Source organism: Oncorhynchus nerka, linkage group LG13 (assembly GCF_034236695.1).
Source record: "Oncorhynchus nerka isolate Pitt River linkage group LG13, Oner_Uvic_2.0, whole genome shotgun sequence".
Taxonomy (NCBI): Eukaryota; Metazoa; Chordata; class Actinopteri; order Salmoniformes; family Salmonidae; genus Oncorhynchus; species Oncorhynchus nerka.
Window position 1 is genome coordinate 60,593,987 of NC_088408.1, and position 71,570 is coordinate 60,665,556.

Here is a 71,570-nt window from a genome sequence, read left to right on the forward strand (position 1 = left end):
CCGCTATTTTGATTTGAGAAGTTTTTTTGCTTCACTGTTATCCGTCGCTACTTTCTGTGATCAATATCACTCTGAAGTTGTGGAAGTCGACTCAAAATAGTTCTTTGATCTTCGTCTTGTCCTTTTCCAGCGCTACGACGGGGATGTTGGTGATCTAGGACTGACGCTATCGTATGACGAGGATGTTATGGGACAGGTAGAAGCCATAGTTTTTCTCTGAATGTAGAAAAACAGAACTCTTCTCTTGTCTCTTAATACTGTCTTCGTGTCATATCGCAGCTGGTCTGTCATGAGCTGATTCCTGGAGGAAAGACGATGCCAGTCACCAATGAAAACAAGTGAGAAAGATGCAGATACAGTATCTAGAACAAACGTGTATATTTTTACAGTTGTTGATGTCATTTGATGTTAACACTCTCGTTCTCTAAACACAAGATTTGTTTATTGTCCCTGTAGTTATAACAAGTTGGATGACGACGTGGGGTTCCGTCCAGGACCAACCCCTAGCCCCTACACCCGGCCCTTTGACACTTGTGGAGATCTGATAGGTGTAAGCAATATGGTGTATGTCCTACCAAGCCAGGGCAAGGAAGATAGGTATAATAAGCAATACGCTAGTACATCTATCAAAACCTTTCAGTTCTCCACAAGTACCTAGGCGGAAGGGCTAGAGGGTTGTTTCTAGACAGGCCCAGGGTTCTCCCCAAAGAATATAAGCGGTTCGCTGTGCCATCTTGCGGACTGTCTGCACCACTATGTTAAAAAAAAAGTAAAGGAAATGTTTGGCTCTAGATTATAGGAAATGGCCCCCCTGGGCCTCCCCCCACAGTACTCGGCAGCACCACCTTGTTAAAAAATGCTGGGGAGAACCTTGAGGCCCATGGTGTTCTGAATCTGACTTAACCTCACCTTTGACCTTGTCCGTGTTGCAGGATCAGCTATATCCACCTGATGGCGCACTTCCGCATGCACACGCAGATAAAAGAGCAAACGGCAGCTTTCATCCGAGGGTTCCGCAGCATCATCAACCCAGAGTGGCTGCACATGTTCTCCACCCCCGAGGTCCAGCGCCTCGTCTCCGGGGACAACGCCGAGATAGATCTGGATGACCTCAAGTGCGTGACCTTCCACCCCCTTTCCCCCTCGATGAGCTTCTCCACATCTTTTCGACCTGCCAATTCCCAAACATTTTAGGGAAATCCTGAAATCCTATCATCCTAGGTTTGAATGTCCCATTTGATTGGGTAACGGACAGTGAGTTGACTGTAAGGTTGTAAAGCCAAGGTGAAGGTGCTTGCTGACATGGTCTCTCTCGCTCTCTTTCCTGCCCGCTCTCTCTCCTGTTGTCAGGAAACACACAGTGTACTATGGAGGTTTCCACAGCAGCCATCGGGTCATCATCTGGCTGTGGGACATCCTGTCCAGTGACTTCTCCTCTGAGGAAAGGGCCATGTTCCTCAAGGTAGTAACAACCCCCAAATGTTACTATACTGAACAAAAATATGAACACAACATGTAAAGTGTCGGTCCCATGTTTCATGAGCTGAAATAAAAGATCCCAGAAAGGTTCCATATGTACAAAAAGCTTATTATTCAAAAATGTTTCTTTACATCCCTGTTAGTGAGCATTTCACCTTTGCCAAGATAATCCGCCCACCTGGCAGGTGTGGCATATCAAGAAGCTGATTAAATAGCATGATCATTACACAGGTGCACCTTGTGCTGGGGACAATAAAAGGCCACTCTAAAATGTGCAGTTTTGTCACACAACACAATGACACAGATGTCTCAAGTTTTTAGGGAGTGTTCAATTGTCATGCTGATTGCAGGAATTTCCACCAGAGCTGTTGCCAGATAATTTAATGTTAATTTCTCTACCATAAGCCACCTCCAATGTCAATTTATAGAATTTGGCAGTATATCCAACCAGCCTCACAACCGCAGACCACGTGTAACCACGCCAGCCCAGGATCTCCACATCCGGCTTCTTCACCTGTGGGATCGTCTGAGGAGGGGAGGATGGTTCTGAGGAGTATTTGTCTGTAATAAAGCCCTTTTGTGGAGGAAAAAGTAATTATGATTGGCTGGGCCTGGCTTCCCAGTGGGTGGGCCTATGCCCTCCCAGGCCCACCCATGGCTGCGCCCCCGCCCAGTTATGTGAAATCCATAAATTAGGGCCTAATGAATTTTCAATTGACTGATTTCCTTCTATGTACTGTAATAAAGTTGAATATTTTAAATTGTTGCAATTTACATTTATATTTTTGTTCAGTATAAAATGCTATTTTACTGTTCATACGTTAACTGCATTACGTTGGCTTGCGGGGCTGTCAGTTTGAGACCCCTGCTCTAGAACGCCCTTGCACTTGTTATGTGATCCTCTGTTGTTGTTCTGCTTTTACAGTTTGTCACCAGCTGTTCGAGACCACCCCTCCTGGGTTTTGCCTACCTCAAGCCCCCTTTCTCCATTCGCTGTGTGGAGGTGTCCGATGATCAGGTGAGAACACTTGGATCATTGGAAAGTTCTAAGCCACATGTTTGTTAAATAAAATATATATATTTAACCTTTTATTTATCTAGGCCAGTCAGTTAAGAACATATTCTTATTTACAATGACGGCCTAGGAACAGTGGATTAACTGCCTTGTTCAGGGGCAGAACGACAGATTTTTACCGGCTCACGGATTCGATCTAGCAACCTTTCGGTTACTGGCCCAACGCTCTAACCACTAGGCTACCTGGCACCCCAGCACACACAACTAGTACGCCTATTTTAGTTGAAGAACTTAGGTTTGGGAAGTTTGTGTTCACCCTCCTGTCACCCATCTCTCTCTAGGACACGGGGGACACCCTGGGCAGTGTCCTGCGGGGTTTCTTCACCATCCGGAAGAAGGAGCCTGGCGGCCGCCTCCCCACCTCATCCACCTGCTTCAACCTGCTCAAGCTGCCTAACTACAGCAAGAAAAGCATCCTGCGTGACAAGCTCCGCTATGCCATCAGTATGAACACAGGTTTTGAGCTCTCCTAAAATAAACTCCCCCCTGCTCGTGGTCTGCTGCCAGCAAGACTAAAGGATAAACAACTAAAGAGCATCCTCCTTACCCAGGCTAAGGGTGGCAGCCGGTCAAGTCAGTGGAGCTTCACCAAAGCTGAAGGCGAAACAAATAGGATACCCCCTTACCTTTATCCCAGTCTAGGAAACCAGAAGAGCGCCACCCTCTTTTACCCCAATCAGTCTGGATTCTGGAAACTCCACCCACCCCAAGGGCTTTCAACCCTATTTGCTGCCTGTGCAACCATGGTAACTTATGTTCTGACCAGTGGCAGTCATTGCCCATGTGAGTTTATTTCACTTTTTTTCTAGACAAGTAGCTGAAGAAATTGTGGGAACAGCACAATTGAAACAGTCTCTCTTTACTCTCACACACCCGAAAACCAAATCCATGCTAATAATCGTAACAAGGAGGAATGTTTAACCTAACACATTGCTGAACTAAAATGGCTCAGTGTCTTACTATTTCTTCTCAGGCTTAACAGAACGATACTTGGATCTAGCACTCCCACGTCAAACAAACTGGAAAGCAATATAGATGCAATGCAAGCGATTACACGCGATAGACTCCACACTGGAGCAAAATCATATGAAGCTTTGTTCTACCTGCTGGAACAGGATGTTATCCGAGCAACTGTCCGCTGTCATTCGGCGAGTCTTAATAACCTTGTTTTTAACATGACGGAAGCACCTTTTCATAAAGAGACGACAAATCACCGCCTCGTGTTCAACGACAAGTTCTGACCACGGAGATGTGGTCACGTGTTGGCGCAAGTGTCATATCTGTTTATTGTCCCTCGTGGGTTAATTAGGGAATTAAATCCTGACGATCTGTCTCTCTCCCCATACACACACACACACACACTACAGTCCGTCACCTGACAACAGCTTTGGAGCCTGTATGTCTCTGTTCTCTAATGTATTCAAATTAGAATTCATGTTACACAGCAATGCATTTGTGACCCAAAGTGATGCCATCAATACTTAAACCAAACTCCATGCCGTTATTTGATACCAGATGTCCCCGTTATCTTCTGTCATGGTTCCGGAGTCTCTTGTCTTGTCGCGTTTGAAAATGGATAATACAGTGGCTCTGTTTTAAAAAAAATATGTTTTGCTGTGAAATATCTGGGTCCTATAACTACAGCGGACACAACATTGACAACCATTGTTTTTTCTACTTTGCATGTCCCTAATTGTGACATTCCCAAACGAATCTGTTACAGTGAAGTCAATCATGAACATTTCTCTATATCCACTAGGATTGGCCATGCCTCTTGGAATGGAATCAAGCCATGAACACAGGACAAGGACTTGAGCCTGCTTACAGACAAAAGTCCCATGCTCCCTTTACCGCCACTGAACCGTCCAACCCAGGAAGGTTTGGTGTCAAGCATGTACTGATTCTCCCTTGTGTCTGGTAACCTTACAGCCACGTGGAAAAGGGGATACACAGGGAGCAAACCATACTATTTGTCATGGGCTGGTTGATCATGTGAATCTGAAAGCATTGCTTGTGTGTCTCTCTCTAACCTCTCCTTTCTTACCTACTCTCTCTTGCACATATAACCCTGCTCTTTTTGTGAGGGGGAGGGCACACATTTTTTTTCTTCTAAAGATCGGAAATAATTATACCATGCAAAACGTCAAAGGAGCAAATAAAAAGAGACAATTTGGGGCAGTTGTTAGTGACGTGTAGTTCCAACGTCAAGGTGTTTGCAGACGAGGCAGCAAAGGGTCCTGAGTTTTAATAATGTGAAAGATGAACAGGCTGATTTAAAAGCAATAGCCTATTTGTTGATTCAGTATTTTATGCAAAACTGTTTCATGAGGGGTGTACATGTGTGCGCTGAGCGGTTGTCAGAACCATAGACATGGCTCTGGTTGTGGTCATAAAAAAAGGGAATTAAAGCCTTTTTAAGCACCATTAATAACTATCTCTTATATATCCTGGCCACTGGTTAACATAACTCAGTTCTGATGATTATACAGGCATGTTATGGGCATTACACAAGGTTCTATATGGTTTTGTACTGCTTTACTAACTGAAATCTGCTTGATTTGTCTGTGTATAGGAATATTAAGGGGGTACAACATACCTGTACAGGCATTTCCCCCCATTTATAAATGCTATTAATCTCATTGACAAATAGAAATGACCATTTGTCTTAGTGACTCTATGGGAAGACTTTACCTCAATGTTCAGTCTGTTGTGATCACTGCGATATATTTCCTTTACTTCCCAAGGACCTCTGACGAATCATTCGCTTACAAAAAAAGATTGCAGTTTTGAAACTGCACTAAAAATGCAGTAACTGCAGTCGACTGGTACCTTTGAACTGCAGTTACACTGCAAAATTACTGCAGTAAAACAAAAGTATTATTTTGGACGCAGTATTTGCAGCATACTGTAGTTATACTACAATCTGACTGCATCTTTTTCACTTCAGTGGTGCCAGTCTGACTACAGTTACCCATTTTATTTCAATCAATTGTTTCAGCATCCTGAAATGGGTTAGAAATGAGTCATGGAATGGAAATGGTCAGTGTCCCAGAGAACACTGGAAGATACCTCACAAGCTCTGTCTGGTGTTTTAATGGGGGCACTCCATTTTAAACGATGTCATGAAATCTCGCTATATCTTTTTATGAATTAGAAGAAAAATAAATCCAGGAAATGTGCTACATACTTCTATGAAAGTACTGTCCCCTCACAATCTGTGAAGTGTCTTTGGGAACTGGTTGCACTATGTGAAATGCAGGTAATTGAAAACTCAATTTCAATGTAAAACATGTTTGTGTAAGATACTATTTATTCTGTAAAAACAGTAACATAATTGTTAACCATAATTATTCTAAAAACTTTACTTATCAACTGAAGTGAGTGTGTCTCGGTTTTATTTCTAGAGGAATCAATCCATTTATTTTCTCACTTCGGGACAAGTTCTGTATAGCTCAGAGCGGTATTTATTAATTAAATAATGATATAACAGTTGTGAAGAACAGATTCTGTCAGTTCCATAGAGATTCATCTTTATCTGCCATTATAGCGTCTGACACAGCATGGGCAGCGCCATTGAGGTTATCTCTATTTTAACGTAGTACATTTTCTTCTTCACGATTGGCTGATCCTTCCTGATGAGCCGGTTGGACCTTGACTCCAGGTATTCAGGAAGGATCAGCCAATGAAGATGCAAGTCACACCCAGTTGATTGCGTTAAAATGGTGGAAGCCCTCAATGGCGCTGCCCATGCTAAAATGGCCTTTTGGCCACTAGAGGCCTCTATCATTCTCTATGGTCAGTTCTCTATTAATGTCGTTACTATCTGCAAAGTTTGATTGTGTCACATGCTGGTTTATATTGTGCACACCCGAAGCACCCCAATCTGTCAGTTGACTCTGACGTTTGGGTTGTGAGCATGAATATCAATGCGTCCTTTTCAGAAACAGTTTGTTTTCCGACCATTTTATCTAAATAAAAAATAAAAACCACAAAAAAAAACATGAGTCCTTCTCCAACGCGCTGGTTCACAGCTTTGCGGCGGTAAGTGCATTAAAACTAGTCAGACGCATCAATTCGCTGTCAAAATTCACATGAATTACTTTGTTATTACTACCAATCTGTAATGATTTATTGATTTACTTTTGTTTCTCAAACTTAAGGACATTGTTCCTCTGAGATCAATATTACTTTCATAAAGTTAAGGAGACAGGATCGAACAACTTGAATTTCTTTATCACATCTGACTGGTTTACTTGCATTGCCTGATTTGGAGTCATTTCCCTCTGATACTGGGGGTTTAATGGTATGCTTTACTGCCCAGGGTCTGTCCTCTGTTTAGTATACACTTTTTTCAGCAGGCTTATTTATATATATATATATATATATATATATATATAAAAAGCCTGTTTGAGAGGTAAACATTCTACAGCATTAGTGGGAAAGCAAGAGCCTGCTATGCATGCAAGAGTAATGGTCGCCTGACATGCAGAAGGTATACTGAATTATGATTTGTTATGGACTACTACAGTAACAACATAACTTGTTTGGTTTACACATAAGAATACACTGGCTTTTGTCTATGTGTTGCAGGACCAGGCTGGGGCAGCCCTGCATGAAGACTTATCTTTTAGAATGTGTGGAGGATGAATGGGCAACTGGGTATGGTTGTAGGTGCCAGGGGCACCGGTTTGTGTCAAGAACTGCAATGCTGAACAGTTTCCTGTGTGTATCAAAAAATGGTCAACAACCCAAAGGACATCCAGCCAACTTGACACAATTGTGGGAGGCATTGGAGTCAACATGGGACAGCATCCCTGTGGAACGATTTCAACACCTCCATGCCCCAACGAATTGAGGCTGTTCTGAGGGCAAAAGGGGTGCAACTCAATATTAGGAAGGTGTTCTTAATGTTTTGTACCCTCGGTGTGTATGTATATGTATGTACATTTCATTACACATGTATGTGAACACCCCTTCAAATTAGTGGATTTGGCTATTTCATTCACACCCGTTGCTGACAGATGTATAAAGTCGAGCACACAGCCATGCAATCTCCATAGACAAACATTGGCAGTAGAATGGCCCGTACTCAAGCTCTGACTTTCAATATGGCACCGTCATAGGATGCCACTTTTACAAGCAGTTTGTCATATTTTTTTCCCTGCTAGAGTGCTGTTATTGTAAATTGGCAACATCTAGGAGAAACAACGGCTCAGCCGCTAAGTGGTAGGCCACACAAGCTCACAGAACAGGACGGACAAGTGCTGAAGCGTGTAAAAATGGTCTGTCCTGCATTGCAACATTCACTACCGAGCAACGGCAGCCCAATAACTTAATCGGGAGCTTCATGAAATGGGTTTCTATGGCCGAGCAGCGGCACACAAGCCTAAGATCACCATGCCGCTTGCTGCCTTTGGACTCTGGGGCAGTGGAAACATGTTCACTGGGGTGATGACTAACGTTTCACCATCTGGCAGTCCGACGGACGAATCTGGGTTTGGCGGATGCCAGGAGAACACTACCTGCCCGAATGCATAGTGCCAACTGTAAAGTTTGGTGGAGGAGTAATAATGGACTGTGACTGTTTTTCATGGTTCGGCCTAGTCCCCTTAGTTCCAGTGAATGGAAATCTTAACACTACAGCATACAATTACATTCTATACGATTCTGTGCTTTCAAATTTTTGGCAACCGTTTGGGGAAGGCCCTTTACTGTTTCAGCATGACAATGTCCCTGTGCACGAAGCGAGGTCCATACAGAAATGGTTTGTCGAGATCGGTGTGGAAAAATTGACTGGCCTGCACAGAGCCCTGACCTCAATCCCATCGAACACCTTTGGGATGAATTGGAACGCCGACTGCGAGCCAGGCCTCAGTGCCCGACCTCACTAATGCTCTTGTGGCGGAATGGAAGCATGTCCCTGCAGCAGTGTTCCAACATCTAGTGGAAAGCCTCCCCAGAAGAGTGGAGGCAGTATTATCATATATTGTATGTGTTTTATTATTTTATTGTGTAGTAGATCATATGGGTTGAAAGTTGTTTTTGTTCTCAGACAGACATAAAGGTCATAGCTTTCTAGGGGGGAAACAGGACATTTATGAAATATTGCCGTCTTGCTAGATTGATGACTAAACCCACAGCTAAACAGTGTAAAACGTCTGTCAGCTCAACTGGTTAATCTTAACTAACAGTAAATTGAGACCACGACTGACTTCCTAAGGGGGGGGCTTGTTCCTAGAAATGGCACTGATTATACACATACTATACGCTGCTCCAATGACAGGGTCCTGCAGAGCCTGATGGTGGTCCTGCCTTTTCGGGGAGTAGGAAGGTTCTAGAATAGTCTGGGTCAGATCGCTGCCTCTGGTCTTCATCTCTTCTCAGTGCGGAGACATGGGTCTTGTTCATTAAAGCAGATTGTTTTTGTAGCAGAACAAATTTGTTATTGGACAACAACAAAAAAGTATCTCCCTTTTTTCAAAACATTTGCTCCCTACTGAACACAACCCAGGACTTTTGATCTACTCTTCTATAATAAGGTCTGGTAAGCAGTACCATAGTAAGTTAATAAATACATATTGTTACATACACATGAAAGGTGAAGTGAAATGTGCTTTACAGGGTCAGCCATAGTAGTACGGTGACCCTGGATCAAATTAGGGTTAAGTGCAATAATCCTCCATATTTGTTTAAAACTCCACTGGAACCCATTCCACTGGCACCTACCATGGGTGCTACAGCTTTAATAGCTTCTCACACAGGAAATCATGCCTGCTCAATCACCCACCTGCATTACAAGCCATACGAGGATCACAATCTGTCTCTTATGACCTGGGCCAGTAGCATTTCCCAGAAAAGCCAGGCCTGGTGCCAGATAGTGACCGTGTGTGAGTTGGAAGACAGAGCCCTTTTCACAGTACTGAGCCGGACCGGGCTGTACTATGCTTGCTTGGTTAAACATCCACCATAGTTGTTGAAACGATGTTGGAAAGCCCAGTGTGAACTGAGGATATCTGAACCGACAGTACAGTTCTGAGGACCAGTTGTAATAGGTTTTCAATATGACCTTCAGCACTTTACGTTTGAGGTGTAGAAGATAATGGTAATGTGATGATGAAAGAAGTTTATTTACTGCAGCATCGGATGACAGCATAAGAGTTTGTAGAAATGCTATACAAATATAGGTCCATTCAAAATGGATTCTCATCTGTTTTCATTAGAAAAGTGTACTTTCTGATGCCGAGTGATAAAAGCTAGTCATCCAGTTCTCTGAAATACTTGATAAAGAAATTGTATTGAAAGCTTCTTGTGATACAACCTGTGCTTCATATACACAATACAGGATTATAACTTGTGCGCGTCATTACAAAATCAAACCTCATTTTATTATTATCCTGTTCAAAAATGGTTGTTGCAACATTTTAAAAAGTACCGCATGGCAAAAGAAGTGTCCGTACGTTTAGATTTTGCCTCTAGCAAAGTCGAATTTGGATTCAAGTGTTTATTTGAAATGTAGGAAAAGTTCCATCACGAGATACAGTATTTAAACTTAGACCCATCGAACTGTGTTTCACATAAAACAATGCCGATGAATTGATTAATTCAACCTAGAAGCAGAACAAAGGTTGTTCCACAAAGGTCCCCGGTTTGATCTTTCACGTGTAGACGTGTGTCACTCGGGTCTTTTGTAGATCGTCTCCTCGTTGCCTTCTTTCATGGCTGTGTACCTGGCCACTGTGAACAGGTAGTCGCTCAATCTATGGGAAGACGTGAGGTAAATGATTATCAACAAGAGTACACCACTTCCTTAAACGCATGATAATACATCTGCACATTTATACAAGGATAATACCTGTTCAAATATTTGGCAACATCAGGATCGGCCTCACCTGACCGCACAATAGGTGAAACACTGGAAAGATAAGACAAGTGTTATCACTGTTTCTGGGGCTACGTTCAGGATCACAACGTTATACAGTGTTGGGTCTAAACAACTGTATGATTCGTTGGAACTCACCTGCGTTCTGCTCGGCGACACACTGTCCGTGCTATGTGGAGGGCCGCACTGCTCTTTCCTCCAGACTAACCGGACAGAGAAGTTAAGATAAAAACACATCAAACCAATATGCACAGACAATGTATTCACCCAAAAAGGGTCCTTATGAATAAAACCAATATATACACAGTGCATTCAGAAAGTTCAGACCCCTCGACTTTTCCCACATTACAGCTATATTCTAAAATGAACATTTTTCCTCAATCTACACACAATACCCCATAATGATGAAGCAATTTTTTTGCAAATGTGTAAGAAAAGAAAAGAGAAAAAAAAGCATACCTTATTTACATAAGTATCCGAATACTCAGAATACCCTTCGCTATGAGACTCAAAATTGAGCTCCGGTGCATCCTGTTTCCATTGATTATCCTTGATGTTTCTTGATTGGAGTCCACTTGTGGTAAACCCAATTGATTGAACATGATTTGGAAAGGGACACACGTCCATATAAGGTCCCACAGTTGACAGTGCACGTCAGAGCAGAAACCAAGCCATGAGGTTGATGGAATTGTCCGTAGAGGGCCGAGACAGGATTATGTCGAGGCACAGATCTGGGGAAGGGTACCAAAAAAAATGTCTGCAGTATTGAAGGTCCCCAAGAACACAGTGGCCTCCATCATTCTTAAATAGAAGAAGTTTGGAACCACAAAGACTCTTCCTAGAGCTGGTTGCCCGGCCAATCTGAACAATCAGGGGAGAAGGGCCTTGGTCAGGGAGGTGACCAAAAACCCTGACCGAGTTCCAGATTTCCTCTGTGGAGATGGGAGAACCTTCCAGAAGGACAACCATCTGCAGCACTCCACCAATCAGGCCTTTATGGTAGAGTGGCCAGACGGAAGCCACTCCTCAGCAAAAGGCACATGACCGCAAGCTTGGAGTTTGCCCAAAGGCACCTAAAGGACTAAGACCATGAGAAACAAGATTCTCTGGTCTGATGAAACCAAGTTTGAACTCTTTGGCCTGAATGCCAAACGTCACGTCTGGAAGAAACATGGCATCATCCCTACAGTGATGCATGGTGGTGGCAGCATCAAACTGTGGGGATGTTTTTCAGAGGCAGGGACTGGAAGACTAGTCAGGATAAAGGGAAATATGAACGGAGCAAAGTACAGAGAGATCCTTGATGAAAACCTTCTCCAGGGCGCTCAGGACCTCAGACTGGGGCGAAGGTTCACCTTGCAACAGGACAACGACACTAAGCACACAGCCAAGACAACTCAGGAGTTGCTTCGGGACAAGTCTTAAATGTTCTTGAGTGGCCGAGCCAGAGCCCGGACTTAAACCCGATCGAAGTATCTCTGGGGAGACCTGAAATAGGTGTGCAGCAACGCTCCCCATCACACCGATCTGCAGCTTAAGAGGATCTGCAGAGAAGAATGGGATAAACTCCCCAAATACCCGGTGTGTGAAGCTTGTAGCGTCACACCGAAGAAGACTCGAGGCTGTGATAGCTGCCAAAGGTGCTTCAACAAAGTACTGACTAAAGGATCTGAATACTTATGTAAATGTGATTTATTTTTATTTATTTGCAAAAATGTCTAAACCTGTTTTTGCTTTGTCATTATGGGGTATTGTGTGTAGATTAGAGAAAACATTTAATCAATTTTAGAATAAGGCTGTAAACTAACAAAATGCGGAAAAATTCAAGGGGTGCGAATACTTTCCGAATGCACTGTAGTACAAGTCCATACACATGCATTGAGTTGCTTTACACATGGATTCACAAATACAATTACAGTACCTTTATCAGCCTCATGCTGTTTTACCTTGAACATATTGTCAGCTCATGTATTTGGAATATGAACCCCTCTAAGCCTCTCACAATTCCACATCACGTTTTAACTAACATTTCAGTTTTCTAAAAGATTCATCCAGTGTTTGAGTGCTTACAGGTAATATGAAGTTTGTCAGTGGTGGAAGCTTCTCTGTGAACTCATCAATCCAGCCTTCAAGGTCTGCCACGGGTTGGGAACTGAACTTAGTTTTTTCTGTTGGCAGGAGTGCGAGAGAGTATAAGGACAACGAGAAGACCATTGACTCGGGTAAGCTGTGTGGAATGATTCTTCAAAATGATTTACAACAAAGTCATTTACTTATATGAATTTCTCGTGCAGATGACTGAGGTGTGGCAATGTTGGATCCCACATCTTGTAAGACACACTGAATCTGTGGGGTTAGAAGGGTAAACGTTGAGTACAAGACAACGTTCGTCGTTACTCTCCATAAATGAACGGGAAAAAAGTTACAACTCAGACCTTGTCCAGTTGATCTGTGAATGTATGGCCTTTGTCGATACAAAACTCCCTGGCCAAGCTGCAGAAGACAACACAAGACGGTGAATCAATTCAGTAAGGGGGAACAAAGCATAAGACCCAATAGAAGGGATGGACATCACATTACCCTATCGCTGATGACAACTCATCCGTTGTTCCCAATGCTTCAAACACATGATCTTCCTTGGGTCTTCTCTCTCCAGTGTAAGTGCTAGAGAAACCTTTGGCAATGACAGGAAGAGGATAAACAAAGCGTTCCTTGTTGAAATCACCATATGATGTGCAATAACTTGCTTGCATACTCACCTTTATCACCAGTTTTAGTGTATATTTTGGGGATCCTGCTTTCTCCGTCAGTTTTGGAGGCATAACTTTTACAGGAGAAAAATATAATCAAGAGCTTTATGCTAGCTTGGCTGTCAGTGCAGGCAAGATCATTTCAGCTGTCTGTCTGTGGGCAATATTATTGGCTAGCATAGTCAGCCGTCATCTACAACAATTTCAGGTGTGTTTCTTATCCCATTCTCTTGCACTACCTGTGTGACTAGTACTAACGTTACATGTGTAGCATAGGAGGCTGATGGGAGGAGCTATAGGAGGACAGGCTCATTGTAATGGCTGTTATAGAATAAATGAAGGGTATCAAAACCTATGCAAACCACATGTTTGACTCCGTTCCATTTATCCAATTCCATCCATTAATGGAACCCGTCCTCCTATAGCTCTTCCCATCAGCCTCCACTGATGTGTAAGCTAACTGTGTGTCAAATAACTATGGCACATAGCTAGCTAGCTACCAAACAAGATAAAATATTTGTATAAGAAGCGATGGTCCATACAGCTACCTTCTTTCTGATCCAAATGATGTCTTTGTCCAAGTCACAGCTAAACATTTGCTAGTCCTTGTCAGGATACAACGTAGGTGAGATGGTTTGGTAATCATTGAAGCCATGTTTACATAATATAAAAACGCGCGTTGTGCCTCTTGTTTATCCCTGGTATCCGTATGTGCGTAGGATGGACAGCTTGTCGCACGACCAATGGCACGAGGGACAGAGTAGGATGTTGATTGGCTAGCAAAAGATCTGTACATCTCACCTCTAGCGCTGATTGGACATGAAGCAGAGCTATGGCCCGCTGGCTGCGTTGTGTTGACAGTTCACTGTCGCATGATGTTTCCACTATTATTACGGTAGCAAGCTATTTAAGTGGCAACAGCTTCATACTGAAGTTTTATCCCTTTTAAAAATACATCGGGATTGTGTATAGACGACCCCTCATCATTCGGAGTGGTTGACTTATCACTAATAATTGCCAGATAACGTTTTCCTGGCGAATTGTCTGGAGGCTAGCCAGCTAGTTACCTTGCTAACAACTAATAATTTTACTTAGCAAATTCGCTGTACCAAAACGTAGCCCGCTATCAGAATGCATATCAAGGAATGTATCATGTCTGCACCTGGGAAAGCTATCCTCCACGGAGAACACGCTGTCGTGCATGGCAATGTAAGTACAGTACCGTTAGAGCGCAGTATAATCAGTGGACCACCTAGCTAGCGCCTGCCTTATTCCACACTTTGTGTTACAGCCTGAATTCAAAATTGATTCAATATAATTTCTCCCCCATCTACACACAATACTCCATAACGACGAAGTGAAAACATGTTTAGACGTTTTAGCAAATGTATTGAATGAAATAGAGATCTCATTTAAATAAGTATTCACACCCCTGAGTCAATACTTCGTAGAAGCACCTTTACAGCATTGAGTCGTCTTGAGTGTGTCTGTATAAGCTTTGCATATCTGGATATGGGGATTTTCTTCCCTCATTATTTCTGGCACATTTTCTCAACCTACTTAGAGTGATGGGGAGTGCTGGTGAACAGCAATCTTCAAGTCTTTCCACATATTTTCAGTGAGATTCAAGTCTGGGCTTTGGCTGTGCCTCAAGGATTTTCACATTCTTGTTCTGAAGCCATTCCAGTCTTGCTTGGGGGAATTGTCCTGTTAGACTGGGGCAAATATGTACATTCCAAGGTAGTTTCCACTCAGAAGTTTCTCATTAAGGATTTGTCTGTATTTGGCTCCAGACATTGTTCCCTCTAGCCTTACCAGTCTTCCAGTCCCTACCACTGAAAAACATCCTCATAGCATGATGCTGCCACCACCGTGCTTCACGGTAGGGATGGTGTTAGATGGGCTTTGCATTCAGGTCAGAGTTACATTTTTATCTCATCAGACCAGAATCTTTTACCTTATGCCCGGTCTTTCACATGCATTTTTGTAAAGTCTAGATGTGCTGTTGTGACAGGTTAAAGGACATATTCATAGCCTGTTATACATTGAAAAGTATTAGTAAGTTCATAGTATGTGAGGATCTTAAAACATCTAAGGTTAAAATATGCATTCAGTATTAGTTGATAGAGTTTGATAACATTCATATAATTGTGTTAGTTCAAATCTGTCAAAGGGTACGAATTGTGAGAGTAATGTGTAAACGTTATATTGATTACTTTATTTTGTGGTGCCTAAAAGTGTTAATCTGTGATCTACGAAATGCTTTTAATCTATGAGCCGGAGATCGATTGCTCTGGTCTCCACCCATATTCCTGGGGAAATTCGCGGTCTTTTTCTCATTGAACTAAATGTTGACTTGAGAATACAACACCGTATCACTCTCGTGATTATTTCTCCCCTGTTTTCAGGGGCGTAACACTGTCATGCCTTTTTCTCAGGAGTGACTTCTGTCTGGCCATTCTCCCATAAAGCCCAGATTGGTGAACTGCTGTAGAGACTGTTGTCCTTTTATCATGTTCTCCCTTCTCGGCCAAGGAACTCTGTAGTTCTCTCAGAGTGGTCGGGTTCTTGGTCACCTCCCTGATCAAGGTCCTTTTTGCCAGGTTGTTTGGTTGGATGGCCAGCTCTAGGCAGAGTCTGGGTAGTGTCATTTTTTAAATTTCCCAATGATGCAGAAATGATTGTATACCCTTTCCCAGATATGCCTCATCACAATTCTAAGTTGGACCCGTTCCGAAATGGACCTGAGGACAACTAGACCTAGTCGGATCCAGACCCGCTCCGATCCGAGTGAGGGAAGCAGCAGAATTGTTTTATTTTTTATTAAAGGGAGAGGATGGAGGGAGAGATGTGCCGCTCTAACAGGCAGGGAGGGGCTGTACTGTGAGCGAGTGACACGGGGAGGAGGAAGCGAGAGATGAGACAGCAACCAACCAAGCCGACTCGCGCTATAGTAGGCTAATAGCTGACATAGCTAGATTATTTATCATCGTATGATTATGTAGTATTGGTCTTGACTGGATCAAACCGTGAGAAATTAGGTAGGTAGGCTAACTGAGGCTGCAGTGCATGCACTTTCTTATCCTAGTTACAAATCACTCCATTCAGAATATTAACTAGCAGCCTACCTGTTGGCTCTTGGTCATTGTAGCCTATCCTTCTCCTTTAACTTATAATTTTGTCATTTTAATTCCATCTTCCATTGATTAGATATCTCCTTACTTTTGCAACACACAGAGCGAGGCTCTATGACTGTAGCCTATTGCCGCTTTGATGACTCATGGATCGGCCAACAACAAGCTACACGCTCCACTCTTGTAAAAAGCAAGAGGCAGCATAAATTATATCATTTCTCTCTTGCTCTCTACTGAAGCAGTCACGTTCAGATCCTTCCGGACAAGTCAGTCAAAATTACACATACCGTAGACCCGTGACGATCATATCAAATCCAACTCAGACCTGTGACATTATTTAGAATTCCGGATCCTCTCGGGTCCAGGATTGGGTCTTGGGTATTCGCATACAGGTGGATTCGTGAAGAGCTCTACTCTACTCTACTGTGGGCAGGAGTGTACCTCCCGACTACATCGAGTCGCTGTCAGTCGATATGGGGAAACAGTCGGTGGTTGTATTTGATTAACGGTTTATTAAAAAATATAGATTTCAGCAAACAAAGCCGCACAGCTACAGAGGACAAACATAGGTAGAATGAATATTTTTAGAAGTATCGACTGACAATGACTCAACGTAGTCAGAGATACAGTCCACACACTTGTCTATCACTCAACTCCATTGATGTGTTGTAACTGGCTGAGAAACCCTCAGCTAGCCAGTGAAGTAGAATTATTTGCTAGAATCAACAAACACAATTTGAGCCTAAGGGTGTTTTCACACTTGGTCCCTTTGACAGTTGTTGTGAACTCAGTGCTGTTTGCTTACATTTTTGTGCAGTGTGAACACTCCAAAGGGACTCAGACCCCTCCAAAAGAGCCCCCGAAGCGAACCGAATGGAGACCATCAAGAGATGGTCTGAGTTCGGTTCGCTTTAATTCCTTAGTCCGGTTCCCTTTAAGGCAGCGTGAACGCAAAGCTCCCCAGGGTCTCTTGTCATTATTTCCACACCACACACTAGACTACTGCAACACTGTTTCCCCTGCTATAAACCCTTACATTGGTGCCACAAAAGACAGAAGATGGTGATGTGCAGTTTCGCAGGAAAAAATGTGTAGCCTTTTCTTCCTATAAATTGAATATCGGTCATCGGTGGAATTATCAGCCAATACCGATATAGCGCTAAAAGGCCAATACCAGCCGATAATATTGATGAACCTATACATTGGTCGGGCTCTATGTAAAAAGACCCATGATCACCAACGTGAGGTTTCTAGGAGCATGTCAAAGTGGGTGTCAAATAAAAGCAAAAGAGTTATTTAAAAAATGCATTCTTGTCAAAGAGTTGGAAAAGGATTCTTAGAAAACATCTACCAGAAAAAGTCTTAAATGTATTTGAAATACATAAACATAAGAACTAATATCAACACTTCTATTTAGTTTAGGATACTTTTTTCTGACACCGCCTAGTATATTGGTCCTGGATGGCAGTTAGCATAACAGGTGGTGGCGCAACCGGTCAGAATGCTCTTGATACTGCAGCTGTAGAACTTTTTGAGGATCTGGGGACCCAGGCCAAATCTATTCCGTCTCCAAGGAACTTGAAACTTTCAACCCGCTCCACTACAGCCCCGTCGATGTTAATGGGGGCCTGTTCGGCCCTCCTTTTCCTGTAGTCCACGAACAGCTCCTTTGTCTTGCTCACATTGAGGGAGAGGTTGTTGTCCTGGCTCCACAATGCCAGGTCTCTGACCTCCTACCTATAGGCTGTCTCATGGTTGTCGTTGATCAGGCCTACCACTGTTGTCATCAGCAAACTTAAGGATGGTGTTGGAGTTGTGTTTGGCCCTGAAGTTGTGGGTGAACAGGGAGTACAGGAGGGGACTAAGCATGCACCCCTGAGGGGCCCCGGTGTTGAGGATCAGCGTGGCAGACGTGTTGTTGCCTACCCTTACCACCTGGGGGCAGCCCGTCCGGGATTCAGTTGCAGAGGGAGGTGTTTAGTCCCAGGGTCCTTAGCTTAGTGAGGAGCTTTGTGGGCACTATGGTGTTGAACACTGAGCTGTAGTCAATGAACAGCATTCTCACATAGGTGTTCCTTTTGTCCAGGTGGGAAAGGTCAGTGTTGATTGAGATTGCGTCATCTGTGGATCTGTTGGAAATTGGAGTGGGTCTCAGGTTTCCGGGATGATGGTGTTGATGTGAGCCATGGCTAGCCCAGTGCTACGGGGTGGTAGTAATTTAGGCAGGCATTCTTTGGCACAGGGACTATGGTGGTCTGCTTGCAACATGTAGTTATTAGACTCGGTCAGGGAGAGGTTGAAAATGTCAGTGAAGACACTTGCCAGTTGGTCCGCGCATGCACTGAGTACACGCCCTGGTAATCCGTCTGGCCCCACGGCATTGTGAATGTTGACTTGTCTAAAGGTCTTGCTCACATCGGCTACGGAGAGCGTGATCACACAGTCGTTCGGAACAGCTGGTGCTCTTGTGTGCTTTAGTGTTGCTTGCCTTGAAGCAAGCATAAAAGGTAAGCGTGCATCATTTGGCAGCTCGCGGCTGGGTTTCCCTTCGTAGTCCGTAAACCCTGCCACATCCAACGAGTGCCAGAGCCGTTGTAGTAGGATTCAACCTTTGTTCTGTATTGACGCTTTGCCTGTTTCATGGTTCGTCTGAGGGCATAGCGGGATTTCTTATAAGCATCCAGACTAGTGTCCCGCTCCTTGAAAGCTGCCGCTCTAGCTTTTAGCTCGGTGCAGATTATGCCTGTAATCCATGGCTTCTGGTTTGGATATGTACAGTACCAGTCAAAATTTAGGACACACCTACTCATTCCAGGGTTTAATTTATTTGTACTATTTTCTACATTGTAGAATATTAGTGAAGACATCAAAACTATGAAATAACACATGGAATTATGTAGTAACCAATAGTGTTAAATATATTTTAGGAGATTTTTCAAAGTAGCCACACTTTGCCTTGATGACCGTTTTACACACTATTGGCATTCTCTCAGCCAGCTTCACGAGGTAGTCACCTGGAATGCATTTCAATTAACTGGTGTACCTTGTTAAGTTCATTGTCTCAAACACATTAAGAAATTCCAATCAGTTGTGTTGTGACAAGGTAGGGGTGGTATACAGAAGATAGTCTTTTACCAAATAGGGTAAATGTCAAGAACAGCTCAAATAAGCAGAGAAATGACAGTCCATCATTACTTTGACTGACCTTCATGTCTTAATCTGGAAAATGTCAAGAACTTTAAGAGTTTCTTCAAGTGCATTCGCAAAAACCATCAAGCGCTATGATGAAACTGGCTCTCATGAGGACCGCCACAGGAAAGGAAGACCCAGAGTTACCTCTGCTGCAGAGGATACATTCAATAGAGTTAACTGTATGCCAGATTGCAGTCCAAATAAATGCTTTACAGAATTCAAGTAACAAGCACATCAACTGTTCAGAGGAGACTGCCTGAATCAGGCCTTCATGGTCTAATTGATGCAAAGAAACCACTACTAAAGGACACCAATAAGAAGAAGAGACTTGCTTTGGCCAAGAAACACGAGCAATGGACATCAGACTGGTGGAAATTTGACATTTGTAACCGCCGTGTCTTTGTGAGATGCAGAGTAGGTGAACGGATGATCTCCGCATGTGTATTTCCCGCATGGAAGAGGTGGTGTGGGGGTGCTTTGGTGGTGACACGGTCAGTGATTTATTTTGAATTCAAGGCACACTTAACCAGCATGGCTACCACAGCATTCTGCTGCAATACGCCATCCCATCTGGTTTGCGCTTAGTGAGACTGTCATTTGTTTTTCAACAGGACAATGATCCAAACACACCACCAGGCTGTGTAAGGGCTATTTGACCAAGAAGGAGAGTGATCGAGTGCTGCATCAGATGACCTGGCCTCCACAATCCCCCGCCCTCAACCCAATGGAGATGGTTTGGGATGAGTCAGAGTGAAGGAGTAGTACGATTCTGACAGGATTAGTTTTTTTTCCAAACTGCCCCCCTGTAATTATTATTTTTTCAATACATTTTTTCAGTTATGACGGAAGTGTAGCGATAATATTTGAATTGAGGAAGTGTGATCATAATCATATTTTGGCGTTCCGCATTAAAAGACGTCCTAAAAGACGTCCTAAATGCCCCCACCCCCCCTTCAGATGTGAGCTAAACAGCGCACTTGATATGCATTGTTAGGCTATGAATGAGAAACTGAACTTGTCATGTAGGCCCTTCATACAGTGCATTCGGAAAGTATATTGACTCCATTTTTGTTATGTTACAGCCTTATTCTAAAATTGATTTAAAAAAAAAATATATATATATACCCCATAATGACAGCGAAAACCGGTTTAGACATTTTTGCAAAAAAACATTTAAAAAAAATGAAATGCCTTATTTACATAAGTATTCAGACCCTTTGCTATGAGACTCGAAATTGAGTTCAGGTGCATCCGGTTTCCATTGATCATCCTTAATGTTTCTACAACTTGATTGGAGTCCACCTGTGGTAAATTAAATTGATTGGACATGATTTGGAAAGGCATACACCTGTCTATATAAGGTCTCACAGCTGACAGTGCATGTCAAAGCAGAAACCAAGCCATGAGGTCGAAGGAATTGTCCGTAGAGCTCCGAGACAGAATTGTGTCGAGGCACAGATCTGGGGAAGGGTACCAACAAAAATGATCCAGCATTGAAAAACACTGTATATATTTTGAATGAAGCTGCAATAGGCTATTCAATTGTATTATTTTCGTACAGTAGTGTATTATCCGCAGAAAACAAAAACTTTACCGCAGGCTACACTGTTTCTTAACATCTGTCAAAAACCCATCATGCATATGTAACAGTATAGCTTCTGTCACTTTCCTTGCCCCTACCTGGGCTCGAACCTCTGCACACATCAACAACTGACACCCACGAAGCATCGTTACCCATCGTGCCACAAAAGCCGCGGCCCTTGCAGAGCAAGGGGAACAACTACTTTAAGGTCTCAGAGTGAGTGACGTCACCAATTGAAACGCTATTAGCGCACACCACCGCTAACTAGCTAGCCATTTCACGTCGGTTACACTTAGTCACACTGTTACTACTGCCTACACCTTAGCTAGCTAGCTTAGATTTCTACTGCATCAATGGATTCGCAGGAAATAATAATGTTGTGCTGGGAGCTGTTTCAGACGATCAGGCTGCCAATTATTGGCGACTACATTTTGACACCTGAGCCAGAGAGTGTGTCCATCAGCGACTACAGACAGCACAGACACCGAGTCAGACGAGCTCACCGATGTTGAGGCCAAGCCCCTTGAGGCAACCGAAGAAGACCACCCGTTAATGTTGGCTCTTTCAATTACGGTGCTTCAGTCGGTTGAGGGGTAATATGTCAGTGATTCTGGACAAGAAATTGAAAAGGTTTGAGTTCAGGTGCACTTGCAAGTCCAATGAAGGGAGGCCCTGCTATTTGCTTTTTACCCCCAAGGAGATGGTCGAGACGTGACCAGTTTTAATGAACTCACCAATGGTAAGTGCTTGCCATTCAACTATTAGTCTAGTTTAGTTTGCTGTGTGTTTGTGTGATGAGACAAATAGACTGACTAGCTAGCTAGCGTATTAAAGCCGAGAGCGAGACCTTAAAATATTTGCAGTAACTTATTCGACCTGTGCGTGTGTGGTGGGTGCTTATATTTGTCCTAAAGACAGGTTACATAAATGCATGAAATGGCCATCAATAACATTATCAAATACCTTCATCAATACTGGTAAAACTGTGTACTGTTTGTGTGTGTTCACGTATGCATTTGAATGAGTGCAGGTTGTGTAATTATTGATATTTGAAAATGTATTGGCCAAAATAGATGACAATGACTGAATGTTAAAGAATTATATATTGTTATCTTACTTTTCCAGAGAAAAAACTAGTAGCTTTTTCCAAAAACCTCTACAAGAAAACGTTCAGCTCTAAAAGGAGCAAACAAACACAAAGGAAACATCAGAGGACATATTTCCTTGATGGCAAGCAAATCTGAAGAGAAACATTCAAGTTCCTACACTTAAGTTTTCTTTAGAGTAATACAACTTGGATGTTTTCTGTTATTATTGGAGCTGCAACAGTGGTAATGAGGTACTTCAGGAAGAATGAGTAGTAGGCTGTATCATGAATAGAAATAAGAGCTCAGAATACATTGTTCCTTTCAGCACATATTAAAGGCTTGTTTTAAGTCATTTATTTTCTGGTTTCAGAATTTCTACAAATAAGCTGACAGCAGTGATAAAGTTCTACAAGGAACATGGTGTGGTTCCAAGGAAGAAGTCGTGTGGTGGTCGTCTCGCCAGCAAACAGGTGCTGTACTACGAGGACATTCATCGAATCGTCCACTATGTCAACAACTTCGCCAATGTCCATGCAATGCCGCTCCCAGGATGGAACCCTGGATTTAAAAAGGGCAGACAACCGGGTGCTACCGACAATTTCAGACCAAGTCCTCTGTGTGGCACAAGTACAAAATATTGATGCATGAACTTGGTGTCTTCCTGAATCTTGATACTTAGAATTGTATCAAACGTTCGTCAGCTCAAGCCAGCGGACCAGCGACAAAGACTCCCACACAAATTGGATCCAAAAAAAGACGATCAGTCCTCACTATCTGGGGACGCGTGTGGACATATTTTCTTTAACATTTCTCATTTTAGTTGCTGCTTAGAGAGCCCAGAGCTTACTCTGACCCTTTTTAGCTCTCATCTCCTCCATCCTCTTCCCTGTTTTAGCTCTTTTCAGATGTAGTTTACTCTGTGCTCGGGGACGTGTCAGACTGAAACTATTTGTTTGAGTATAGCCTATACACATTCTGCGACACGTATTTTATAAAGAGATGTTATTTAACGCGCTAATTATTTATCCTACCAAGCCTTCTCCCCGAATGTAATCTGACATGGAAAAAGTAAGGGTCACAACCATGATATGTGCGAGGACTACATGGGATGTGCATGCATTTGTCTGCACATGCATGTGCACATGCGCCACGAACGCGTGCACACCACACGTAGTCCTCACACATGTTTCGCAGTATGAGTTTCTCTGTCACACATACTGCATGTGCGTGTACGTGTGTGAAAATAAGTGAATGTAGCCAATGTGTATCCCGTTGCTTGTATGTGTACAAACGTATACATGTGATCGTGTATGAATATTTGTGCACGACAACGATGCAGATGGACACTATGTCTGTATAGTGAGAGCAAGATGTAATTTTGTGTGTGTAAGAAGAACACGGACACGTCATGTGGATTTCATGGTTTGGTGATGTTCCGCATGTAAATGGCACTAATGGAGGCTGCATAGGGGAGGACGGATCAAAATAATGGATGGAACAGAGTGAATGGAATGGCTTTAAACGCACAGAAACCATGTGTTTGATATGATTTCGCTCTAGCCATTACCTCGAGCCCATCCTCCCAAATGAAGGTGCCACCAACCTTCTGTGAATGGCACATAACTCGCTTGATATTTGGAGTAGAGAGAGCTCATGTTGGTCTCATAAGGAAGCTAACATTCTCCTCTTTCCGGCACTGTATCCAACTCCATGTGTTTTGGGGTCAATGTGACTGATTATGATACTGAAAGTCGCTTTACCCAAAGTTGATTCCCACAAACTTTATTGGTCCCTCCCAAAGATCTATTGCCTCAGCGAACAGAATGTGTGAATGGGGCTCTGATGGGCAGCCTCCCTGTTCTCTCTTGAACTATGCCATTACTGGTTAAAGAGACAGCTCACACGTTTATAAATTAAGCTAATTTCTATTTAAATGTTGTTGATCAGTCCAATGAAACAGGTTGCAAGTTGATTCATCTGTAGCCCCATGAAATCAGCCAAAACACGCTCCGTTACTTAATGCATGCACACACTCCTGTTTGAATAGGCCTAGGCTACATCTCAATTTACCCAGTTTAAAAATAAAGATTTACCATTCAAATTCACTGAACAGAAATATGAACACAAAAAGCTTATTTCTCTAAAATTGTTTGCACAAATGTGTTTTACATCCCTGTTAGTGAGCATTTCTCATTTGCCAAGATAATCTATCCACCTGACAGGTGTGGCATATCAAGAAGCTGATTAAACAGCATGATCAATACAAAGGGGCACCTTGTGCTGGGGACAATAAAAGGCCACTTTTAAAATGTGCAGTTTTTTCACACAACATAATGCCACAGATGTCTCAAGTTTTGCGGAAGCGTGTAATTGGCATGCTGACTGCAGGAATGTCCACTAGAGCTGTTGCCAGAGAATTGAATGTTCTTTTCTCTACCATAAGCCGTCTCCGTCATTTTAGAGAATTTGGCAGTACGTCCAACCAGTCTCATAACCGTAGAGCGTCTCGTGGGCGAGCGGTTTGCTGATGTCAACGTTGTGAACAGAGTGTCCCATGGTGGCGGTGGGGTTATAAAGTATGGCCAAGCATAAGCATTTTATTGATGGCAATTTGAATGCAAAAATACTGTAATGAGATCCTGAGGCCCATTGTAAGCCCCATTTTTTTTTTAAAGGTATCTGTCTAAAAGATGCATATCTGTGTTCCCAGTCATGTGAAATCAATAGATTAGGACCTAATGAATTTATTTCAATTGACTGATTTCCTCATATGAACTAACTCCGTAAAATCAATTAAAATGTTGCGTTTATATTTTTGTTCATAATAAATGGATACTATTATGTTATGTAGTTAGATTGATTTTATGATTGATTCACTAATGCATTCATGGCTGCCTGTTGATGTAAAAAAAAGTGTAATTTAATGATATTGAACTCAAAAGAAGCTCAACAATTGAACAGAGCGTTATCTGAGTTTGTCTGGATCTTTCTGTGACTTTGGTTTCTTTTTTATTGTTTTTTAGTATCATGATACTAAACCTTAACCTGGTTTCTAAGTCAAAATTCTGGTATCGTGACAAAGAAAAGTAGAGTTCAGTACAGTACACAGTAGATTTATAACTAAACCAAGATAGACCAGTACCTGTCATTTCCAGTGGGAACAAATGATTCCTAGTGGGCAGAACAAGCAAGGTGGGCAGAGCCAAGCATGTGCTAGCGTGATCCTATTGGCGCGTTTTAGCATACATCTGCATATTTCCGTTAGGGAACGCCTACTCCGAAGTGCACGTGTGCAATATCTCAATTCACCTTTGCACTCGTTCTACACAGCACGATAAAAAATAAAAAAAACGAAAGTCTACAGAACTTAGTCCAAACTGTTCATAACATATTCTAGTTTTGTGAACAGAGAACTGTATTGAGCGCAAATGTTAGATCAATGAGAAAATGTAGGCCAAAATCCATCTCGTTCAATCTTCTCCCCCTGCCTGTCAGTGGAAATGTCAAGCTGATGCTTCATATTTATACACTACCTGTCAAAAGTTTTAGAACACCTAGTCATTCAAGGGTTTTTCTTTATTTTACTATTTTCTACATGTTCTACATTGTAGAATAATATACATCAGAACTATGAAATAACACATGGAATCATGTAGTAACAAGTGTTATACAAATTAAAATAGCCACCATTTGCCTTGATGACCGCTTTGCATTGCACACTTGGCATTCTCTCAACCAGCTCCATGGGGTTGTCAAATGGAATGCATTTCAATTAACAGGTGTGCCTTAAATTAATGTGTGGAATGTCTTTCCTTAATGCGTTTGAGCCAATCAGTTGTGTTGTGACAAGGTAGGGGTGGTATACAGAAGATAGATAGATATTTGGTAAAAGACCGAGTCCATATTATGGCAAGAACGGCTCAAATAAGCAAAGAGAAACGACAGTCCATTAATTTAAGACGTGTTATTTCATAGTGTTGTTGTCTGCACTATTATTTTCTATTATGTAGAAAATAGTAAAATATTGAAAAACTCTTGAATGACTAGGTGTTTTAAAACTTTTGACCGGTAGTGTACATCCAGTGAAATATCTGTCTCGTTGTTCAATCTGTGGTAGGGATGTGACAAGTGTACAATTTTGTTAAAGTTTAAACCATAAGAAAAATCCTAAAATGACGTGATTCAGATATGATCCTGCGTTTTGACCGCTAGTTGGCAATGCAGTTCAATCTACTGAAGTCCTGGATACCTACCAGACTGCACTCTTACTACTGTCCCCCACACACACGGCAACAATGGTAGTTAAATGTCGTTTTAGGTTTCCTGCTGGGTGCCTCTCCTCCATGTTCTCAGATGTCAGTACATGGGCTGTGTGATGGCTCGGTTCAGTGATGCATGACAGCTTGTTCATAGATGGCCAACAATCTGCTGTTAACGCCACGCATGGTGTTTAAGAGCGCGCGCTTTTTACTTGCAGAGCAATCATACAATTTCTCCATCCGGGCTGTCGCGGTTTTTTTCGGCATCTTCCGTCTGGTTATAGATATGCCATTCGGACATTGAAGCCGTCATCCTCTACCATTGACAATGTCTGCATATCAATTGCAATACTTTCTGTAGTCGGTGCTGTGATTTCTCTCACTTACGTCCCTTATCGCACTGCTGCCAGCAACGGGTTGGGTCTCATGTTCCCTCCCTTTCAGCGTTGCACCTGTATTGCCACTGTAGCTCAATTTCACCTCGCAAGGTTAGCAGATTTCACCACCTTCTCATTTAATTTCTCAAAGTATTCCCATACAGGATTTTGCTGCTGCCGCTTCACTGTCTCACTCTGACATTTTTCCAACTGTTAATGACGAGCGGAGCGCTTTATATCCGTGGCAAATAATTTGAAAGATACGGATTTCCTCCTAACGTTACAGCATTGCTGCATTAGGTATTTGTTTAATTCGTTTTCACCCCTTTATGATGGTGATCGGGACCTGTTAGTGCTAAGTTAACTGCACTGTGATTTTAATTTAGTGAAAAACTAAAACGATTGGTTAGGGAGCTTTTCTAAAAGTTAACGATCCCAATTGAATTTATACGTCACACCCCTAATACACAGTAGAGCCCACTAGAGTTGAGTACACTACATTATAATGAACTATACTGTACTCTACTGAGCTCTTCTGTGCTGTCCAAACTTGTGGAACATATAGACGTCTATGATTGGTTCAGATTTGGTCCAGACCAACCAAATTTGGTCTTGTTTGGTGGCAGAGCTCATTAAAATAATAGCCTGTGTGTAGGATAATACCCAAATATGCAAAATAAGGATATTGCATATTTCTGCCTTTGTGTACCTGTTGAGGATACGTCACCATGAAGAGAATGACATTCATAACCATAATTATGCATTTTTGTGCAGTACAGAACAGAAACCCATGATGTAATTATTTACCACAATGCTGTTCCCTGGTGTAAATCCAGTTCAGTTACTGTAGTTCAATAACCAAAAATAGTTTTTGTTCTAAGTCAAGGTGTCATCATAGCTGACACCTCATTATTTTCTGCAGACATATTTGAATCTTAATTCAGAGCAGATATTTAAGAGTTTTTGTCAAATGGTCACACAAAAAAAACAGTGGCAGATCTCCACAGTTTTAATAATACGTGTGCTTTGGAAACATTTTCTGTGTAAATTGTTGAAAGTATTCATTGTGCGTAGAGTTTGTATGGTTTGTTCAACTTTGAAACTTTTTTTTTTTTTGGCATAGGTAACATTTTAAGTGAACAACCTGAGTCTCAGTGCAACTCCTTTACCATGGAATTGCCCCCAGGCTAATACAACATTTTTTATACACTCATGTATTCATGAAAGTTGTTCACCCAGTACTGACAGTCTATTCTGTGTTTGCACTGAAAGAAGATTGGTTGTTGACATGAAATTGATTTGACTATAACCACAACAACAATTCAGAGGTCTGTTTTCTCCAACCCCTGCTAGGTGGCTCTGGCTGTGAGTTTGAACCTGCGCACATACCTACGGTTGCAAGCCACATCCACCAGTAAAGTCTGCATCAATCTCCCCAACATCAACACTTTCCTCAGCTGGGATGTGACCAAGTTGAAGCAGCTGCTTCCTGACTCTGGAGGTGGGAGGTGCTTTCTGGCTGGAGGATTGAAATGTACTGTAGTGAATTTGAAGGGGTGGCCCGAGTGGGATTGGAACCCTGGTCCCTGTGACTCAGTCCAACACCTTAGCCATTACACCAACATTTACATTTACATTTAAGTCATTTAGCAGACGCTCTTATCCAGAGCGACTTACAAATTGGTGCTTTCACCTTATGACATCCAGTGGAACAGCCACTTTACAATAGTGCATCTAGGTCTTTTAAGGGGAGGGGGTGAGAAGGATTACTTTATCCTATCCTAGGTATTCCTTAAAGAGGTGGGGTTTCAGGTGTCTCCGGAAGGTGGTGATTGACTCCGCTGTCCTGGCGTCGTGAGGGAGTTTGTTCCACCATTGGGGGGCCAGAGCAGCGAACAGTTTTGACTGGGCTGAGCGGGAACTGTACTTCCTCAGTGGTAGGGAGGCGAGCAGGCCAGAGGTGGATGAACGCAGTGCCCTTGTTTGGGTGTAGGGCCTGATCAGAGCCTGGAGGTACTGAGGTGCCGTTCCCCTCACAGCTCCGTAGGCAAGCACCATGGTCTTGTAGCGGATGCGAGCTTCAACTGGAAGCCAGTGGAGAGAGCGGAGGAGCGGGGTGACGTGAGAGAACTTGGGAAGGTTGAACACCAGACGGGCTGCGGCGTTCTGGATGAGTTGTAGGGGTTTAATGGCACAGGCAGGGAGCCCAGCCAACAGCGAGTTGCAGTAATCCAGACGGGAGATGACAAGTGCCTGGATTAGGACCTGCGCCGCTTCCTGTGTGAGGCAGGGTCATACTCTGCGGATGTTGTAGAGCATGAACCTACAGGAACGGGCCACCGCCTTGATGTTATTTGAGAACGACAGGGTGTTGTCCAGGATCACGCCAAGGTTCTTAGCGCTCTGGGACGAGGACACGATGGAGTTGTCAACCGTGATGGCGAGATCCTGGAACGGGCAGTCCTTCCCCGGGAGGAAGAGCAGCTCCGTCTTGCCGAGGTTCAGCTTGAGGTGATGATCCGTCATCCACACTGATATGTCTGCCAGACATGCAGAGATGCAATTCGCCACCTGGTCGTCAGAAGGGGGAAAGGAGAAGATTAATTGTGTGTCGTCTGCATAGCAATGATAGGAGAGACCATGTGAGGTTATGACAGAGCCAAGTGACTTGGTGTATAGCGAGAATAGGAGAGGGCCTAGAACAGAGCCCTGGGGGACACCAGTGGTGAGAGCACGTGGTGAGGAGACGGATTCTCGCCACGCCACCTGGTAGGAGCGACCTGTCAGGTAGGACGCAATCCAAGCGTGGGCCGCGCCGGAGATGCCCAACTCGGAGAGGGTGGAGAGGAGGATCTGATGGTTCACAGTATCGAAGGCAGCCGATAGGTCTAGAAGGATGAGAGCAGAGGAGAGAGAGTTAGCTTTAGCAGTGCGGAGCGCCTCCGTGATACAGAGAAGAGCAGTCTCAGTTGAATGACTAGTCTTGAAACCTGACTGATTTGGATCAAGAAGGTCATTCTGAGAGAGATAGCGGGAGAGCTGGCCAAGGACGGCACGTTCAAGAGTTTTGGAGAGAAAAGAAAGAAGGGATACTGGTCTGTAGTTGTTGACATCGGAGGGATCGAGTGTAGGTTTTTTCAGAAGGGGTGCAACTCTCGCTCTCTTGAAGACGGGAGGGACGTAGCCAGCGGTCAGGGATGAGTTGATGAGCGAGGTGAGGTAAGGGAGAAGGTCACCGGAGATGGTCTGGAGAAGAGAGGAGGGGATAGGGTCAAGCGGGCAGGTTGTTGGGCGGCCGGCCGTCACAAGACGCGAGATGTCATCTGGAGAGAGAGGGGAGAAAGAGCACAGGGTAGGGCAGTGTGAGCAGAACCAGCGGTGTCGTTTGACTTAGCAAACGAGGATCGGATGTCGTCGACCTTCTTTTCAAAATGGTTGACGAAGTCATCTGCAGAGAGGGAGGAGGGGGGAGGGGGAGGAGGATTCAAGAGGGAGGAGAAGGTGGCAAAGAGCTTCCTAGGGTTAGAGGCAGATGCTTGGAATTTAGAGTGGTAGAAAGTGGCTTTAGCAGCAGAGACAGAGGAGGAAAATGTAGAGAGGAGGGAGTGAAAGGATGCCAGGTCCGCAGGGAGGCGAGTTTTCCTCCATTTCCGCTCGGCTGCCCGGAGCCCTGTTCTGTGAGCTCGCAATGAGTCGTCGAGCCACGGAGCGGGAGGGGAGGACCGAGCCGGCCTGGAGGATAGGGGACATAGAGAGTCAAAGGATGCAGAAAGGGAGGAGAGGAGGGTTGAGGAGGCAGAATCAGGAGATAGGTTGGAGAAGGTTTGAGCAGAGGGAAGAGATGATCGGATGGAAGAGGAGAGAGTAGCGGGGGAGAGAGAGCGAAGGTTGGGACGGCGCGATACCATCCGAGTAGGGGCAGTGTGGGAAGTGTTGGTTGAGAGCGAGAGGGAAAAGGATACAAGGTAGTGGTCGGAGACTTGGAGGGGAGTTGCAATGAGGTTAGTGGAGGAACAGCATCTAGTAAAGATGAGGTCGAGCGTATTGCCTGCCTTGTGAGTAGGGGGGAAGGTGAGAGGGTGAGGTCAAAAGAGGAGAGGAGTGGAAAGAAGGAGGCAGAGAGGAATGAGTCAAAGGTAGACGTGGGGAGGTTAAAGTCGCCCAGAACTGTGAGAGGTGAGCCGTCCTCAGGAAAGGAGCTTATCAAGGCATCAAGCTCATTGATGAACTCTCCGAGGGAACCTGGAGGGCGATAAATGATAAGGATGTTAAGCTTGAAAGGGCTGGTAACTGTGACAGCATGGAATTCAAAGGAGGCGATAGACAGATGGGTAAGGGGAGAAAGAGAGAATGACCACTTGGGAGAGATGAGGATCCCGGTGCCACCACCCCGCTGACCAGAAGCTCTCGGGTGTGCGAGAGCACGTGGGCGGACGAAGAGAGAGCAGTAGGAGTAGCGGTGTTGTCTGTGGTGATCCATGTTTCCGTCAGAGCCAAGAAGTCGAGGGACTGGAGGGAGGCATAGGCTGAGATGAACTCTGCCTTGTTGGCCGCAGATCGGCAGTTCCAGAGGCTACCGGAGACCTGGAACTCCACGTGGGTCGTGCGCGCTGGGACCACCAGATTAGGGTGGCCGCGGCCATGCGGTGTGGAGCGTTTGTATGGTCTGTGCAGAGAGGAGAGAACAGGGATAGACAGACACATAGTTAACAGGCTAGAGAAGAGGCTACGCTAATGCAGAGGAGATTGAATGACAAGTGGACTACACGTCTCGAATGTTCAGAAAGTTAAGCTTACGTAGCAAGAATCTAATTGACTAAAATGATTCAAATGATACAGTACTGCTGAGGTAGGCTAGCTGCGTTGTTGACACTACCCTAATCAAGTCGTTCCGTTGAGTGTGAAGTTTCTACAATGCTGCTTTTTTTAGCTGGCTAGCTAGCAGTGTTGGTTACGTTACGTTAGGAGAACGACAATAGCTGGCTAGCTAACCTAGAAAATCGCTCTAGACTACACAATTATCTTTGAAACAAAGACGGCTATGTAGCTAGCTATGTAGCTAGCTACGATCAAACAAATCACACCGTTGGGACTGTAATGAAATGAAATGAAAATGTGATACTACCTGTAGAGCGAAGCGGAATGCGACCGGAATGCGAAAGTTCTATTCAGTAGACGTTGGCTGGCTATTGGCTAGCTAGGAGTGTCTCCTACGTTAAGGACGACAAAATAGCTGGCTAGCTAACCTCGGTAAATTAAGATAATCACTCTAAGACTACACACTCTAACTACACAATTATCTTGGATACGAAGACAGCAAAGACAACTATGTAGCTAGCTAATACTACACTAATCAAGTCGTTCAGTTGAGTGTGATAGTTACTACAGTGCTACGGTAGCCGGTGAACGTATGCTAGCTGGCTAGCTGCTAGGCAGATAGGAGGATGACGAAATACGAGGCTTAAACCTCCTGACAAGGTAGGTGTTGTACTAAGTTTGCTACAATACCCCCTTGGAAAGTCATATCCTTGTGTCCGTGCTATGGGACATAATGGCCTCCCAGCAGCTCCATTCCACTTCTGACACCAATGCAGCGAATTTGGGAGAGAGCCTGAACTAGACTTGAACCCCAAAACTATTGGTCAAGCTGTAAAACAACAGCTCAAAATATAATTGTTGGTTTTCTTTGTTTTATTCTTCTATGGTAATGTTGTCTATTTTTGTTATTCTGCTTACAGCCGAACTGGGGAATGTGAATGAGCTTGATGCAGAGCTTGTCAGGAGGCTGCGAGACTTGGTTGGTGTATCAAATGGAACCTTGGATACTCGCAGCATGGCCATCTTAGCCTTCCTCTACATCTACCTCTCTGTCTTTGCTGGGTCAGGGTAAGAATTGAAATTGCTAGAGCTAATTTATATAGGAGTGTTAACATAGGATAATTCTAATCTTGACACCCAAGAATCAAACCTCTAATGAACAATACAGCATGCTAGTGAGGAAGACTTAGGCAGCTGGGAGCTGGGCGGATGCTAAAGAGTAGGCCTAATCGGGGCTGACGCGGGCAGCGCTAGGCTAGCGTGTTTGAGAGAGGAGTGGACGGGCTCTGACAGGACGGACAGCCACTAATTAGAAGCTGGCACTGGGCCCCCGCTGCAGCCTTAACAAGTCTGGATGTGTTTGTCCCTGGGGAGAAGAGCTCCACAATTAGTTTAGAGCACCCGCGTTTCCTGTCTGCCCAAAAGGAGTCTGACTGTCATGGACATTGACAGTGGAGCAAGTATACTCAGCTCACACCCATGCACATATGCACACCACACTAGTCATTCCCGAGGAAAAGTACTGCTGTGCCTCGGTCCTTTGGCCTGTTTGATTAAGATCACAGGAAGTGTGCTTTCTGGATATTTTTGCTATATGAGCTGTTGCAAAGTGTGAGGTTTTTGTGTGAAATGGGTACCCAAAAGCCTTTTACAAACAGTAGTAGGTACAAACAATAGCCCAGTTTTAAAGTGATTTCATGGAATGTGTTTATTGTATCTTTTCCACCCAAATTATATACTTTTCTCCCTAGCCTATCTTAGTCTTAATAAATCATACTACTTTCCTATTCCTAGATATAAGCACATCTAAGCTGAGAATGAGAATTTGGTTCATGGTTCTTGCTCCATCGCAGGGAGTTACCCAGCCTGACTGTGTCTGTGTGGTCAGAGTTGCCAACTGGAGCGGGTCTGGGGTCAAGTGCTGCCTACTCTGTGTGCCTGGCTGCCGCTCTGCTCTCTGCAAGTGGGACCATCCCTTCTCTACTCAGTGACCAGGAAAGCACAGCCAGGTAATGACTGCACAACAAATTGTCTACTAGATCTAATAACATTGCAACATTTAAATTGTCTATTGGAACAATGTAAGCCATATTTGTCTTAGTCTGCATGTACTGTAGTTTTATGTAGAGTAGTTGCACCACTCAATGCACAGTCAGACAATGCACGGTTCTCTCACCGTAACGTATGTCCTAATATATACAGTGGGGCAAAAAAGTATTTAGTCAGCCACCAATTGTGCAAGTTCTCCCACTTAAAAAGATGAGCGAGGCCTGTAATTTTCATCATAGGTACACTTCAACTATGACAGACAAAATGAGGGGAAAAAATCCAGAAAATCACATTGTAGGATTTTTTTATGAATTTATTTGCAAATTATGGTGGAAAATAAGTATTTGGTCAATAACAAAAGTTTATCTTTTTTATTTTTTCTATACTTTTTTTATCCGTTATTTTATCAGGTAAATTGACTGAGAACACGTTCTCATTTGCAGCAACGACCTGGGGAATAGTTACAGGATGAATGAGCCAATTGTAAACTGTTTTATCTCACATGTATTGGGTACTGCCGCCACTGAAGGATGCTATTCCAAAATTCAGTTAGGACTTTGTTACTGATGTCCTCACATGTTAGTATGGGTAGGGCTCATCACAAGCACAGACTGAAGGACAGCAGGGAAATGCTGATGGGGCTTGAATGCCCAGTGTACATTGTCATTGTAATCATCTTTACTATATTTCATCATGTTTCGACAGGTGGGGTGAGGTGGAGATGGAGCTGATCAACAGGTGGGCGTTTCAGGGGGAGAGGATCATCCATGGGAACCCGTCGGGGGTGGACAACGCCGTGGGGACATGGGGTAAGACCCACGCAACACCACAGTACCACACAGCTTTGCATTGTGATGTATGATACCATGAACTGTGTATGTGGACACTACAACAGAATGATATGATACAATCTGGCAACATTTGTCGTCTGCAGAACTCACAGTGTTGTAGGGATTTATCTTGTTGTAGGATCTCTGTGAGAAGGCAGACGTTATTTGTGCGGATGTTACAGTAAACGGAGGGGAAATGTGCTGCACTATTCCTTTGTGTGTTGCGAGGGCTGTTTTGCGGTCAGAAAATGTATGCTCTATTGTGTTCTTTATTTTCATCCGATGCCCATTTCTTTCACTTTGTTTTGACTCTTTTTTTTTAGGTGGCATATTGAGATACCATTCTGGGAAAATAACACCCCTAAACAGGTACTGAACAGTTTTTTGCTTAACAAATCACCTTTCCATGAATATGCTCGCTGGGCCTAATTTACATTGACAGATTTACAGACTGTGATCGCAGACATCATTTTAAAGTAGTCTACTGGGTTGGGAAGGGATCCCAGAATGTTATCCAGGTCAGTGGGGGGGGGGGGGGGGGTCAGCCTGTGAATTATACACTTGAGCGAACATTCCAGCAGGGAAGGTGGAATTTAAATCCCCAAGTGAAGTTGAAATGGACTACTTTAGAATGAAGACGGCGTTGCCCATGCTGTCACAAGAGTGGTCAATGGAAAAGATAGGCGATGCTCCCTCTGTGGACTCTACTATTGCCACTCGTATGAGGGAACCCATAACAGTAGCAACACCTGGACAAATACAGGTGCATCATGTGGTATTATATTGCTAACCTGCCTTTTTTATTTTCCCATTTGCAGGGTCCCAATGTTAAGGATCCTACTCACAAACACCAAGGTCCCTCGCAGCACCAAGGTACTTGTTGCTGGAGTGAAGGACAAAATGAACAAGGTACTTAATGGCTGCCATCTCATCTCCCCTGTGTTCACCTCCCCAGCCCTGTAATTAGTGTAATCGCCTGTGCTTTCATTTGTATGGGAAAGGCACTCTGGGGCCTGGCATTGAGTGCCTTTGGGTCATTCCGTGTCATTTCAATTACTTTCTGACTGCACAACTTTTAGATTTCAACAAAACCTTCCGTACATGTTTGCCCGTGGTAGAAGTTGTCAGAAAGTGACATTTTGGACCTGAATGCCAAAACATTCAGGAGATAGGGGTGCTCAAACCACTCTACCATGGGCAAACATGTACCACCCTACCACCCTACATGTAAACCACCCTACCACGGGCAAACATGTACCACCCTACATGTAAACCACCCTACCATCAATGAAAAAGATAAATGTTTGAATTTGATATAATCTTACAAACAGGGTTGTCAGTCTTTTTTTTTTTTACCTTTAAAATTCATTATCTAAATATGATTTATTTTAATTTTAAATGTTCATACAGTATCTGTTGTAGCTTAGATACAATTGTACATAATCAGAGGTGTTTGTGTTGTGCCCACCATTGGTTGAGACAGCATGCTCTTGAATGTCATGTTTTGGCTGATTTAATGAACAAAAAAATTCAATACAATTTACATTTCTACTTTCAAAATGGTTGGAAAGATGGTTGGAGGTCCACACATCAGAGAATGTTGACCTGAGTAGGAATATTCATTGTTTTAAAATAAACTGTCAATCTTACACAGTAAACCTATTGAAATCCTAGAAATATAGATAATAGAATAGACATTTCCATTCAAGTTGAAATTCAACGGTGGGTGGACTGGTGTCCATCTTTCTGTTAGTAATGGAAATGGAAATACATCCCGTTCTATGAATTCTGTTTCTATGACTGCAACGACCCCCCCCCCCCTGTATTCAAGATAATGCCGTGTCTCAATTTATGACAACACGCATACATTTTTCATTTTAAACAAGTATCTAGAAATTCAAAAATGATTTGACAACCCTTTTTGTAAGCTCAATCTCCTGAATCTTTGGGCATTCAAAAAGTCCCTTTCTGACCACTTCTGACATGGCCAAACATGTTTGGAAGGTTTTGTTGAAATCTAAAGGGGTGCAGATAGAAAGTAATTGAATTCATATGGAATGGCCAGTTCATAAAACATGGAGATGAAGCACTCAGCTAGCACCCCTGTGTGGCGTTGCCTTGACGACACCCACAGGGGTGAGCACTTCTGTTCTGTTAGATCGACATAGGTGGTGTTACTGGCAGTGTTATGATTGGGGGGGGGAGCAAGCAATGTTTTTCACTCAGCACTGAGTGACTGGCTTTTTGTGTTGCTGCTGTACGGTATCTGACTGTTTAAATGATTATGACCACTAGATGAGATATGAGTATTTGCTGCTTTAGTCTGCACTGTGGACTTCCTTTACATTCAATTCCCAATTATTTGTAAAAAGTATTAATTCTATGTTTATTTGCTGTCCCCTCCCCCCAGTTTCCCTCTATTATAAACCCTGTACTGGAATCTGTGAATGCAGTCTCCTGCACCTGCGAGCAGACCTTATCAGAGATGACCAACGACACCCCCACACCAGAGCACTACAATATCCTGGAGGTACCGTATGGAAATGCATGCACACGATGCCTATGGACAGTGTGTCCTGGTGCTGCAGACACACTACCAGTGTGACACAGTGTAGAAATGATTCCCTTCCTCTTACACGCGGGAAAGACTACAGCTGCGTGAAAAGACAAAATAGTATTTTCATGCAAAAAAAAAAAAAAGCTCAAATAAAAACGACAGCTGCTATTATGTCTACCGTAGGAACTCATTGACATCAACCAGCACCACCTGAACGTGATGGGTGTAGGACACCCGGCCCTGGACACCCTGTGCCGCGTCACCTTGGCCAGAGGGCTACACAGCAAGCTGACTGGTGCCGGCGGAGGGGGCTGTGGTATCACCCTGCTTAGACCAGGTACTGTAGCTCCATATCTACTTACCTCCCTATCTGGCTTACAGTAATCAAGTGGGGGGGGTGTCTGTCCCTATTTGTTCTTACACTGCATCGCCATCATCTTTGGTCCTCACCTTCATTTTGGGTTAGAGAGTTACCATTTTCTATTTGTAATGAATCCTTTTAAAAGTGAGAGATCTATGAAAGGACATCTGTAGATTTGGCTCCATTCTATTGATTGGATGTGGGGGTGGGGGGGGGGGTTCCTTCCTGCTGGAATTATTGTATGTCCTGGAAATCTCTACCTTAGTCGTCCTTATCTTCTTCCTCGTTTTAGGGAAAAGCTCTGTAGTCTCAAACCGACGGCGTAGAGAAGTAGGGATATGTCAGTACGCCAAGAGAGTGACAAACAGGATCCTATCTTCCACAAAAACAAAACAGGCAGAGAACCTGTCTGAATCCACTGCCTTCTTTGTTTATGCCTGCAGCCTGTAACACGTTGAATTTTAAATCAGCTAAAGATCTCCTAAATATATCCCCAACTGATGTTGATTTGCTTTGTTGTACTAGCAAGCAAGTGTTGCACATTTTTGTGGTTTGAAGCTATTTTCCAAAAAGTTTACTTAAGTGTCTGTTTTCCCTCCCAGTGCTCTCAGATCAGCTTTGGGCTTAAAGGCTTTGATTTGAGGTAGAGCAGGGACGAGCATGCAGTAAAGTAACCTGCTATCCTCCTGCCTTGTTAAAATCCACCACTGTCTGGTGACGTGCTAAATATTTATAATTTCTTTGCTGATGGGCATTGTAATGTTTTTTCCTCCACATAGAGATGTACTTTAGCTTATGGTTGGCTCTTCAGCTATGTAAATATTACTAATAATACAGTATATGCTATTTCGCAGATGCTTTTCATCCAAAGCAGCAAGTGAGAGCATCATTTTTTTAGTATATTTGACCCCTAACGGGAATTGAACCCACAACCCTGGAGTTGCTAGTGCCACTCAATTTCCAACTTATGCCGGTCATACACTACACGGTTTCGCCACGTTTTTGCTGTCCCAGGCTAATTTTCATGATCGGGGTGAAATCCTATGAACTTGGGTTAGTGTCAGTACGTCAGGACTTGTGTAGTTTGAGCGGATCAAGGACTCAACCATGATGGCTGTTCCATTCACCAGACCCCTGTTGGTTGTGCATCTTGTAGTATGAGCATTGCTACGATGCGATTAGACAAGGACTACTTCTAATAGCCAATGAGCACTCAGCATGTAAGACCAAATCAATGATGGCTAACATGGAACCCAAACCGTTTGCGCGCGTGCGCCATCGTGCATAAATGTATTTTGTCCCCCCACACCAAACGCGATCACGACACGCATGTTAAAATATCAAAACAAACTATGAATAGACCTATAGGACAATTTTTTTTCTTTTTTCTTGGGCCTCTATAACTATATCAAATTTTTTTTGAGAATTGGATTGTTCCCCTCTACCACACGGAACCCCACTAATCCTACCGACGGAAACGCATGAGGTGGCTAAAAACAGACCTCCATCCTATGCTAGCTTGCTACCGATGGCCCGGCTAGCTGTCTGAATCGCCGTGACCCCAACCAACCTCACTACTCACTGGACCCTTTTGATCACTTGACTAAGCATGCCTCTCCTTAATGTCAACATGCCTTGTCCATTGCTGTTCTGGTTAGTGTTTATTGGCTAAATTTACTGTAGAGCCTCTAGTCCTGCTCTCTATACCTTATCCAACCTATTAGTTCCACCACTCACACATGCGATGACATCTCCTGGTTTCAATGATGTTTCTAGAGACAATATCTCTCTCATCATCACTCAATACCTAGGTTTACCTCCACTGTATTCACATCCTACCATACCTTTGTCTGTACATTATACCTTGAAGCTATTTTATCGCCCCCAGAAACCTCCTTTTACGACAAATTCTCATTGCTTTTAGCCGCACCCTTATCCTACTCCTCCTCTTTTCCTCTGGTGATGTAGAGGTGAATCCAGGCCCTGCAGTGCCTAGCTCCACTCCTATTCCCCAGGCGCTCTCTTTTGATGACTTCTGTAACCGTAATAGCCTTGGTTTCATGCATGTTAACATTAGAAGCCTCCCTAAGTTTGTTTTATTCACTGCTTTAGCACACTCTACCAACCCGGATGTTCTAGCTGTGTCTGAATCCTGGCTTAGGAAGACCACCAAAAATTCTGACATTTTCATCCCAAACTACATTTTCAGACAAGATAGAACTGCCAAAGGGGACGGTGTTGCAATCTACTGCAAAGATAGCCTGCAGAGTTCTGTCCTACTATCCAGGTCTGTACCCAAACAATTTGAACTTCTACTTTTAATAATCCACCGCTCTAAAAACTCTCACCGTTGCCGCCTGCTATAGACCACCCTCTGCCCCCAGCTGTGCTCTGGACACCATATGTGAACTGATTGCCCCCCCATCTATCTTTAGAGCTCGTGCTGCTAGGCGACCTAAACTGGAACATGCTTAACACCCCAGCCATCCTACAATCTAAGCTTGATGCTTTCAATCTCACACAAATTATCAATGAACCTACCAGGTACCTCCCCAAAGCCGTAAACACAGCCACCCTCATAGATATCATCCTAACCAACTTGCCCTCTAAATACACCTCTGCTGTCTTCAACCAAAATCTCAGCGATCACTGCCTCATTGCCTGCATCCGTAATGGGTCAGCGGTCAAACGACCTCCACTCATCACTGTCAAACGCTCCCTGAAACACTTCAGCGAGCAGGCCTTTCTAATCGACCTGGCCAGGGTATCCTGGAAGGATATTGATCTCATCCCGTCAGTAGGGGATGCCTGGTTATTTTTTTTAAATGCCTTCCTAACCATCTTAAATAAGCATGCCCCATTCAAGAAATTTAGAACCGGGAACAGATATAGCCCTTGGTTCTCCCCAGACCTGACTGCCCTTAACCAACACAAAAACATCCTATGGCGTTCTGCATTAGCATCGAACAGCCCCTGTGATATGCAGCTTTTCAGGAAAGCTAGAAACCAATATACACAGGCAGTTAGAAAAGCCAAGGCTAGCTTTTTCAAGCAGAAATTTGCTTCCTGCAACACTAACTCAAAAAAGTTCTGGGACACTGTAAAGTCCATGGAGAATAAGAACACCTCCTCCCAGCTGCCCACTGCACTGAAGATAGGAAACACTGTCACCACTGATAAATCCACTATAATTGAGAATTTCAATAAGCGTTTTTCTACGGCTGGCCATGCTTTCCACCTGGCTACCCCTACCCCGGTCAACAGCACTGCACCCCCCACAGCAACTCGCCCAAGCCTTCCCCATTTCTCCTTCTCCCAAATCCAGTCAGGTGATGTTCTAAAAGAACTGCAACATCTGGACCCCTACAAATCAGCCCGGGATAGACAATCTGGACCCTTTCTTTCTAAAATGATCTGCCGAAATTGTTGCCACCCCTATTACTAGCCTGTTCAACCTCTCTTTTGTGTCGTCTGAGATTCCCAAAGATTGGAAAGCAGCTGTGGTCATCCCCCTCTTCAAAGGGAGGGACACTCTTGACCCAAACTGCTATAGACCTATATCTATCCTACCCTGCCTTTCTAAGGTCTTCGAAAGCCAAGTCAACAAACAGATTACCGACCATTTCGAATCTCACCATATCCTCTCTGCTATGCAATCTGGTTTCCGAAATGGTCATGGGTGCACCTCAGCCATGCTCAAGGTCCTAAACGATGTCTTAACCGCCATCGATAAGAAACATTACTGTGCAGCCGTATTCATTGATCTGACTAAGGCTTTCGACTCTGTCAATCACCACATCCTCATCGGCAGACTCGACAGCCTTGGTTTCTCAAATCATCGCCTGGTTCACCAACTACTTCTCTGATAGAGTTCAGTGTGTCAAATCGGAGGGTCTGTTGTCCGGACCTCTGGCAGTCTCTATGGGGGTGCCACAGGGTTCAATTCTTGGACTGACTCTCTTCTCTGTATACATCAATGGTGAGTCTCTGATCCACCTCTACGCAGACGACACCATTCTGTATACTTCTGGCCCTTCTTTGGACACTGTGTTAACAACCCTCCAGGCAAGTTTCAATGCCATTACAACTCTCCTTCCATGGCCTCCAATTGCTCTTAAATACAAGTAAAACTAAATGCATGCTCTTCAACCGATCGCTGCCTGCACCTGACCGCTTGTCCAACATCACTACTCTGGACGACTCTGACTTAGAATACATGGACAACTACAAATACCTAGGTGTCTGGTTAGACTGTAAACTCTCCTTCCAGACCCACATCAAACATCTCCAATCCAGTTAAATCTACAATTGGCTTCCTATTTCGCAACAAAGCATCCTTCACTCATGCTGCCAAACATACCCTTGTAAAACTGGCCATCCTACAAATCCTCGACTTCGGCGATGTCATTTACAAAATAGCCTCCAATACCCTACTCAACAAATTGGATGCAGTCTATCACAGTGCCATCCGTTTTGTCACCAAAGACCCATATACTACCCACCATTGCGACCTGTACGCTCTTGTTGGCTGGCCCTCGCTTCATACTCGTCGCCAAACCCACTGGCTCCATGTCATCTACAAGACCCTGCTAGGTAAAGTCCCCCCTTATCTCAGCTCGCTGGTCACCATAACATCACCCACCTATAGCACGCGCTCCAGCAGGTATATCTGTCTGGTCACCCCCAAAACCAATTCTTTCTTTGGCCGCCTCTCCTTCCAGTTCTCTGCTCCCAATGACTGGAACGAACTACAAAACTCTCTGAAACTGGAAACACTTATCTCCCTCGCTAGATTTAAGCACCAGCTCTCAGAGCAGCTCACAGATTACTGCACCTGTACATAGCCCATCTATAATTTAGCCCAAACAACTACCTCTTTCCCTACTGTATTTATTTTATTTGATTTATTTATTTTGCTCCTTTGCACCCCATTATTTTTATTTCTACTTTGCACATTCTTCCATTGCAAATCTACCATTCCAGTGTTTTACTTGCTATATTGTATTTACTTTGCCACCATGCCTTTACCTCCCTTATCTCACCTCATTTGCTCACATCGTATATAGACTTGTTTCTACTGTATTATTGACTGTATGTTTGTTTTACTCCATGTGTAACTCTGTCGTTGTATGTGTCGAACTGCTTTGCTTTATCTTGGCCAGGTCGCAATTGTAAATGAGAACTTGTTCTCAATTTGCCTACCTAGTTAAATAAAGGTGAAATAAAAAAAATTAAATTAAAAATAGCACATTTGACACATTCACACCCTAAGTGTTTTTTAAATATTTTTTACCCCTAGCCCTTACACATTTTTTAAATCCAGTTATTTGTTTTGTCCCATTTATTTGACACCGCTGGTGTGCGCCCTTCTGCTGTTTGCTGGCGAGGGCTTTGTGAGCAGCTCTCACAGCGGCCATCAGACTCCCACAGCACAGAGCTCTAGGGTGCATCCAGGGCAAAGGGTGCCAATTGTGTAGCAGCCGAAGTCATTCTCAGAGATGAATTAGGTAAAAACCTACGCAGATGTAAACTAATCCTCTTGCACAGGAGGCACGCACGGAGGGGCAAACACTGTCGAGTCGTGTATTTTGAATGTAGCTCACTGTTTGTGACTTTGTTTTTCCTTGTGATTTTCCTCTGGTAGAAACGGAGTGCTCGGTGATCCAGAACACTATCCAGGACTTGAGAGACTGTGGCTATGACTGCTGGGAGACCAGTGTAGGTGCAGAAGGCGTGCAGCAGCACTCTCCCCTCGCCGTCAAAAAGGAGGCCCTGGAGGTTTTAGCACGCTACTGAGACCCACTGGCCATGGGTCTGCCCTTCCTATGGGTGAACAGGTGACGCTTTGCTCCATTACTTTGGCCTACCAAGTCTTCTATTGTTAAGGCCTGACAACTTCCAACAGAAGAGTTGGCTACAGCACAATACAGCATGGGACATGCATAAATGCTAATAGCGCTTCTCTAACGACCAACCGTCAAGTCAGCCTCTTTGTTTCAGGGGAGGACAGTTGCTAATCACCCACTCTTCATATATTTTTCTGCCATTTCACGAGGTCATGGAACTAAGATTGTAGGGGCACTAGGCAGGTGATCACACCTCCCTTTTAAAATAAGTGGTGTTCTTTGTTTTCATTATTTGGTATGCACTGTAGCCTTCCCTATCCCCTGGCTTGAAATGATTGTTTACTAATGTGTATTTAAACTGTTTTTGGTTTAGCAGGAGCTTACCATGAAACTTCAAAAGAAGATGTTGCAAAAAAGCAAGATAAACCCAGTGCGTAGCAGTGTGTCTAGGTGCTAGTATTTAAAAACAAGTCAAAAATGTATTGAAAGATGACAGGCCACCGACCTTGACTCCAGTGTATATTTGCTTTTCTTTTTAATATTAGCATTGCATCAAACTCAGTTGGTCACCTGATTTCTTTTTCTTTTTTTCAGTTTGCAGTTGTTTACACTTGTTTTTGAATATCAATACCTTGGTTGACTTGTTCTTCGTTTCAAATGAGGGTGCTGTGAGCCATTTGTCGTATAGATGGCAGCAAAATGTAAGAATGAACTAACCTCTTAACTGACATGAGCAAATCGTAGCGAAGAGATTGTCATTCAGTTTTTGCTTCAGGTGTTAATACAATGCCAAAGCAGATGCATTCCTAGGTATACAAACCTTTTTAAAACTGAAAATAAAAATGTGCATAATTCTCTGTGTCACATAAGGGTAATTGTTTTCTCAATGTCCAAAGCAAAAATGTAATTCCTCCATATTTTTGGTGGCGAGAGACCATCTTTTGAAGATAGCCCCTCAAGCTCTTCTTTCCAAGAGATGACTATGAACTTGAAAATGACAGCATTTCTCTGATTTCTTTGGTCATCAGATATGTCTGACATCACGCCACAGATCAAGAATTGCAAGGCCTTTAAAAATAACTATTGGTAGGTAGGCTACCTCTCTGCCTCCTCCGCCTTTCACATTGGTGTTCACGGTTGTAATATACACTCAGTGGCCAGTTTACTAGGTACTCCACTCGGTTCACTAAAAAGGTTCGCTACTACAGACAGTGAGTCACGTGTGGCTGTGGCTTGCTATATAAAGTAGGCAGACAGGCATCAAGACATTTAGTTACTGTTCGATTGAACATTAGAATGGGCAAAACGAGTGACCTAAGCGACTCTGAGCATGGTATGATAATCGGTGCCAGGCGCGCCAGTTCCAGTATCTAATAAACGGCCGGCCTCCTAGGCTTTTTATGCACGACAGTGTCTAGGGTTTACTGAGAATGATGTGACAAACAACAAACATCCAGGCAGTGGCAGTTTGGTGGGGGAAAACAGCTTGTTGATGAGAGGTCGAAGGGGAAGAATTGTGCAAGCTAACAGGTGGGCCACAAACAAGCAAATAACGGCGCAGCACAACAGTGTGCAGAATGGCATCTTGGAACGCACAACTCGCCGGTCCTTGTCACGGATGGGCTATTGCAGCAGACGACCACACCGGGTTCCACTCATATCAGCTAAAAACAAGAAGAAAAGGCTCTAGTGGGCACGCGATCACCAACACTGCCTGGTTCGATGAAACCTGTTTCCTGTTGCGTAACGCTGATGGTAGAGTCAGGATTTGGCTTAAGCAGCATGAGTCCCATCCTGACTGGTGTCAATGGTACAGGCTGGTGGCGGTTGAGCAACGTTTCCATGCCCCAAAGAATTCTGGCTTTTCTGGAGGCAAAGTGGTGTCCGACCTGGTACTAAATGGGTGTACCTAATAAACTGACCACTAAGTGTATATGAACCATGTCATTGTTCTACAGAAAATACTCATGTCAAAAAAAAATCTACAAATGAATGAAAACAAAATAACTAAAATATAGTCGTTATATAAGTATTCACCCCTTTCGTTTGGACAAACATAAATTCGTTCAGGGGTCAAATTTGACTTAACAAATCACAAAGTTACATGGTCCCTCCAGTCAAGTATAGAATGTTAAGCCCAGATTCAACTACAAAGACCTGGGAGCCTCATAAAGAAGGGCAGTGATTGGTAGATGGGTAACAATAACAAATCAGACATTGCATATCACTTCAAGCATGGTCAAGTTAATAATTATGCTGTGGATGATTTATTAAACTACCCAGAGACCGCAAATATAGTTGTCCTGAACTGAGCTGCATGACAGTAAGGAAACTGCTCAGGGATGTCACCATTGTGATGTTAGAACCGCTAATGGCTGTGATGGGAGATCGAACTAAGCACAGGAACGATTATAGAGGAATACCTGCTTTACACCACATGTGGGAGAGGAGTTCAACTTTCAGCAGGAAAATAACATACAACACAAGGCCAAATCTACAATGGAGTTGCTTACCATGAAGACAGTGAATGTTCCTGGCCAAGATAGTTTTGACTTCAATCTGCTTGAAAATCTCTGGCAAGGCTTGAAAATTGCTGTCTTAGTCATGATCTCTTGACAGAGCCTGAAGAATGTTGAAAAGAATAATGGGCAAATATTGCACAATCCAGGTGTGTAAAGTTCTTAGAGGTTAACCCAAGAAGACTAACAGCTTAAATCGCTGCCAAAAGTATATTGACTTGGTGGTGATTTTTCATTAATCTTTCTTTTTTTAAATAACATTTTTCTTCCACTTTGGCATTAGTGTTTTGTGTAGACATTGACAAAAAAGAGCAATTAAATACATTTTAATCCCACTTTATAACACCAATAAAATGTGAACAATCCAAGGGGGATTAATACTTATGATACCCACTGTATCTTGAATTGCTAAATGTGTAACAGTACATATGCATCCCATGTTTCTCGTGATGTCTTTTCAAAGTTAGGAAAGTAATTGGTCTTAGTTTGTTTTTGATCATTTTTAATGTTTAGTGAGGAAAGTGGTGTAGGGCATGAGGAAGTGGAGGCTGGATCGGTAAGGCTCTTCAGGGAGCCTCTGGAATAGCTTCCCTCTAATGTGGATAAACAGCTCTGTGGCGTGCAGAGACTCACGCTTCCATTTGTTCTGACAAATTTGTTCCAATCGTTTTCCGTAACTGCTCACCCCCTAAGCATAACAGAATTGTCTGCCTATGCTGCGTATACAGTAAGATATGGATTAGCCGAGTATAGAAAAACCTCTCATTTTGGAAAAGGTCAGTTGGGGATATCTGAGTCTTGAATTTCCATTTTTATTTAATTTTAAATGTCATGAAGATTGAGTAGTGTGGACCTGGCCATTGTATATGAATGAACACCATTTGTCACATTCCCCCACCACCCCTTTCCGCCTGTCGCCCCTTCCATCCCCCTGAATTGTGTCATCTGTATGTCAGGGCAGCCCCCGTCACTGCTCGGCACAGTCGCCCCTAACCCCTGCTGCAATTTAATTACCACTGCGCTTTTCAATTGAAATGGCATTGACAAGGGGGGGGGGGGAGGGAGAAGAGGGAGAAAGCTTGCCCAGTCACACCCGTTTCATTTGAAGACCCCCTTTCTCATCCCTCCCTCTCTCTCTCTCTCCCTTTTACCCCTGTGGCACAGATGTTTTCTTTTATCAATGTCAGCGCCCGCTTCTTTCTGCTCTGATGAATAGATTCTAAGGAGACCCTGACATTATTTCAGATAACAGCGGAGCACGGAAAGGGGGTCAAGGATAGAGGGAGAATGTCAACACTGGAGATGAAATGAGAACACTATCCAAGCCTAAAAGCCTTGTCCCAGGAGATAAGAGAGATGTAAAATGGTAATTTTTTTGGGGGTGGTTTTGTTTTCACGGTGTGCCGTTTGAATCATTGTGGGAGAGTAATAAGGAATGCAGAAGTTTTACTGCTCATGCAAGAGTAATGCGATGGTTAATTTTGTGTGTGAAATGGAGTGGTCATGTATCATGATCACTGTGGCACCAATCATGCCTCTAATCATGCCTCTGTTCTCAACAAGTTGGTGAAATGTTGCCAGGAGCCATTCACTTTCTTATTTTAATTTAATTTTGAACCCCTTTTTTCCCCCAATTGGTAGTAGTTAGTCTTGTCTCATCGTTGCAACTCCTGTACGGACTCGGGAGAGGTGAAGGTCGAGAGCCATGCGTCCTCAGAAACACAACCCAACCAAGCCACACTGCTTCTTGACACAATGCACATCCAACCCGCCGCACCAATGTGTCGGAGGAAACACCATACACCTGGCAACCTGGTCAGCGTGCACTGCGCCCGGCCCACCACAGGAGTCACTAGTGCACGATGAGACAAGGATATCCCTGCCGACCGAACCCGACCGAACCCAGGCAAAGCTGGGCCAATTGTGTACCGTCCCAGTCGCGGTCGGCTGCGACAGAGCCTGGGCTCGAACCCAGAATCTCTGGTGGCACATGCGATGCAGTGCCATAGACCACGGCGCCGCCCAGGAGCCATTCACTTTCAACACACAATTGGAACTGACTGACAAGATGTCACATAGTTCTTGACCATGACTAATATTTGCGTATGCATGTTTTTCCTTGCAGTTCATTATATTGGTATCTACCCTGAACAAAAATATAAACACAACATGTAACGTGTTGGTCCCATGTTTCTTGAGCTGAAATAAAAATCCCAGAAATGTTCCATACCCACAAAATGTGTATTTCTCTCAAATGTTGTGCACACATTTGTTTACATCCCGGTTAGTGAGCATTTCTCCTTTACCAAAATAATCCATCCACCTGACAGGTGTGGCATATCAAGTTGCTGATTGAACAGCATGATCATTACACAGGTGCACCTTGTGCTGGGGACAATAAAAGGCCACTCAAAAATGTTCAAACACAATGCCACAGATGTCTCACGTTTTGAGGGAGTGTGCAATTGGCAAGCTGACTGTAGGAATGTCTACCAGAGCTGTTGCCAGAGAATGTAATATTAATTTCTCTACCATAAGCCGCCTCTAACGTTTTAGAGAATTTGGCAGTACGTCCAACCTGCCTCAACCGCAGACCATGTGTATGCCGTCATGTGGGCGAACAGTGCTGATCTCAATGTTGTGAACAGAGTACCACATGGTGGGGTTATGGTATGGGCAGGCATGAACTATGGACTACACAAATGTATTTTATCAATGGCAATTTGAATGCACAAAAATACTGTAATGATATCCTGAGGCCCATTTTAAGGCGTTTGTGACTAACAGATGCATACCTGTATTCCCAGTCATGTGAAATCCATAGATTAAGGCCTCATATGAATTGTAACTCAGTAAAATCAATGAAATTGTTGCATGTTGTGTTTTATATTTTTGTTCAGAATGTCAGTTGGAGATTTGAGTGCAGTATGTGGTCATTTACATGCATATGTTTATATGTGTATTTTGTTTAATACAGTATATGAGGAGATCTATATGTCAGGGTGAGAGATGATGGTGTGTGTATAGAGTACATCTATATGTCAGGGTGAGAGGTGATTGTGTGTGTATAAAGTAGATCTATATGTCAGGGTGAGAGGTGATAGTGTGTGTATAGCGTACATCTATATGTCAGGATGAGAGGTGATAGTGTGTGTATAGAGTACATCTATATGTCAGGGTGAGAGGTGATGGTGTGTGTATAGAGTACATCTATATGTGATGGCGTGTGTATATGTAGAGTACATCTATATGTCAGGGTGAGAGGTGATGGTGTGTATATGTAGAGTAGATCTATATGTCAGGGTGAGAGGTGATGGTGTGTATATGTAGAGTAGATCTATATGTCAGGGTGAGAGGTCGCCAGACAGACGCACGGACCGACAAACAGGGCTGACAGACATCAGCCTCTGAAAGCCCTCGCGGGTCTAGCCTGCGACCCCTCTCACTCATTACGTGCTCTGTGACCCTCCTGCGGGGAGGTTGCCCTTTTGGGGGAAGTGATAGGGGTGGAGGGGGGCAGGGGGCGACTGATTGTGATGAAAGCAGGGGTCTGCTGACCCAATTAAGGCCAGCGGGGTGTGGTGGAATCTGTGACAGAATTCCCCACCCTTCGTTTAAAGAGGTCTGAAACGTTGGTGCCACTTTGTGGAAAAGCAATGGGACACTCTTGTGACTATCACATGAGTTAATCCGAGTTCAAACCATGACTGGTTTCCACTCCACATACCATATTCCATCATGGAATTGTATCATGTCATTGCATTGATCGGGTAATTGATTTTGTGAAGTAGTGAAGGACACCTGTACGGTAGTATGTCATCCCCTTAGTGCCGGCAGCTCTCTTCTTTAATTGCAGGCTAAGGCCTCTCTTTTTCATGTTGCCTTTTGAAGAGCCTCATTGATTTGTATACCACCCCTCAGCCATGCTCTCCTTGTTTTAACAGCAAATCCCTTATGGCAAAGTTGCTGGGAATGTTGAAACATGAAATCTGGCAGCGTTTCTGCTCTTCACACAGGCTTTCAGGTGTCGTCTTGACATTAAAGTTGTGAAAGATCTGTCTCCTCTGCTTTTTAAAAAGAGTGAGAGGATGTACTGAAGCTGTATTTTATCCCCCCCGCCTGTGTTGTGGAAGGGGCCGCTCAAGGCTCTGTTAAAAAAATATATATATTAAAGGCTTCTACTGAACGAGCCAAGTTCAACTCAACTCTAAAGCAGCTACGCTCCTGTTGTCATGGTTAAATTAACCGACCCTGTTAAAAGTCAACCCCCCCTCCCCAAGAAACATTGCCAATAATGATTACTCAGGTTGTGTGGTTGTCTTCTGTAGAATGAACGGTATCTACTTTAGAATTTGGGTGAATATTTAAAGTGAATATTGAACTTGCTCACTTGTGATATTATTACATCAATTTAAGTGATTTATCTTGATCTCTGTTATTACACTTCAATCGGAAATATGCACAATTCGTTGCGTCTAGTATTCGAAATGCAGCGACGCCAAATCGGATGCCAATCCTTTCGTCATGCTACCACCCCGCGTTGAGAACTCAATGTAATTACATTTGGCTCTCTAAAGTACCAAAATATCCAAGCACAAATGTTATTAGCGTTCATTTAATAAGAGACGCGCGTACTCTAACAATGCATACTTTGAACTGCCTTTTGAATTGAAAATACAGTAATTTCCCCTGGAATAGTTGCCAATTCATTGCATCCTGCTGTGTCTGTTTGTCTCCGAGTTTTTGAGTGGTAGATGTTGATCTTTGTATTTAATCATGTGCCGCCACAGTGTGGTTTGATGGACAATAAAAACCCTATGTCAACCGGTCATACTTAAAAGGCAGCATTAAAGGCCCAATGGGAGGCATTTTTACATCAAAATAACATGATTTCACAATTTAAGTACCTTACAGTAATAGATTTCCATTGAAATGTGTAAAAATAGCTTTTCAGCCAAAAACCTTCTCATGCAATAAGTGGTGTGGGGAGAGGAAATCTGAAAACCAGCTATTACTGGCAGAGAGGCTTGGAACTCTCTTTATTGGTCTGTTAATCAATTTACTGCATGGTGATGTCACTATGGAAAACTGAACCTCCTGCCCGTGCAAACCTGCTGATTGAAAGGTCCCGCGTAGATTTTATTTTTCAACCAGCAACTATCAGGAAATAACACTGATCAAATGTGTTCACACTTTTTTTCAGTGTTATGTTCATCAGCTATTGTACAATATGATATTAAACACAGGAAAAAAAACAGAATTTTGACTGCACTGTGCCTTTTAAAATGAAGAAATCAAGCGGGGGAAAAATGGGATCCATAGATCGGGGAAACGCATTCATCCCCATTACAAGCTCTGTGTCCACATCCCTATATCCTGCTGTTCTGTGCTCCACTGGGGGCCACACACACAATTACTCCCCCACCCCCCATCTATTTCTCACCAGTCCTTCTCTCTCTCCCACTGCCTGTTTAGGCCACATGTAATTACTATGGGACAGGTAGGAGTGTTCATATTTCATCCGCTGCATTCACGATAACATCTCAAATCTGAAAGCGTTGCAAAATTGGTATCTCTTTTTTTTGTTCATGCATTATGAATGAGTCGCTGATTGCTTTTTTTTGCATAGATTAGCAATCATTTCTCAGAAACCTTTCATATCAAAATGTACCAGGGAGTTTCGATCTTTAAAAAAAACAAAAAAACAAATGAAACGACTTGAGGTGAGGCATCCCTTCTCTTTTTAAGATGCGACAGATCAGGTGATATTGTCTCTCCACCGGCTGTCGATCTTCTATTTTCCCTCTTGCTCTGCTCTCTGATTTGTTTGTCCATGCATATTATCAATCGGGGGGAATATGTTAATCTGCAGTGTTGTTGTGTCTGGGTCTGAGTGGCTAAGCACCGCAGGGATGTTTTAATATCAAAGTAAACATTTCCCCACAACCCAGGAAAAGGAAGATCGCCTCCTGATACACTCCTTTAAGTTTCCCTCTGTGATGTTTGACTTTTAGTTGTCCCAGCACGTAGGACGATTGGCATGAAGCATATTAAAGGGCTGGTATGGTCCGGGGGTTAGGAAAATGGACTGGTGACTAGACTGCCATTGTTACACACGCACACGCATGAACCCAGTTGTCCTTTCACTGCATTATACAGTGACTGGACGTTGTGTACCTTGTGTCTTCAAATCTTGACCCCTGACCTTTGCCCTTCTCCCTCAGCTGGCAGGTCCTCAGCCCGAGCCCTGTGGAGGTTGGTGACCTCTGTCTGACAGCCCGTCACTGTGCCATGGTGGCAGCGTTTTTGTTACCCCCCCCCCCCTTTCTTTCTGCAGACGATTCTGTCTGATTGGGAGCATTGTGTGAATAGCCCTGTCACACTCGATAAGCCAGCAGGGCAACCTGTGATGGGGACATATGGCATGCTTGACAGGGAGAGAGGGTGTGAATGGTGCTGAATGATAAAATTGTGTCTTTCCCCCCTCAGCAATGTCATTCTTTCAGACAAGTGTGTGGACCATCGCTCAGTCAATTGGCGGACTTACTCCGGCCTCTTCGTGACATCTCCTTCAAGGTCCTGGGGTTTCAAGGTCCTGCCTCGCGCCTGGCCAATTCTGACACTCCGGGCCAACGCTGTGCCGGCTGCAGGGCTGGAGCGCCTCACCACTGCTCGGTTAGCCTGTCAATGTGGGGAACATAATTGGATATCAGTTTAGTTTAGTAATGCGGAGAGGGAAATTCATCTTAAGAGCCCGTTCGTCTCTGTTTCCTCATGCAGCTCTGTCTGACTGCTCTGACTGCAGCACACCAGCTCCCCTCCTCTGAGCCAGTCACACATCACAGGCAGTCCCTTCAGACGCCTATGGCTGTGGACCTGAACCCAGTAGGAACCTGACATGTTTTAAGAGAGAGAGAAGGCGAGAGAGACAGGCTGGGATTCCAGTGGTCGATGGAGGGCTGTTTAGCCGTGTGCACCTCCTCCACGCTATCGCCCGGGTCTTTATTTCTAGTGCTGCAGCCTCAACTGCTGTCCTGTCATGTGCCACATAAGTTTGTGTTTGTAGCCCTGTGACAGACAGCCCAGGTGTCACACTCAGGCTTCAGTGCACCTTCGGTCGCATAGCTTGCCTGCGATCCCCAGTGGCTCACAGTCAGAGAGACAGCACAGCCCTTTTTCCTCCCTTACCTCCCCTGCCAGGCCCCCACCTCCCCTGCCAGGAAACCCTGTGGAGACCTGAGGTGGGTGACAATATGGGGGCACACTTGGAAGCATGACAGTCGATGCAATATTAAAACTGTCTGGAAAGTCTACCCTGATCACTGCAACAAAGTTTTTGCAGATCTATATAGACCTACACAACATGCTTATAAACTATGGGTTCTGAACCATTTAGAAAGTAACTTTGTCATAAAGTCTTTTTTTTCTTTTGTTGGTGAGGGGAAAGCAGAGTCTGTCTTCACAAAGTGTCGCGAAGCAGGTGTCCTGATCTAGGATCAGGTCCATTTGTCCATATAATTGCATTCACCATGATCTAAAAGATCAATCTGATCCTATATCAACACTCCTACTCTGAATCTTTTTGTGAATATGGACCCAGGTCTTTATTTTATTTTATTATTTTTTGTTGTATTTATTATTTTACAGTTTGGTCTTTCTATACCTGAATATGATTTGTGTATAATGTCCTTATACACCAGTGTCCTCCTAGTCCCTCTGCTCTCTGTGATTGCAGCTGCGCCATTTGGCACTCCAATGTGGTCATAACACCAGAGACACCTCTGGCCCTCATTGACACGCTGCTCCCCACTTCTTTTTCTGTCCCCTAGTACACACCCAGTCAATAACGCTTTGAGTGACAGGCTCTCTTGTCACGTGTGCCGTCTAACGAATCCCAAAAGCAGACTATGGGTGTGTCCCCCAAATCAAACCCTATTCCTTATATCGTGCACTTGCTTATCGCCCAAATAGGTCGACAGACGATGCAATCTCAACCACACTGCACACTGCCCTAACCCATCTGGACAAGAGGAATACCTATGTGAGAATGCTGTTCATCGACTACAGCTCAGCATTTAACACCATAGTACCCTCCAAACTCGTCATCAAGCTCGAGACCCTGGGTCTCGACCCCGCCCTGTGCAACTGGGTACAACTCCCACTGCAGTGCGGCTAGCGGACAAAGGAAGGACCAGTGTCATCCACTGATCGCCTGTTGAAAGCAATCAGATGCTCTTCTCGCAATGGAAGAGAGGATGGTGTTTTTCTTCTGCCATGCAGCGAAGGGCATTTGGGTTTGGAGGGAGTTTGTTTTATGTAGGTGGTAGCGATTCAGAATAAGCACTGTGTGTCACTATCTACGTACAGTGCATTCGGGATAGTATTCAGGACCCACATTTTGTTACGTTACAGCCTTATTCTAAAATGGATAAAAGAGAGAATGACACATTTGTTATCATCCATCTACACACAATACCCTATAATGACAAAGCGAAAACAGGTTTTTAGAAATTGTGGCAAATTTAGATTTTTGAAAAACAGAAATACATTATTTACGTAAGTATTCAGACCCTTTGCTATGTGGGTCCTACACCCTGATCAGGCCCTACACCCAAACAAGGGCACTGCGTTCATCCACCTCTGGCCTGCTCGCCTCCCTACCACTGAGGAAGTATCTTTAGTTCCCTTTACTCAGCCCAGTCAAAACTGTTCGCTGCTCTGGCCCCCCAATGGTGGAACAAACTCCCTCACGACGCCAGGACAGCGGAGTCAATCACCACCTTCAAATAAAATTTGGAGACACCTGAAACCCCACCTCTTATTGACCTCGGCGTTGGTTAAGGAATACCTAGGATAGGATAAAGTAATCCCTCTCACCCCCAATCAGATCCCCTGAAAAGATTTAGATGCACTACTGTTCCACTGGAGGTCATAAGGTGAATGCACGGGATAGTATTCAATTTGTAAGTCTTATCTGGATAAAAGAGCGTTATCTCCATCTAAATGACTTAAATGTAAATGAAAATGTAACTTCACATTTAGCTCCGGGGCATTCTGTTTCCATTGATCATTCTTGAAATGTTTCTACAAATTGACTGGAGTCCACCTGTGGTAAATTCAATGGACATGATTTGGAAAGGCACACACACCTGTCTATATAAGGTCCCACAGTTGACAGTGCATGTCAGAGCAAAAACCAAGCCATGAGGTCAAAGGAATTGTCCGTAGAGCTCAGAGACAGGATTGTGTCAAGACACAGATATGGGGAAGGGTACAAAAACATTTCTGCAGCATTGAAGTTCCCCAAGAACACAGTGTCCTCCATCATTCTTAAATGGAAGAAGTTTGGAACCACCAAGATTGTTCCTAGATCTGGCCGCCCGGCAAAACTGAGCAATCAGGGGAGAAGGGCCTTGGTCAGGGAGGTGAACAAGAACCCGATGGTCACTCTGACATAGCTCCAGAGTTCCTCTGTGGAGATTGGAGAACGTTCCAGAAGGACAACCATCTCTGCAGCACTCCACCAATCAGGCCTTTATGGTGGAGTGGCCAGACGGAAGCCACTCTTCAGTAAAGGCACATGACAGCCCGGTAGGAGTTTGCCAAAAGGTATCTAAAGACTCTCAGACCAGATTCTCTGGTCTGATGACACCAAGTTTGAACTCTTTGGCCTGAATGCCAAGCATCACATCTGGAGGAAACCTGGCACCATCCGTACAGTGAAGCATGGTGCTGGCAACATCATGCTGTGGGGATGTTTTTCAGCGGCATTGACTGTGCGACTAGTCAGGATCGAGGGAAAGATGAACAGAGCAAAGTCCAGAGAGATCCTTGAGAAAACCTGTTCCAGAGTGCTCAGTACAACAGACTGGGGCGAAGGTTCACCTACCAATAGGACAATGACCCTAAGCACACAACGCAAGAGTGGCTTCGGGACAAGTCTCTGAATGTCCTTGAGTGGCCCGGACTTGAATCGGAACGAACATCGCTGCCAAAGGTGTTTCAACAAAGTACTGAGTAAAGGGTCTGAATACTTATGTAAATGTCATATTTAAATGTCATGTTTTTAATAAATGAGCAAACATTTCTAAAAACCTGTTTTTACTTTGTCATTATGGGTGTATTGTGTGTAGATTGAAAAAACAATGTAATCAATTTTAGAATAAGGCTGTAACGTAACAAAATGTTGGAAAAAGTCAAGGGGTCTGAATACTTTCCGAATGCCCTGTAAATGACAGAATTTGAGATTCCAACATTGACCTAGCTCTACCCCTATGAATGGATTTATCTTTAACTCCTTGAATGGTAATGTTTTGCCATGTCCATTAATTATTCACTGGGCCCCATTGCTACAGGAATATACTCTATGTATCCCACATGAGCCTAGAAGACACACACATGTTGGCACTCATCACTAGTCATGAGTGCATCAGCATCACACTACTCAGGGTCACAGCACTTACACTAAACATGGATGTCCAGTACTTGTAATCACATATACAGTCAGGTCCATAATTATTGGTGGCCTTGATAAAGATGAGGAAAAACAGACCTATAAAAATTTAAAAAATCATAATGCCGTTGACCTTAACAAGGGCCCCCGGAGCAGTGGAAGCAAAATAGCCCCATAACCTCAAAGATCCTCCACCATATTTTACCGTAGGTATTAGGTACTTTTCTGCATATGCTTCCGTTTTTCAACGGCCAACCCACAACTAGTATCCATGGCCAGAGAGCTCTATCTTCCATGTCATCTGACCATAGCACCGGTTCCAGTCCAAGTCCCAATGCCGTTTATCAAACTCCAGGCAGTGCTATGGTCAGATGACATGAAAATATAGCTCTTTGGCCACACACACGTTATTCTCACGAGAGTAGTAGGATGCTGGAGCACTGAAAGCGGATGCAAATCATTTTGGCCCCTATCTTTAGGTTTGGGGTCACTATGAAATGTCCTCGTTTTTGAAAGAAAAGGTCTTTTTTTTTGTCCATTAAAATAACATCAAATTGATCAGAATTACAGTTTAGACATTGTTAATGTTGTAAATGACTATTGTAGCTGGAAGCGGCAGATTTTTTATGGAATATTTACTTAGGCGTACAGAGGCCCATTATCAGTAACCATCACTCCAGTGTTCCAATGGCACATTGTGTTAGCTAATCCAAGTTTATCATTTTAAAATGCTAATTAATCATTAGAAAACCCTTTTGCAATTATGTTAGTACAGCTGAAAACTATTGTCCTCATTAAAGAAGCAATAAAACTGGCTTTTGGATTAGTTGAGTATCTGGAGCATCAGCATTTGTGGGTTTGATTACAGGCTACAAATGGCCAGAAACAAATAACTTTCTTCTGAAACTCGTCAGTCTATTCTTGTTCTGAGAAATGAAGGCTATTACATGTGAGAAATTGCCAAGAAACTGAAGATCTTGTACAACGCTGTGTACTACTCCCTTCACAGAACAGCGCAAACTGGCCCTAACCAAAATAAAAAGGGGAGTGGGAGGCCCCGGTGCACAACTGAGCAAGAGGACAAGTACATTAAAGTGTCTAGTTTGAGAAACTGATGCCTCACAAGTCCTCAACTGGCAGCTTCATTAAATTGTACCCGCAAAACACCAGTCTCAACGTCAACAGTGAAGAGGCGACTCCTGGATGTTGGCCTTCTTGGCAGAGTTGCAAAGAAAAAGCCATATCTCAGACTGGCCAATAAAAAGAAAAGATTAAGATGGGCAAAAGAACGGATCAAAAAGAAGAACATTCGTGAGCCGCAGAAAATCTGAAAAGATGCTGGAGGACTGCTTGATGCCATCTGTCAAGCATGGAGGCAATGTGAGGGTCTGGAGGTGCTTTGGTGGTGGTGAAGTGGGATATTTGTACAGAGTAAAAGTTATCATGAAGAAGGAAGAATATCACTTCATTTTGCCATGCCATACCAAGTGGACGGTGTTTAATTGGAGCCAATGTCCTCCTACAAGTGGACAATGACCTCAAGCACAGCTCCAAACTATGCAAGAACTATCTAGGGAAGAAGCAGTCAGCTGGTATTCTGTCTATAATGGAGTGGCCAGCACAGTCACCGAATCTCAACCCTATTGAGCTGTTGTGGGAGCAGCTTGACCGTATGGTATGTAAGAAGTGCCCATCAAGCCAATCCAACTTGTGGGAGGTACTTCAGGAAGCATGGGGTGAAATCTCTTCAGATTACCTCAACAAATTGACAACTAGAAGCCAAAGGTCTGCAAGGCTGTAATTGCTGTAAATGGAGGATTCAAAGAAAAGTTTGAAGGACAATTATTATTTCAATTAATATCATTATTTCTAACCTTGTCAACATCTTGACTATATTTCCCATTCATTTTGCAACTCATTTCATGTATGTTTTCCTGGAAAACAAGGAAATTGTGTGACCCCAAACTTTTGAACAGTAGTGTAAACAACATCTCTTTCTCTGAACATTTCCCATTTCTTTTGTAGCATGAAATATGGCTCGTTATTTGTATGATTTATTTTATAGTATTTTTTGCTCATCATTTATGAAGGGTTCCAATAATTATCCAATCAAAATCCAAATCAAATGTATTTGTCACATACACATGGTTAGCAGATGTTAATGCGAGTGTAGCGAAATGCTTGTGCTTCTAGTTCCGACCATGCAGTAATATCTAACAAGTAATATAACCTAACAATTTCACAACTACCATATACACACAAGTGTAAAGGAATGAATACGAATATGTACATAAAAATATATGAATGAGTGATGCCCGAACGGCATAGGTAAGATGCAGTAGATGGTATAGAGTACAGTAAATACATATGAGATGAGTAATGTAGGGTATGTAAGTATTATATAAAGTGGCTAGTGATAAATTGATTACATCAATTTTTTCATTATTAAAGTGGCTAGAGTTGAGTCAGTATGTTGGCAGCAGCCACTCAATGTTAGTGTTGGCTGTTTAACAGTCTGATGGCCTTGAGATAGAAGCTGTTTTTCAGTCTTGAGGTCCCCGCTTTGATGCACCTGTACTGACCTCGCCTTCTGGATGATAGCGGGGTGAACAGGCAGTGGCTCAGGTGGTTGTTGTCCTTGATGATCTTTTTGACCTTCCTGTGACATCGTGTGGTGTAGTTGTCCTGGAGGGCGGGTAGTTTGCACCTGGTGATGCGTTGTGCAGACCTCACTACCCTCTGGAGAGCCTTACGGTTACCAGGCGGTGATAGCCCGACAGGATTCTCTCGATTGTGCATCTGTAAAAGTTTGTGAGTGTTTTTGGTGACAAGCCGAATTTCTTCAGCCTTCTGAGGTTGAAGAGGCACTGCTGCGCCTTCTTCACCACACTGTATGTGTGGGTGGACCACTTCAGTTTGTCCGTGATGTGTACGCCGAGGAACTTAACTTTCCACCCTCTCCACTACTGTTCCGTCAATGTAGATAGGGGGCTGCTCCCGCTGCTGTTTCCTGAAGTCCACGATCATCTCCTTTGTTTTGTTGACATTGAGTGTGAGGTTATTTTCCTGACACCACACTCCGAGGGCCCTCACCTCCTCCCTGTAGGTGGTCTCGTCGTTGTTGGTAATCAAGCCCACCACTGTTGTGTCATCTGCAAACTTGATGATTGAGTTGGAGGCGTGCATGGCCACACAGTCGTGGGTGAACAGGGAGTACAGGAGAGGGCTGACAACGCACCCTTGTGGGGACCCCGTGTTGAGGAACAGCGGGGTGGAGATGTTGTTACCTACCCTCACCACCTGGGGGCTATCCGTCGGGAAGTCCTGGACCGAGTTGCACAGGGAGGGGTCGAGACCCAGGGTCTCGAGCCTAATGACGAGTTTGGAGGGTACTATGGTGTTATGCTGAGCGTAATCGATGAACAGCATTCTTACATAGGTATTCCTCTTGTCCAGATGGGTTAGGGCAGTGTGATGGCGATTGCGTCGTCTGTGGACCTATTGGGGCGGTAAGCAAATTGGAGTGGGTCTAGGGTGTCAGGTAGGGTGGAGGTGATATGGTCCTTGACTAGTCACTCAAAGCACTTCATGATGATGGAAGTGAGTGCTACAGGGCGGTAGTCATTTAGCTCAGTTACCTTAGCTTTCTTGGGAATAGGAACAATGGTGGCCCTCTTGAAGCATGTGGGAACAGCAGACTGGGATACGAGTTGATGGAATATGTCTGTAAACACACCAGCCAGCTGGTCTGCGCATGCTCTGAGGACGCGGCCGGGGATGCCGTCTGGGCCTGCAGCCTTGAGAGGGTTAACACGTTTAAATGTTTTACTCACATTGGCTACAGTGAAGGAGAGCCCACAGGTTTTGGTAGCGGGCCGTGTCAGTTGCACTGTATTGTCCTCAATGCGAGCAAAAAAGTTGTTTAGTCTGTCTGGGAGCAAGGCATCGTGGTCCGCGACGGGGCTGGTTTTTGTTTTGTAGTCCGTGATTGACTGTAGACCCTGCCACATACCTCTCGTGTCTGAGCCGTTGAATTGTGACTCTACTTTGTCTCTATACTGACTCTTCGCTTGTTTGATTGCCTTGCGGAGGGAATAGCTACACTGTTTGTATTTGGTCATGTTTCTGGTCACCTTGCCCTGATTAAAAGCAGTGGTTCGCGCTTTCAGTTTTGCACAAATGCTGCCGTCAATCCACTGTTTCTGGTTGGTGAATGTTTTAATAGACGCTGTGGGTCACCGATGCACTTGCTAATAAACTCGCTCACCGAATCAGCGTATTCATCAATGTTGTTGTTCGCCGCAATGCGGAACATATCCCAGTCCACGTGATCGAAGCAATCTTGAAGCGTGGAATCGGATTGGTCGAACCAGCATTGAACAGACCTGAGCGCGGGTGCTTCCTGTTTTAGATTTTGTCTATAGGCAGGGAGCACCAAAATGGAGTCGTGGTCAGCTTTTCCGAAGGGAGCGCGGGGGAGGGCCTTATATGCGTTGCGGGATTTAGAATAACAGTGATCTAGGGTTTTGACCGCCCTGGTAGCACAATCGATATGCTGATAGAATTTGGGGAGCCTAGTTTTCAGATTGGCCTTGTTAAAATCCCCAGCTACAATAAAAGCAGCCTCGGGATATGTGGTTTCCAGTTTACATAGAGTCGAATGAAGTACTTATAGGGCCGTCGATGTGTCTGCTTGGGGGGGGAAATACACGACTGTTATTATGATCAAAGAGAATTCTCTTGGTAGATAATGCGGTCAGCATTTGATTGTGAGGCATTCTAAGTCAGGTGAACAAAAGGACTTGAATTCCTGAATGTTGTTATGATCACACCACGTCTCGTTAATCATAAGGCATACACCCCCGCCCTTCTTCTTACCAGAGAGATGCTTGTTTCTGTCGGCGCGATGCGTGAAGAAACCAGGTGGCTGTACCGACTCAGATAGCGTGTCTCGAGTGAGCCATGTTTCTGTGAAACAAAGAACGTTACCGTCTCTGATGTCTCTCTGGAATGCTACCCTTGTTCGGATTTCGTATACCTTGTTGTCAAGACACTGGACATTGGCGAGTAGTATGCTCGGGAGCGGTGCGCGATGTGCCTGTCTGCGGAGTCTGACCAGAAGAGCGCTCCGTCTGCCCCTTCTACGGCGCCGTTGTTTTAGGCCACCGGCTGGGATCCGATCCATTGTCCTGGGTGGTGGGACAAACAGAGGATCCGCTTCGGGAAAGTCGTATTCCTGGTCGTAATGTTGGTGAGTTGACGTTGCTCTTATATCCAATAGTTCCTCCCGACTGTATGTAATAAAATATTTTCTGGGGTAACATTGTAAGAAATATCACATAAAAAAAACAAAATACTGCATAGTTTCCTAGGAACGCCAAGCGAGGCATCCATCTCGGTCGGCGCCGGAAGTAGAATGGACCTGACTAAATGAAGATCTCATTCACAAGGGGAGCTGCCATTCAAATCATGCAAATGTGTTTAATGCATGGACCATGCATCTATGAGGTTAAATTTGCTTTCTTTGTGTGTGTGTGTGTGTGTGTGTGTGTGCAGTCTGATGTTTGTGTGTTCTGCATAGCGTTGGGAAGCAGAATATATGGGAGGAGGGGGGCAATACATACAGCTCCAGGCCTTTCCTTGCTGCCTCTCCCCCAGCCCTGTAATTAAGAACAACATTTGGTGTTAGATTATAGGGGGACCCAGCGTGCCATTGTGCTGGCCTGCCTGATTAATAAAAGGCAGCTAATTTCGGTGGTGGAAGGCAGTGCTCCAAAATGGCTCCTAATTACACATTAGGAGTGTGAAAGCCCCCCCCCCCAACCCCCCTACCCCCTGCTGGGGTGCGCGTGCTAGCGTGCCCACCGACATATTAGCGCCAGCTCCCAGGAGTTGCTAATTCCAGCCAGCCCCACCAACATGGCAGACAATGAATATCCTTGATGTTGTGGGTAGAATAGCAGCGCAATGGGAGAAAAAAAGGTTCCCTTTTCTCTGTTACCATTTCGGTCGGCCAAACAAGTATATACTGTATATATAAAAATTTAAAAAGATTTCTATTTGTCATTTCCAAATGGGGTCTGAATGCAAATTGGATGTTTTAGTCAAGTTGTCAAGGGCTTTATGAGTTGGAGCGGCTGCCTGGCGGTATGAAGAGTGCACCCGCTTGGGCTGTGATAGTGCTGATGACTTCCCGTTCTCCCCTCCCCTGGGTGGTCAAGTCAAGGGCTCCGGCAGCTGGGAATAATGTCCCGGAGAGGGGAACACAACCTCTCACCGCACAACATTTGCATGGCTACATGATTACAGTTGAAATGGAAGGGGGAGGGAGTGACTGCAACAGCTGCAGAGACCAGGGACACACAGGAAATTAGAGCTGTTTTTTGGTCACTGCTACTACAGGCAAGATGAGAGTGGAGTGAACCCGAACCAGACTTTGAATATGGTGATTATCCTTTAAGCCCAGGAAGCAGCCATTCAATTTGCCATTCACCAGCTTTTCAAGCTTAATAATGTAAAAATACGTTCAGTACATACCAAAGAGTCGAGATTCGCTGAGCAATTATCTCCATTACTGCCGTCCCGGCCAGTATGTACTTCCAAAAAAAGTCTAAATAAAAAGTTGGATGCAACCGAAGAAATGCCTTGTTTGGAAAGAATCAACATATTGTTTTGACCAAGTGCAAAGTCACCAAATCCACATCTTCTGTACCTCCTGTAATATGAGTAATGGAATTAAAATAGACTAAATAAAGACTATATAGAATTATACAATCACTGTAAAAACGCACCGCTTAATTAAAAAAAAAAGTTTTATTTCACCTTTATTTAACCAGGTAGGCTAGTTGAGTTCTCATTTGCAACTGCGGCCTGGCCAAGATAAAGCAAAGCCATTCGACACATACAACAACACAGAGTTACACATGGAATAAATAAACATACAGTCAATAATACAGTAGAAAACATCTACAGTGGGGCAAAAAAGTATTTAGTCAGCCACCAATTGTGCAATTTTTCCCACTTAAAAAGATGAGAGAGGCCGGTAATTTTCATCATAGGTACACTTCAACTATGACAGACAAAATGAGAAAAAAACAATTCTTTGCAAATTATGGTGGAAAATAAGTATTTGGTCAATAACAAAAGTTTCTCAATACTTTGTTATATACCCTTTGTTGGCAATGACGGAGGTCAAATGTTTTCTGTAAGGTTTTCACACACTATTGCTGGTATTTTGGCCCATTCCTCCATTCAGATCTCCTTTAGTGCAGTGATGTTTTGGGCCTGTTGCTGGGCAACATGGACTTTCAACTCCCTTCATTGTCATGCTGAAAGACCCAGCCACGTTTCATCTTCAATGCCCTTGCTGATGGAAGGAGGTTTTCACTCAAAATCTCACGATACATGGCCCCATTCATTCTTCCCTTTGCAGAAAAACAGCCCCAAAGCATGATGTTTTCCACACCCATGCTTCACAGTCCTCCAAACACGACAAGTTGAGTTTTTACCAAAAAGTTATATTTTGGTTTCATCTGACCATATGATGGGCCTGGACATGTACTGGCTTAAGCAGGGGGACACGTCTGGCACTGCAGGATTTGAGTCCCTGGCGGCGTAGTGTGTTACTGATGATAGGCTTTGTTACTTTCCCAGCTCTCTGCAGGTCATTCACTAGGTCCCCCCGTGTGGTTCTGGGATTTTTGCGTGTGGTTCTTGTGATCATTTTGACCCCACGGGGTGAGATCTTGCGTGTAGCCCCAGATCGAGGGAGATTATCAGTGGTCTTGTATGTCTTCCATTTCCTAATAATTGCTCCCACAGTTGATTTCTTCAAACCAAGCTGCTTACCTATTGCAGATTCAGTCTTCCCAGCCTGGTGCAGGTCTACAATTTTGTTTCTGGTGTACTTTGACAGCTCTTTGGTCTTGGCCATAGTGGAGTTTGGAGTGGGAATGTTTGAGGTTGTGGACAGGTGTCTTTTATACTGATAACAAGTTCAAACAGGTGCCATTAATACAGGTAACGAGTGGAGAACAGAGGAGCCTCTTAAAGAAGGAGTTACAGGTCTGTGAGAGCCAGAAATCTTGCTTGTTTGTAGGTGACCAAATACTTATTTTCCACCATAATTTGCAAATAAATTCATAAAAAATCCTACAATGTGATTTTCAGAATTTTTTTTCTATTTTGTCTGTCATAGTTGAACTGTACCTATGAATAAAATTAAAGGCCTCTCTCATCTTTTTAAGTGGGAGAACTTGCACAATTGGTGGCTGACTAAATACTTTTTTTTGCCCCACTGTATATACAGTGTGTGCAAATGAGGTAGGATAAGGGAGGTAAGGCAATAAATGGTGGGTCTAGTAATTACAATATAGCAATTAAACACTGGAATGGTAGATGTGCAGAAGATGAATGTGCAAGTAGAGATACTGGGGTGCAAAGGAGCAAGATAAATACATAAATACAGTATGGGGATGAGGTAGTTGGATGGGCTAAGTACAGGTGCAGTGATCTGTGAGCTGCTCTGACAGCTGGTGCTTAAAGCTAGTGAGGGAGATATGAGTCTCTCAGTGAGCTGAGATAAGGAGGGGCTTTACCTAGCAGAGACTTGTAGATGACCTGGAGCCAGTGGGTTTGGCGACAAGTATGAAGCGACGGCCAGCCAACGAGGGCGTACAGGTCACAGTGGTGGGTAGTATATGGGGCTTTGGTGACAAAACGGATGGCACTGTGATAGACAGCATCCAATTTGTTGAGTAGAGTGTTGGAGGCTATTTTGTAAATGACGAAGTCGAGGATCTGTAGGATGGTCAGTTTTACGAGGGTATTTTTGACAGCATGAGTGAAGAATGCTTTGTTGCGAAATAGGAAGATTTCATTTTGGATTGGAGATGCTTAATGTGAGACTGGAACGACAGTTTAGAGTCTAACCAGACACCTAGGTATTTGTAGTTGTCCACATATTCTAAGTCAGAACTTTCCAGAGTAGTGATGCTGGACGGGCAGGCAGGTGCAGGCAGCAATCGGTTAGAAGAGCATGCATTTAGTTTTACTTGATTTTAAGAGCAGTTGGAGGCCACGGAAGGAGAGTTGTATGGCATTGAAGCTCGTCTGGAGGGTTGTTAACACAGTATCCAAAGAAGGGCCAGAGGTATACAGAATGGTGCCGTCTGCGTAGAGGTGGATCAGAGAATCACCAGCAGCAAGAGCGACATCATTAATGTATGCAGAGAAGAGAGTCGGTCCGAGAATTGAATCATGTGGCACCCCCATAGAGACTGCCAGAGGTCCGGACAACAGGCCCTCCGATTTGACGCACTGAACTCTGTCAGAGAAGTAGTTGGTGAACCAGGCGAGGCAATCATTTGAGAAACCAAGGCTGTTGAGTCTGCCGATAAGAATGTGGTGATTGACAGAGTCGAAAGCCTTGGCCAGGTCGATGGAAACGGCTGCACAGTAATGTCTCTTATCGATGGCAGTTATGATATCGTTTAGGACCTTGAGCCTGGATGAGGTGCACCCATGACCAGCTCTGAAACCAGATTGCATAGCGGAGAAGGTACGGATTCGAAATGGTCGGTAATCTGTTTCGAAGACCTTTCGAAGACCTTAGAAATGCAGGGTAGGATAGATATAGGTCTGTAGCAGTTTGGGTCTAGAGTGTCTCCCCCTTTGAAGAGGGGCATGACTGCGGCAGCTTTCCAATCTTTGGGAATCTCAGACGATACGAAAGAGAGGTTGAACAGGCTAGTAATAGGGGTGGCAACAATTTCGGAAGATCATTTTAGAAAGAGAGGGTCCAGATTGTCTAGCCCGGCTGATTTGTAGGGTTCCAGATTTTGCCGCTCTTTCAGAACATCAGCTATCTGGATTTGGGTGGAGGAGAAATGGGGAGGCTTGGGCGGGCTTGTGGGGGGTGCAGAGCTGTTGATCGGGGTAGGGGTTGCCAGGTGGAAAGCATGGCCAGCCGTAGAAAAATGTTTATTGAAATTCTCAATTATAGTGGATTTATCGGTGGTGACAGTGTTTCCTAGCTCTAGTGCAGTGGGCAGCTAGGAGGAGATGCCCTTATTCTCCATGGACTTTACAGTGTCCCAGAACATTTGAGTTTGTGCTACAGGATGCACATTTCTGCTTGAAAAAGCTAGCTTTAGCTTTCCTAACTGCCTGTGTATATCGGTTCCTAACCTCCCTGAAAAGTTGCATATCACGGGGGCTATTCGATGCTAATGCAGAACGCCACAGGATGTTTTTGTGCCGGTCAAGGGCAGTCAGGTCTGGAGAGAACCAAGGGCTATATCTGTTCCTGGTTCCATTTTTTTTTAATGGGGCATGCTTTTTTAAGATGGGGAGGAAGGCACTTTTAAAGAATAAACAGGCATCCTCGACTGACGCGATGAGGTCAATATCCTTCCAGTTTTCCTGGGCCAGGTCGATTAGAAAGGCCTGCTCGCTGAAGTGTTTTAGTGAGCGTTTGACAGTGATGAGGGGTGGTCGTTTGACCGCAGACCCATTACGGATGCAGGCAATGAGGCAGTGTATGCTGAGATCTTGGTTGAAAACAGCAGAGGTGTATTTGGAGGGCAAGTTGGTTAGGATGATATCTATGTCACCACATATGTGGGAGGTGGAACTAAATGGTTGGTTAAAATGGGGAGTAGGAGTGGAGCTAGGCAATGCAGGGCCTGGATTAACCTCTACATCACCAGAGGATCAGATGAGACGTAGGATAAGGGTACATCTAAAGGCTAAAATAACTGGTCGTCTAGTACAGAGAGTAAAAGTAGAGTAAAAACTGGTCGTCGGAACAGAGAGTAAAAGGAGCAGGTTTCTGGGCGGATAGAATAGATTCAAGGCATAATGTACAGACAAAGGTATGGTAGAATGTGAGTACATTGTAGGTAAACCTAGGCATTAAGTAATGATGAGAGAGATATTGTCTCTAGAGACTTTTAAACCAGGTGATGTCACCGTATATGTGGGAGGTGGACCTAAGTGGTTGGTTAAGGAATATTGAGCAGGGCTAGAGGCTCTACAGTGAAGTAAGACAATAATCACTAACCAGGACAGTAATGGACAAGGCGTATTGATATTAGGGAGAGGCATGCGTAGCCGAGTGATCATAGGGATCCAGTGAGTGGTTGGGCTGGCTGGAGACACGGCGATTCAGACAGCTAGCAGGCCGGGGCTAGCAAGCTAATAGTAGTGCCTTAGAGGGACGTCGCGACAGAGGAATGTTTGTTTTAGCCTCCGCGTGTGGTGACGTCGATAGACCAGTCGTGATGGATTAGTAGGGTTTCTAGTAGCAGAGGGGTCCAAGTCCAATTGTCAAAATAGGTATAGTGGCCCAAGAAATTGTCAGATGGATCTATTCAGCTAACAGTCCAATATGCTCTCGACAGCTAGCGGGCCGTGGCAGATTACGTCGGTAGTCCAGTCATGAAGGATTGGCGGGGTTCCGTGCCCCGTACCGGCAGTAGAAGGGGTCCGAGTATTGTAGCCCAGGAGTGGCTGATGGGCCTCTTCAGATAGCCCATGCTAGGCCCATTCTACCGGCTATCTCCAGGCTAATTGGTGCTTGCTTCGGGACAGAAGTTAGCCAGGAGTAGTCACTCCGATTGCAGCTAGCTAGCTGCAATGATCCAGGTGAAGAGGTTCAGAGCTTGCGGCACGAATCCGGGAAATATGGAGAGAAAATACGTCCGGTATGCTCTGGTTTGAGTCGCGTTGTACAAACTGGCGAGAGCTTTCCGAGCTAAAGGTTAGCTGATGACCGCTAGCAGTGGTTAGCTGACTACTAGCTAGTAGCTAATGAGCTGGCTAGCTTCTGTTGGGGGATTCCGGTTCCGAGGTAAATAAAAATACTTTAGAAAAAAACAGATCCACACCACATTGGGTGAGGGGGTTGCAGGAGAGTATTTTGAAGTTGAGGTTTAGAAAAATATTTTAAAAAGATATGCGAAGAAAAATATATAAAAAGATATATACATGGGACACGGCAAGACGAAGGACAAAGACGTCTGACTGCTACACCATCTTGGATTCAAATCCTATATTGTCTACCTAGTAAACTCACATGAAATATTATTGCATTCCGTATAGCGTGGGTAAAACTTCAGATTGATATGATGTTCATACATGGTTGTAGGTGATAAAACTGAGATCTGTGTATAATAACGAGATTCTCATGTCTCTGCCCTAACAATGGGAGTCGTTGTCCCAAAGGCAGGAAGGCAGGTTACAAGCTTAGGTTCTAAATAATTCCATAAAAACGCATTGGGCTTATTTTTGCCTCTTCCTCTCTGGATAAAATCAATGACCTTTCCTTAGATTAGATTAGTTTATTATTCACATGCACAGGGTTGCAGATGTAATCACAGAGCTCCAACAGTGCAGGTCAAAAATGGATCAGCCTGCTACTGGGTCAGTCGACCTGGCGTGGCAGTAATTTGTGAGGTGAAGAAGAGGGCTATTTGGCCTTTGGACCTTTTTTGAGCAACTAGATCAAGGGGTTCTCAAACTTTCTGGGGACCTCTTTTGTGATGGCAAATTCATCAGGAACCCTTCATAATCAGAATACAACTCGAGCGAGATACAAATAGCATATAAAGGAGTTTTACTGACTCCGGCAGTGCATGGCAGGACAAACAGAGTCTCGGGGTCCTGGGAATGAAAATGTTAATGGCTCATCTCTTGGTATTGGAGAGTAAATGATGCCGTTTCCAAGCTAATTTCCTGCAATTCTACACATTTTGTCATGGGGCAGAGAGATTTTTGTTGTTGTTGCAGCTTTAAAGCTAAAATCATCCATATCCACCCATTTTGCCATGTGTCAGAGAGAATCCGTTTCAAAGCTTAAATTACAATGCATATATGTAAAAAAATATACATCAGTTTTTGGGGAATTAAACAATTATTGGTTGATTAACTGTGGATACCAATATCCCTGTAAGCCTCCCATGTCCATGTTGCCCAGGGTTAAGAACATAATATGTAGATGAATACATTGTATTCATTACATTACATTGTATTGTATTGCACACTATAAACCTTTTTCACAGAACCCTTAGCCAAAAGTCGTTTCATCTGTTCTTAGTAATATTCATTAAAAAAAGTGAAATGTAAATACATCTCTCTGTCATATATATATTTCTTTATACATTTTGAGATCTGACTGCGGACCCCTGGGGACCCCACTTTGAAAACCCGTGGTCTAGATAATACTGTATTTAAGGTACTGTTTCTATTCATTTGTACTGTAGCCTCCTTAAAGACAGATGTGTGGTTTCATATAATGTATATTTTAGTGTGATGAAATAAAGCCAAAATAAGATCATGTGCATTGCTTTTCAGGCAGGTGCAGGATACTTCGTGTTAGGTCTGACTACCTTTGATATGGATGGGAGAGCAATAGACACTAGACTTACTATATCTGATGTGTCCAAGCAAGGTCCCTGAGACGTGATGATCAAATTGGACACCTTGTCAAAACAGACGCCCGGCTGATGATGTAGGTTGACTGGCTCGGGCTGCAGGTGTGTGTATTGCTGACGGGCTGCAGGTGTGTGTATTAGATGTGCACCTGGAAACCCCACAGGGGGTCACTGCCTAGCCAGTGGCGTGGGTGGATGAAGAGGTGAGGTGGAAGACGGGCAATCTGCCAGGCCGGACTTCACCTTGCCACCCCAACTGATTCCAGAGGCCTATTACCTTTACCTATTACCTTTACCTTTCCTACCATTCATCATCAGGTGGCCATAACAGGCAAATTCATTTGAGCAGGAAGAGCAGCCTTGTCTCAAAGACTAGACGTAACATAGTAGACATAAATTTGTGACCCTAAAATGAGTCAAATATGTTACGTTTTGTATGGTTACGTAAGACAGAGGTTACTTAAGCCAAAAACGAAAGGAGGGCGGTTGGTCGGGGGAAGATGGGTGGGCGTATAAAGCATGAAAGGTACTTATCACAGTAGGAGGCCATTCCATCTCTTGCTAGAACAAAATACGTACCTGCTTTGTACCGACCTGGTACCGACAAACCTGCTGTTTCTACTTGTAGAATCGCAATGCTTGGCAGTGGCTGACAACTTGACTTAGAGCCAATCAGAAAGCACAAACCTTCATATGGGGCAGGCGACGCCCGCTTAACCCGGAAGCCAGCCGCACCAATGTGTCGGAGGAAACACCGTACACCTGGCGACCGTGTCAGTGTGCAGTGCACCCGGCCCGCCACTGGAGTTGCTAGTGCGCGATGTGACAAGAACATCCCTGCCGGCCAAACCCTCCCCTAACGACGCTGGGCCAATTGTGCACCGCCCCATGGGTCTCCCAGTCGCAGCCGGCTGCAACAGAGCCTGGACTTGAACCAGGATCTCTAGTGGCACAGTTAGCACTGCGATGCAGTGCCGTAGACCACTGTGCCTCTCGGGAGGCCCCTAATCCACCCTCTTAATCAGAATTGTTCTGACGAACATTAAAGCTGCATAATTCATTTTTTTCTGGTCTTTGTCTTTTACGTCTAGCTAAGTAGTTTTGTGCTTGAAGAAGGATTTTTAAAATTACGTTTGATCATGTGCACTAGCTTATTACTTAACTAGCTAGCTAGCTAACATTAGCTTGCTAACTGAGCAAGGCAGTCACACACATTTCATATGAAACTAATGGCTGCTAACCATGTGTATGTGACAAATACAATTTTATTTTATTTGATTTTGATTTGATTTGATGGGGTGGTGAGTGCAATAAAATACACACAACACTAAATGCTTTACCAAACTAGCTGTCTGGCCACTGTAGCTAATACGTTGTAATTAAATCACAATGGATTCGTTTCCATGAAGCAGCTGCCTGTAGCTGGCTGCCGAGAGTCTTTGCAGTTTCTTTACTTTACCTAGCTAGCACAACAGCTAGCTAGTTAGTGAATCATGCTAACCATTTCGCTAACATTAGCCAGCTTGCTTAACATTTATCTTTTTGGGCTGTATACGATTATGGAGAGTGAATTCAATTATTTATTTGCCATCTTTGCTAGCTAGTTATCTAGCTGTGGCCATCTGGCTATTATCAACAAAGGTGTTCTACAACAATAGCAACATTAGTGCCGCTAGCTAGCTAACATTGATTAGACCATAAAGCAACACACTCGGACATGCTTTGACAAACAACACTACTGCCACTTCTGGTTTGGAGAATTTTAAAAAGGCTGAGTGGCTGACGACTTCAAGGTCTTTGCTGTGTGAACACGAAAGAGATTGACTGCCGACACTGTTCATAGGTGCTAAGTACTCTCGGCAGGCAAACGTTTGACAATCCTACCGGTG

The 71,570-nt window shown here is 44.0% G+C and overlaps 3 protein-coding genes across 10 annotated transcripts in view; 2 read left to right on the forward strand and 1 right to left on the reverse strand.

Moving 5' to 3' along the window:
- The window catches only part of LOC115139766 (ubiquitin-protein ligase E3B-like), a 20,396-nt gene extending 14,465 nt beyond the window's left edge, over positions 1–5,931 (forward strand). For 2 of the 6 annotated variants that reach the window (XM_065026522.1, XM_029677515.2), the window contains exons 22-27: positions 131–196; positions 280–338; positions 933–1,115; positions 1,351–1,462; positions 2,405–2,497; positions 2,836–5,931. In XM_065026522.1, the coding sequence (XP_064882594.1) occupies positions 131–196; positions 280–338; positions 933–1,115; positions 1,351–1,462; positions 2,405–2,497; positions 2,836–3,027 (705 nt within the window). In that variant the 3' untranslated portion in view covers positions 3,028–5,931. Of the gene's footprint in view, positions 1–130; positions 197–279; positions 339–456; positions 551–932; positions 1,117–1,350; positions 1,463–1,907; positions 2,498–2,835 lie in introns of those variants that run through there. The other 4 variants (XR_003865155.2, XM_065026524.1, XM_065026523.1 and 1 more) reach the window with 4 other exon arrangements.
- Positions 5,932–9,662: 3,731 nt separating this feature from the next.
- On the reverse strand, positions 9,663–13,894 carry mmab (metabolism of cobalamin associated B). The gene is made up of 9 exons (XM_029677520.2): positions 13,732–13,894; positions 13,193–13,257; positions 13,014–13,107; positions 12,869–12,926; positions 12,707–12,779; positions 12,504–12,601; positions 10,572–10,636; positions 10,407–10,466; positions 9,663–10,311 (listed from the first exon to the last, which is right to left on the reverse strand). The coding sequence occupies exons 1-9, from the start codon at positions 13,836–13,838 to the stop codon at positions 10,227–10,229; spliced, it is 705 nt and encodes a 234-aa protein (XP_029533380.1). The 5' UTR covers positions 13,839–13,894; the 3' UTR covers positions 9,663–10,226.
- Positions 13,895–14,004: 110 nt separating this feature from the next.
- Positions 14,005–44,130, forward strand: mvk (mevalonate kinase). 3 transcript variants are annotated; one of them, XM_065026525.1, is made up of 11 exons: positions 14,005–14,392; positions 28,169–28,316; positions 32,554–32,701; positions 33,487–33,642; positions 34,388–34,491; positions 34,836–34,881; positions 35,331–35,421; positions 36,923–37,042; positions 37,253–37,406; positions 39,640–39,717; positions 43,075–44,130. In XM_065026525.1, the coding sequence occupies exons 1-11, from the start codon at positions 14,315–14,317 to the stop codon at positions 43,224–43,226; spliced, it is 1,275 nt and encodes a 424-aa protein (XP_064882597.1). In that variant the 5' UTR covers positions 14,005–14,314; the 3' UTR covers positions 43,227–44,130. The 3 variants fall into 3 exon arrangements, with proteins under 3 accessions (XP_064882597.1, XP_064882599.1, XP_029533378.1); XM_065026527.1 differs by lacking the exon at positions 28,169–28,316; XM_029677518.2 differs by lacking the exon at positions 39,640–39,717 and having other exon boundaries at positions 14,008–14,392.
- The last annotated feature ends 27,440 nt before the right edge of the window (positions 44,131–71,570 follow it).

What these genes read in the sequence shown, in the direction of transcription:
- mmab (XM_029677520.2), bottom strand. Translation starts at nt 13,838, where the DNA reads ATGGCTTCAATGATTACCAAACCATCTCACCTACGTTGTATCCTGACA. An exon ending in TGTCGCCGAGCAGAACGCAG is followed by an intron (nt 10,467 to 10,571) that starts GTGAGTTCCAAC and finishes TTATCTTTCCAG; the next exon opens with TGTTTCACCTATTGTGCGGT. An exon ending in GTTGCCAAATATTTGAACAG is followed by an intron (nt 10,312 to 10,406) that starts GTATTATCCTTG and finishes GTCTTCCCATAG; the next exon opens with ATTGAGCGACTACCTGTTCA.
- mvk (XM_065026525.1), top strand. Translation starts at nt 14,315, where the DNA reads ATGCATATCAAGGAATGTATCATGTCTGCACCTGGGAAAGCTATCCTC. An exon ending in GCTGCTTCCTGACTCTGGAG is followed by an intron (nt 28,317 to 32,553) that starts GTGGGAGGTGCT and finishes TTCTGCTTACAG; the next exon opens with CCGAACTGGGGAATGTGAAT. An exon ending in AAAATAACACCCCTAAACAG is followed by an intron (nt 34,882 to 35,330) that starts GTACTGAACAGT and finishes TCCCATTTGCAG; the next exon opens with GGTCCCAATGTTAAGGATCC.